At 37.6% G+C, this 69,723-nt stretch overlaps 7 protein-coding genes, 1 long non-coding RNA gene and 1 other non-coding gene across 9 annotated transcripts; 6 read left to right on the top strand and 3 right to left on the bottom strand.

The window, feature by feature from the left end:
• The first annotated feature begins 5,913 nt into the window (after window positions 1-5,913).
• On the top strand, window positions 5,914-12,288 carry LOC131307560 (uncharacterized). The gene is made up of 8 exons (XM_058334129.1): window positions 5,914-5,966; window positions 5,997-6,300; window positions 8,345-8,433; window positions 8,543-8,618; window positions 9,524-9,573; window positions 9,678-10,004; window positions 11,486-11,524; window positions 11,884-12,288. The coding sequence occupies exons 2-8, from the start codon at window positions 6,156-6,158 to the stop codon at window positions 12,055-12,057; spliced, it is 900 nt and encodes a 299-aa protein (XP_058190112.1). The 5' UTR covers window positions 5,914-5,966; window positions 5,997-6,155; the 3' UTR covers window positions 12,058-12,288.
• Window positions 12,289-22,989: 10,701 nt separating this feature from the next.
• Window positions 22,990-32,843, top strand: LOC131307561 (long chain acyl-CoA synthetase 9, chloroplastic). Its single transcript, XM_058334130.1, has 12 exons — window positions 22,990-23,213; window positions 25,708-26,175; window positions 26,938-27,018; window positions 27,533-27,802; window positions 28,790-28,921; window positions 29,055-29,228; window positions 29,631-29,860; window positions 30,779-30,896; window positions 31,113-31,244; window positions 31,350-31,484; window positions 31,570-31,776; window positions 32,412-32,843. Exons 2-12 carry the CDS (start codon window positions 25,729-25,731, stop codon window positions 32,577-32,579), a joined length of 2,094 nt encoding a protein of 697 aa, XP_058190113.1. The 5' UTR covers window positions 22,990-23,213; window positions 25,708-25,728; the 3' UTR covers window positions 32,580-32,843.
• Window positions 32,844-36,482: 3,639 nt separating this feature from the next.
• On the top strand, window positions 36,483-38,688 carry LOC131307562 (uncharacterized). Its single transcript, XM_058334132.1, has 2 exons — window positions 36,483-37,003; window positions 37,948-38,688. Exons 1-2 carry the CDS (start codon window positions 36,709-36,711, stop codon window positions 38,250-38,252), a joined length of 600 nt encoding a protein of 199 aa, XP_058190115.1. The 5' UTR covers window positions 36,483-36,708; the 3' UTR covers window positions 38,253-38,688.
• Window positions 38,689-41,639: 2,951 nt separating this feature from the next.
• On the bottom strand, window positions 41,640-41,725 carry TRNAM-CAU (transfer RNA methionine (anticodon CAU)). Its single transcript is given in 2 exon segments — window positions 41,640-41,675; window positions 41,688-41,725. It is a non-coding gene; the product is annotated as a tRNA-Met (tRNA).
• A 717-nt stretch (window positions 41,726-42,442) lies between these two features.
• Window positions 42,443-43,427, top strand: LOC131307564 (uncharacterized). Its single transcript, XR_009194165.1, has 2 exons — window positions 42,443-42,512; window positions 42,648-43,427. It is a non-coding gene; the product is annotated as an uncharacterized LOC131307564 (long non-coding RNA).
• On the bottom strand, window positions 43,282-48,169 carry LOC131307563 (uncharacterized). The gene is made up of 3 exons (XM_058334133.1): window positions 47,721-48,169; window positions 44,310-44,587; window positions 43,282-43,744 (listed from the first exon to the last, which is right to left on the bottom strand). Exons 1-3 carry the CDS (start codon window positions 47,974-47,976, stop codon window positions 43,430-43,432), a joined length of 849 nt encoding a protein of 282 aa, XP_058190116.1. The 5' UTR covers window positions 47,977-48,169; the 3' UTR covers window positions 43,282-43,429.
• A 2,024-nt stretch (window positions 48,170-50,193) lies between these two features.
• On the bottom strand, window positions 50,194-50,927 carry LOC131307565 (uncharacterized). The gene has a single exon (XM_058334134.1). It carries the CDS (start codon window positions 50,760-50,762, stop codon window positions 50,406-50,408), a length of 357 nt encoding a protein of 118 aa, XP_058190117.1. The 5' UTR covers window positions 50,763-50,927; the 3' UTR covers window positions 50,194-50,405.
• Window positions 50,928-52,718: 1,791 nt separating this feature from the next.
• LOC131307566 (V-type proton ATPase 16 kDa proteolipid subunit-like) lies at window positions 52,719-59,792 on the top strand. The gene is made up of 3 exons (XM_058334136.1): window positions 52,719-53,071; window positions 54,292-54,577; window positions 59,436-59,792. Exons 1-3 carry the CDS (start codon window positions 52,993-52,995, stop codon window positions 59,566-59,568), a joined length of 498 nt encoding a protein of 165 aa, XP_058190119.1. The 5' UTR covers window positions 52,719-52,992; the 3' UTR covers window positions 59,569-59,792.
• A 1,805-nt stretch (window positions 59,793-61,597) lies between these two features.
• On the top strand, window positions 61,598-64,310 carry LOC131307567 (acetyltransferase At1g77540). Its single transcript, XM_058334137.1, has 2 exons — window positions 61,598-61,948; window positions 64,018-64,310. The coding sequence occupies exons 1-2, from the start codon at window positions 61,685-61,687 to the stop codon at window positions 64,075-64,077; spliced, it is 324 nt and encodes a 107-aa protein (XP_058190120.1). The 5' UTR covers window positions 61,598-61,684; the 3' UTR covers window positions 64,078-64,310.
• Window positions 64,311-69,723: the final 5,413 nt, after the last annotated feature.

Consider the following 69,723-nt stretch of genomic DNA (forward strand, 5'->3'; position numbering starts at 1 on the left):
TGATTCAAGTTACAAATGTGATGCAAGTTTGGTCGATTCAATTCAAGTATGCTTAAGTACAATAATTCAAATGGAAGTCAAAGTAGGTGTCAAAAGTATACCTCCGTCCAAGTCATCGAAAGGTGCTCTGTGGGATCTCTCAACACTAGCTCGGGGTCGTAGTCATCCTGCTGTGGCACGTAGCCGTCAAACCTTGACGGGACGAACAAGTGTGGCGTCGGTGGTACATATGCCTCCTCCAAAAATGTCGTACGCTCCTGCAACCGAGCGCTGCAACGGCCATCTGTCGCCCTAACCCCTTGTCAAGCTGGGCCTTCTCCTTCGCCTCGGCCTCCTTCAAAACCTCATGCTTCTCGGTCCTTTGTCTTTCGGCCTCGGCCCTCAACTTTTCCTCCTCCTAAACCAACTCCACCGCCCTCTGCCGCTCCTCTCGGGTTGCCAGAACCGCCGCAACCATCGCGGGGTTCTCCCAGAGTAAACGGTCAAACACCTCATTGTTTACAAACTCCGCGAAGTCACCCCGGGTAATAGGCCTATGCCCCAAGGACCCAGCAGCTGGGTGAAACTTTACCTGCTCCACCGGCACCTTTGTGGTCGTCTCCTCCTCAACCACCAAGCCCTTACCTTTTGTTGGGTTCTTCGGTGGAGGCTCGTCACGAACGTCACCACCTCCACTGTCGGGGCAGGGTGGGGCCGATTGCCATCTCTACTCACCACATTGATCTCTCAGTGCACAATTGCTTCGGATTGAGGGTGATTGACTGATTTCCTCCTTGAAACCCTAGGACTGGGGTTTGTACTTTAGGGTTTGATTGCTCGGATTACGGCTGCTTACGAGGGTTTAGGGCTTTTGTAGAGAGGGTATGAGAGGTGATTTCTGTAGAGATTTATGCCTAGGGATGATTGAAAAGTATATCAATTTCAAAACCCTAAGGCCCCTTTATATAGGCATGAGATGACTCACTCCGGCCAATCAAATGACGTGAATCAATAAGGTAGTATAGGGCAATAAGATCTCTGCATCGTAATCTCTTTCGTAGCCCCGAAGTAATGCTTCGTGGCTGTTAGGGTTGAAGCATCGACCAAACGAGACAGAACATTCTAGAATTCTGGTCTAAGACGATTTGGCAATTGCCAAATGGATCTGGCGGCTGAGGAAACAATCTCACGGAAAGATTTCAACCACCAGATTCCACGGGTGACAAAAAAGATTTGAAGGGAGTGAAATCGATCTAGCGGCCAATAGATGTATTTGACTTAAAAACTGTATTTCTATCTGAAAGACTATTTGGCTCTGGATTGAGTCCTCTAAGTGGTTCAAAGTACTTACCAAAGTTCATAAGTTTACGAGAAATCAATCATCAATTACTTTATCCTATTCATCATCGGGATGGTCTCCAAGATGGGACTTGAAATACTCATTAAGCCGAATTAGGGTGTCTACAATTTTTCCCTTTACACTTTGTGCATCGTATAGAAATATAGATATCGTTTTACTTTTTTAATTTTTTATTAAGAAAATAACGGGATTATAAATTTTTGTGTTCTACTTGGAAAAGTCATTAGTGTCACTATGAAAAAATGAGTACGAACGTAATCTTAAACAAAAATCCTATACATGCATATATACACGAAAAATAGGATGCTTGATCCAAGCACCCTACATACATCGGATGCCGTTGATTCCCGCGTGAGCCCCCTTGTTTTTTTTTTTTTTTTTTAAAATTTCTGGACGGCTTGGATCGGCCGTTCGGTGACCGGAGACGGCCCGGCGCAGCCTTTGGTACGATTTCGATGACGATTTGGTTGGTACATATAACAGGGTTCAATCTTAAATCAATTTGTGTTTTTGTTCGTATGAACGTATGGCCCCGTTTGGATGCTGCTATGGGAAGAGGGATTAGTTTTCCCCTTTTTACAAGACCGGGGGCCCATGCGTTGCCCCCGTTTGGGAGCCACAAACTCGAGGGTTTTCCACAACACCATTTCTTGCCTTAGACCGGAGAAAGGGGGCATCGGCGGTCTTATATTCGGCTAGGGTTTGAGGTGTCCATGAGTTATCCCCCCTGATCCCCCTTCAAACTGGACGATTTCACCCCTCCTTATCCCCCTTCTCTCATCTCCAGCTTCCCATTTCTGTCGCCCACCATTTGTGGTTTTGTTCGACACGAGCAGTGGCGATTTGGTGAGTGCAACGGATTTGAGCTTCCATTAACTCAGGTATGACGTTTGATTAACCGATTTATGTTGTGTGATGAGTTTTTTGTTGATTTTCGAGTAGAATGATGTGTGGGTTTTTCTTGTACCTGTGATTTGGTGTTTTCTCCATGGATTTGGGTCTGGACATGTAACACAGATTTTTCATTGTAAGATTATGGCCCTCGTGATCTTGCTTGACCAGATGTTCGGATCCTCGAAACGCTTCTTGATTTGAAGTCCCGTGTATATGCGGTTCTATGTGTATACTTACATATGGGTATACATACACTGATCCAGCCCTTAGCAGCATCAAATTTGACTCCGAATTGTATCGGCAGCCATGGGCGCCGTGTCTTTATTTTCCTGTTACTTTTTGTTGCTATGTGAAGAGAGATTGAAACCCCTCTCTCTCTTTCTCTCTCTCCATTGTTCCGATTGAACCCAGAACCACATGGGTGTGGCTTGACTGAACTCAATTTGTTTGTTGTACGCGTAGAAAACAAAAAATTAGGATGATGATTTGCTGTATGTTGAAAACCGGTTCACAAAATGGTCAAAATTATAAACTGATAAAACTTAAAAAATGTAGAGAAATGTCCATTCAACGTACATCAACTGAACGTTTTTTCAAGTGTTTTGCTGCGGCTATGGGTTGGTCACAGAACTAAATGTTGATTTTTGGATATAGGAGATTAAAAGAAAAACAAAATATTAGCTCCATAATTGCCATCTACATACCAGGGCAAAGTAGTTTTTTTATTTGATTTTCTAGGGGACAGCCTTTAACTCGAGTTTGTCAAATTATAAGTTATAATAGTATGCACCAGTAGACCAACCCAAAGAGCAACGTGCCTCTGTAGTTGCTGTGTTCAGTAAAGAAAGGTGCAAGAAGCGTTTAATAACTGTGTTCGTATGATTTTTAAAGGAAAAAGCAGAAATAGACTGCTTGCCTCCTGATCGTAGTTGAGGAACCAAAAGGAGTTGAATGAGGGAAACTGTGAAAAGCATAATTGCTTGTGAGATATGTGATGCTAACTTGTAAATTGTAACTTTGTAAGTGCTTGTAAGTGTTACCTTCTAATAGATTTGATTGGATGTGATTATTTCTTCCATGTTGTCCTTTTTTCATAAGATCAAGTATAATTGATCATTCGGTCCCACTTGTTAATTGTTTTCTCCTCTTATGGTTTTTTCTCTTCCTAACCTCTTTGTTACTCCTTCCGTCCCCTTATTATAGTTCAGTATTTCATTTTGGGCTGTCCCTTAATAAGTGTCCATTTGGTAAAGTTAGTGGGTAAAAGTTGGTACATTGTCTATTTTGTCCCTAAAAGTAGATTCTATTTTGAAAAGTTAGTGAGTAAAAAGTGTAATGATGATGGGTAAGTAGGGAAAGTGGAGGAAAAAGTTGATGTGAAAGGTATAATGATGATGTTTTTTTAATAAGTTGGAGTTACGAAGTAGGATATTTAAAAATGGACGGAGGGAGTAGTTATTATGGTCCTAGCCGAAACTATATACAAACTAATGTATGGGCCAAATAGAGTGGTCCACATTTTAGTCATTAATCAACCAAATTTGGTTTGTTCATGTGAATGCATCTTTCCCTGACAGGTTTTGGCAAGTAATGTGTGACTAAAAAGGGCAATGATGAGTCAATTAATTTGTTAATTGAGGTAGATACCTTGGTAGGGTAACATTAGTTGTAGCCAATGAGCGCCCTTGTGATTAACTTCCATTGTCTGAGCCCATATGCTAATTTTCTGCAAGATTAAGCCATTGAAAGACCGTGTGTGTGTGTGTGCGCGCGCGCGCAGCTGGCAGTTTTCTGCGCTTAGCTTGGTGGCTGTTTGCGTGTTGTGCTTGGTTTGTGCAGATTGTTGGCCACTGGACAGTGTGTGGTGCTGTGTGTGTGTGTGCGCGCGCGTGCAAAGTGCAGAAAAAATTCATGGCAGCCACTATTTGCTTTGGTTTTCTGATTTTGGCTACCTGTAACATTTGTGTTTGTCATGTTGGTTGCTGGTGTTTCTAAAGGGAGGGGCCTAGGGTCTTATTCTAGGGTCAAAACTTATCCCATTGTGCAGGTGTGACTGTCACTAAAATCGTGCAAGTGCAGGTGTGACTGTGACTAGAATGCTATTTTCCTAAGTTACCATGCTTTTATGGAAATGCAGAAAGAATTTGGTGGCTATGATGTCTTATAAGCTGAGCCAAGTGTGTGTGTGTGTCCAGAGTTTGGTAGCATGCTGTTTTTGTGCAGTTTGTCCAGAGTTTGGTGGCTGTTCCTGTGTGTGTGTGTTTGTGTGTGTCCAAAATACAGTTTTAATGAAGATTGGAGGCTGTTTTAGTGCAATTTTTTTGTGTTACTGCTGTGTTCGACCTCTGTCCATCCTCTGCTATGTCCAAGATGTGTTGAAACTGTATTTCTGCTGTGTCCAAGATTGTGGTTGTAGCATCCAATCGGGCCCTTTTCTAGATTTTTGTGGCTATGATGATAAATTTTTACAAGACGCTTTGAGGACTTAGGCGAGGCAACGTTAGAAGGTCAAATTGGTAACTAATGTTGCAACCTACTTGTTCTTAAAAAAGTGGTCTATAAACTTACAAATTATCTGAGCCAAATATTAACAAGTGTTCGACACGTATCCAAGCACGCCACCGAGTCCCACAAGAAAAAGAAGCAAAGGAAGACCAAGAACATGAAGAGCATTGTAATTTTTTCGTAGGTTTCGTATGTTGTATTTTGTTGGCACATTTATTCGATTCAGAATGAAATTGTAAGTATAATTTCGAGAATTTGAAAATTAAGATTGTATTATGTAGACCAAAATATACCAAAAGCTTATGAAAGCAAAGCATGTTTTGTTCATCATGCCAAATTACTTATTATCGGTGTTCCATGCTCCGATTTACTTTTTAAATAAAGTTAAGCGGGTGGTATCCAATTTTTTTTTTTGGATGGTTTGGCAAAGTTGGAAAATTCGTTGTTGGTGGGTTAGAGTTGTGATCTAGCTTGTCTAAATCAGGCTTTGCTTGCTAAAATGGCGTGGAGGATTTTTAAAAATCCTAGTAGTCCGTTGGTATCAGGGAGAAGAAGTTGATGATTAAAGGTTTTAAAAAAGATATCAGACGCACTACATTTACCAAAACACATAGAATATACATGAAAAAAATACATCATAGAAAATAGGTTGCTTAAACAAAGGAGTTTGCTCAATGTAGTTTTTAAAAAAAAAAACCAAATTTTTTTAAATAACCCCATATTTTAAAATAAAAACAGAATTTTTTATTTTTTCATATTATTAAATTAGTTAATTTGTTGGTAAAAATAAATATTACGGCTTAAATTGTGAAAGATTAATTATATTTGCAATTATATATATAACGTAATACATAATAAAGTTTGGGATTGCACAAGGGTAAAACGGTCATTTGACAGCTTTTTACATCATCCACCCTTCCTTATACCCCTATTAATCCTCCATCCAAACGACGTACTATTTAATCCCCTTCCATAAACATCACATCAATGTGGGCCATCTCTTATTAACTAATACCCCTACTATCTTATTTCTTTATTAACTAATACCCCAATTCTTTTCCCGCATCCAAACGGGCCGTATGAGATACGTATAGAATCGGTAGGTACATCTTTTCCGGAGAGTTGCTCCAAACGACTTTTAGGTAGAAGTAGAACATGTAATTTTGCACTGGAGTTTTAACATTTCTCAGAGATGCAAGGGTAATTCAGTCAATTAGTTCTTCGAGCAGTACACGTATCACTCAATTCACTGCGACAGCTCTCCATCTGCTCTGGAATCACTCCCGAGAGAGAGAGAGTGGAAGCGCGGCATTGGCTGTATGAAGTTTCGTTTCCTCGGAAATCAACTTTCGCCCTAGCTTTGGAGAGAGAGAGAGAGAGAGAGAGAGAGAGAGAGAGAGAGTCTTGTCGTAGAAGAATGGAGAGCAGTAATGGTAAAGTAATGGTTATGAAAGAGAGAAAGAGAATAGAGATGCCATTTACTTTGAAGGTGGGTCAAGTGTTTACGGGGTTTGGAATCGGCTGTGGTCTTGGTATCGGCGTTGGCCGCCCTTTAAATTTAGGTATTGTTCTCTCTCTCTCTCTCTCTGTGCGCGCGCGCGCGTGTGAAAGTCATTGGGGAAGATGAATTTGGGAGGGTTCTTCAAACCCAAAGATCAAAATTCTTCGGCTGCTAAAATCCCGTGTACATTGTCTTCCCTCGCTACTTTCTATGTTTATGTTACTGTCTAATTTGAGTAATTACTGTCTAATTTGAGTAAGAAATATGGATTATGTTCAATTTCATGTTTAGTTGTGTTTGTTCAGTAGTGTTATAGCCCACATTGGTTATTATAACCTCCAAAAACTAGGATACGAGTCTGTTCGGCCTCTCCACTCATTGCCAATTGATATTGCCAATTTAGATGCTTTAACATGGAATTAGAGTTAGGCTTTTGCAAACTTTTGGATAAGGCTCTCTTGATGGGTTGCTCCGTTATTTGTGCCATAAGTGCACCTTGTTTTGTTATGATCCAATTGTTATGGATACTTCATTTATCTCTCAACGTGCGGATGAGTATTAGAGCTTATCGCACATATGTTATTATAACCTCCAATACTTGGATATGAGTCTGTTCAGTCTCTCCACTTAATTGGATGATTTAACAAGCAGCATTTACAGCTAGGTGGACTTTCCTTTCATTTTAATTGTTGCTCAGGTGGATTTCAATGAACAGAAAGAAGAGAAACAATGACTTAAATGGATTTGCTGTCTTGTAATTCCTTTGGTGTTAAGTAACATCAAAAGATACTTTAGCATCCCACACTTTTTACTGAATGACTCCATCTTATTGCACCAAAATTATTATAAGAAACACCGAAGATAAAATAACCTTACTACCTACTAGTGTCAACAGTGGCAATACCGAGAATTTTCTCCAATGCACCAAACCACCAACAAGAATTTACATAAGAGACCCCATTTCTTGGGCACCTTGGGGAAGCTTTTTAACATTTCAAATGCAGCAAATATAATTCCATGTTGTCATACGTAGCAAATTTCAGTTTGTACCTCCTATTTTAAATTACTATATTCATGTATGTAAATATATGTATGTAAAGGAACTAAGGAAGTGCACAATTCAGCTCAGGTTAAGTCATGACAGTTGGCAAACTCTGGCAGATGAGTTCCACTCAGTTGGTAACAGTTTGTTTTGTTAGGAAGTCGTTAGTACTGTTAAGTTGATGTTTAGGTATAGTACCTCAATTCAGTTGTATTTATGTTAGAAAGCAATACTTTTGTCCAGAATCTTCCCGTATGAATATAGAGATGATGCGCAGGGTGAAAGCCAATCGCAAAATGGAATGAGAAACAGATTTCTTCATCTTTTTGCATTTCTGTTTGTGTTTTTCTTTGGTATATATGTATGTGTGTGTAACATGTATACGCAAATTAATGTACGTGTGGTGTAATCACAATCAGTTGCCAGACTTCTTGTTTAATTTCTTCTAAAATTCATATCGTCCACAAGGCCTACGCATAAGACAAAGTCTGGGAGAGGTAGTAGGTATGCTGGTTCACTTTACTTCTTAGAGAGAATACTGGTATCCACAAAGCATTAGGCCACGGTGGATAAAACTGGCTATTGTGCCACATAACGACCTCCATTTAAGAAGCTCTGCTGTGAGCAAGTTGTTTTGGCCTGCATTGGTTCAATGTCAGTGTTTTGTTTTCCTTTCTCGTGTTTTGAGCTAAAACATAAAATGGATGTCCACATGAGATTTGATTTTGTATTGTTGGGGCTGGTAAATTTTAAAGATTCAGATATTAAAAAAAGGGGGATTGAGGATGATAATGAACTCTTGATTTGATGTTGTTGAGTGACTTGACTCTTTATCGAAAGCCTTTTTCCGGTTTATCTAGTGTTATGTAGTAGGCTAATTGGTACTAAGCACTAAGCTGAGAGTGAGTTCAATGCTGACGGATTTCTTTTTGTTGGATTTACCTTTTGACCTTTTTCTGATGGATTTTTCTTCTTGTTGCTATTACCTTATGACCTTTTGATTGAATAACATAAACCATAAGCTAGATGTTTACCATTTTGTTGACTTTAATTTGTGCATTAGGTGCAATACCTGTGTTGAACCAAGTCATGGGTGCAACCAGAGGTGCAACAGATGTATTTTCTGGTGTTGGTAGACATGTTAACGACTCTGTATGTTTCTCTGTTTCGTTTTTCTTTTAGTTTTGAATTGTTGTTCTAGAAGTAACATTTTCTCACAGCAAAACATTTCTGTGGACTGTTGTAATTATTTATCCTCAAGTTAAGGAAGCTGGGAGCAAAGAACATTGAAGTGGGCATTGGCTGTGGAGTTGGTTTTGGGCATGGTTTTGGAGTTGGTAAGTTTGATTAACCATTGTTTTTTTTAGTATTGTGCATGACTTTGATGCACTGATCTCTGCTTATGTTTTTGTATGCAAAGGCTAATGAAATCACTTGGCTTTGTTAGTCATTAAATCATGCTATTGGCATCCGTAGACACATCTTTTCCGTCCCCCTGACTGGCCCTATTATCTAATCTGCGGTTCTTAGACTTGGCTTATCGTAAGTTGTCTTGGATTTTTCCTCAAGTATCTGTGTATACTTCTACCTTTTTTTAACCTTCAGTCAGAGACTCAAGAACATGTTAGATTTCCGGCTTTAAAGTTTGTTTTGCTCAAGTTTGTTTCTTAGCTCATAATCTGAGCCACTTACTCGTCCGTTTGAGGCTAAAAGAGTGTTGAATAATAGGTTATTGGAGATATACATGCAAAGAAAGAAACCCGTTATTTTTCTATTGCAACTTAAGTCATATGAGGAAATAAGAAACTAGGATTGGAAGCACAAAAACACCTGTGGAAAAGTATTTCAATGTTCTAGCAACTGCATTGCACTGGCCTTGCAACGGGAACATGCTCTGTTAAAGTGTCCACAAGAACCATTAACCCACTAGCAGCATACTTAGGTTGTGTTCTTTTACACTTAACTTATTTTTTCTCCCCTTTTGGAATTTAAATGAAAATAAGTTAAGTTCATCCATTGTTCTAAACTTAAACTTAATTGCCTGACACACACACAAGTACAATATAAGTTAAGTTTAAGGATGGGAAATAAGTTAAGTTAGAAGAATGGACTGAATTAAAAAAATAAGTTAAGTTTAAATTAAGTGTAAAAGAACACAGATCATACTTAATGTTTGGGAAAAGTCGCTAAAATGCTTATTCTTCTGAACATAGTCGGCTAAAAGTTGATTTTTGTTTGGCAGGTCTTGCCGTGAAGCCTGGGGTGGTGAAGCAGATCCAATCTTCTCTTGTAGTATGTACCATAGTTATCGTACATGGCACCTTCTAGTGTCTCACCTTGCTTCTGTTTTTTTTTGTGTGTATGTGTGTCTAAAGTTGAGCTTGCACATTTGCTAGCAAGCAGTGACAAAGATGATGATGAAGTTTGGAATCGCTCCTAATTTATCCCTTGATCAAGGCCTCATTCCAGCGTCTCTGCAAAGTAGCATAATGCCCTCCAATCAAAATCCTGTGGGAAGTATCATGCAGTTGGCAACACAAGCACCCGACCACACATCTCAAAGCTTCCCCACAGGTGGAAACTTGAGTGCAGGTTCTTTTGAAACTTTTGCATCAAAAAAGCCTCCACTAAAGTCATCATATGGTAGTCGGACGGAGGAGGTTATTGGTAGTTTTCTGCGGAATCCGCTACTCAAAGATGAGGGCAGCGAACTTAATGAGCTGGTAGGTAGTGAATTCCTTACCTGAAATTTTCTTCCTCCTACCTTTGGCTGAAACGTTGATAGTTTTTTTTTTTTTTTAACTTCACTAAGTACATCGGTTGGATCATATAGGAATCAGCTGGGTATACAACCTGATCAAATTGGCAACTCTTTCAACTGTTTATCAATGTGGCCCTTGCCAGAATAGTTCCCTTGGATGGATTAACGCGTTTGGAATTTGCTTATTTGCCTTCATTCCACCAATTCAACTAGCTTGATTTGTGTCTCTAACACAGAACATAGAACATGTAGCACGGACACAGATACGGACTCGGACACGGATACGGACACAGACACGGGACACGAAATTTCTAAAAAAATTGGGGACACGGACATGGCAGGGGACACTGCAAAAATAAATAAATAAATAATATTTATTGTATACCAATGAAAATTTAGTTAGGTGTATAAGCTTGAAGCTTCAATATTTATAAGCAAGCATCATATATATATCGTAAAACAAAATATTTATTCCAAAATATATGAAGCAACTGCACATTTACCCCCCAAAGTTTTAAAAAAATTGCATATTTAACTTTTGCCGTGTCCCCATACGTGTCCCTCACGTGTTCCTGCTGTGTTCCCCTACAAAAATTAACTAAATTTATTGGACACACCACGTGGTGTGTCCCATACGTATTTTGCCGTGTCCTCACATGTCCCGTATCCCTATGTCAGACACGGGGACATGCCGGCCTCTAGGAGTGTCGGTGCTACATAGAGAACAACACAGCCTGAGGATTCTCTCCAACATACCGTACATGTTTTAGTTGTCCACTGAATTATCCCTGATCCGTGGCAAAATGTTATGCAACACGCATCAAACCTTCTCCAAGGCTTGAAGTTTATTTAGTTTTCAAATTAAGGGTCCATTTGTTTCGATGTAAAATATTTTACAATGTAAAATGTTTTTTCCAAAAACAAACTTTAAACTTTTATTTTCTGGTGTTTGGTTGGCACATGAAAGCACTTTTCAGAAAACAACAAAATAGTCAATCCACACGCAATATATATATATATATATATATGTGTGTGTGTGTGTGTGTGTGTGTGTGTGTGTAGAGAGAGAGAGAGAGAGAGAGAGAGAGAGAGAGAGTACTGAAATGGTGGAAGTTACAACTTACAAGTGAACACCTCAGTTGGGGCTCAGGGGGAAAAAGTCCATCCACTCCCACGGCATACTTACCGACTTTTTGAAAGGAAATCATTTTCACCCGGCTCATGGAAAATATTTTACCTTGGAAAATGTCTTCCAACTTTTTGTCCAACAAACAAAGAAAAATAAGTAAAATATTTTTACACAAATATTTTACTTCCAAACAAACGGAGCCTAAGGGTTGAAGTTTTATTTGTTTGCTTGCATTTCGTCGGTTTATTTTGAGGTAAAATTGTCACCCCAAATGGGTGAATAAAAATTTGTAATTCCTGAATTTCTCCTTGTAGGATGGGCATCTGCGGTCAGAAAACAGCGTGCTTCAGATGGTAATTTCATGCTTTCACTGTTAATATTCTTCAAACTTTTAAGCAATCAAATGAGGTGATGTTCATTGTTATAGTATCTCGAGGATTTTTCTTATTCCATGGAAGAACAAAGTATTTCGGGATAGAAACGTGTTGAGAGGGGCGGGTTTGTTTATTTGTTGGGGACTGAGGAGAAAAAGAACATCGGACTACTAGAGTTTACCAATTACAAATTTGCTCGGGTTCCAGTAAAATGCAATTGGTGCCCTGTTTAAGCTAAATAAATTATTCAACACATGACTAGGACTACACGCATCTATTCTTTTCCACTTCTTTTGAGTGGGTATTCATTGGAAGCATGGTATTTGCTGTGTATTCAGTTGTTGAAACACCAGCAAGTGATCGAGGATCTTATGAAGGAAAACGAGAAGCTTCGACGGATATTGGTTGAAGACCTTAATATTCCTCCCAGCAAACTACAAGCCAGCTATTCAAGCAGGACATCTCCGTGCGCTGATTGTTTTGAGTGCCGTCGAAAACAAAGAAGAAAGTAATCTGAAGCAAAATAGTACCCAAACATTCGCACCATTGGGTACTTAACTTCAATATTCTCCCTTGTGCTCTCTTTTAATCGGGTTTTGGATTGTTTTTCTTCAATCTCACTTAGAAGAATCATTCTTTGGGAAACCATACTAGAGTGAGTTAGAGTACTGATTGAGAGATGCTAAAACAGGTCCATGAGGTAGCTAAATACTAAGTTTTACAGCTAATTTTCCTTTGCTTTCCTTCTTTGCTCTCCTCACAGTTCAGGTTTCTTTCCCAATGGTGAAGCACAGATCATGCTTTTAGTTGATGGACTTGCACCATCTTTTACCTTTGTGAATATTGGCTGCAATTTTGTGTAGTGACGGTAATTTGAAATTCTCTGACGTGGGTTCAATGAACTTTTAGTTGCGTGATTGATTAAATTCTAGAACTTGTAACAAGCCTGGGTTGCAGTTTGCAAGGTAGAGGAATGTAGTGGCTGTTTTTGTTTTCCTGAATAGAGGTAACTTGGGTAGGAGTATCTCAATGGATATTGTCAAGTGGATCGATTGCTTAATTCTAAATTCCCAGATATAATTTCTCAGCATTTGAAGGTGTGTCATCTAAACTGCAATGTCGGAGATTATTTAGTGACCCACGTGGTGCCCTAGGAGAGTGTTAGGTCCCACGGAATGTGTGGTTGAGGAGAGGCCCAAGGTACAACGTAGCAGGTGCTCTAGCGGAGGAGAGGCCCGAGGTACCACTTGGGTAGGTGCTCTAGCGGTATTGAATAATTTTTCTGTACTGGGGAGTGATGGTAAATTAAGAGCTGTCCAATCCTTCAAATGCTGAAAGTAGGGCAGTAAATGAACCCCTAGCCATTCACGATGAGCCAAGCTGTTCGTGAACGGCTCAGTGTTTTGGGCTTGTTTGAGTTTGAGCTCAGTTCGTTAAGTTTTTATTGAGCTTGAGCTTGTGAAAAAATTAATAAACAAGCTTGGACATTAGCATGCTCAGCTCGAGCTCGCGGAAAAATTACTGACAAGCCTAAACATTAGCATGCTCGGCTTGGCTCGCCTCCACAAGGCTAATTTTCTTTTAATGGAAGGAGATTTCATTACTTCTTAATAATTCAGAAGTAAATATGTTGTGCAATACTCAAAATTTATAGTAAATTGTATTACTATTTTTGAAATAAAGGCTTCTTCATTTAGGTTATATAAATTTAAGGCACATGCAAAATCAAGATTTCCTTTACTATGTGTAGCTACATGGTACCAAATGCTAAGGGTTGAAGGAGGCAAGGCACCTTTGAGGTCACATGATATACAATTCATCTTATCACAGCACCTTTGAGGTCACATGATATACAATTCATCTTGTCACAAATATACAATCCATCTTATCATAGCACCTTTGAGGTCACATGATATACAATCCATCTTATCACAGCCCTTTTGTGAAGTATGTCTATAAAGATGGACAACTTCAGGAAGATACATACGATATTTTGGTAGAACATGCAAATGTATTTTGAGGGAAACTTGTCATAATTTACTAAACTAAAAGGAAAAACTTAATTATTGAAAAATTCTAGTTGGGAACACTTAATCCACCACGATCTATAGCCTGATAGATTGATTAATTAATTTCACCGTCCACAAGGGAGAGCGTAAATATACTACTGCAAATTCCGGTGTAGACTTGCCCAACACAGGAATTGATCGATAGAAAGCGAATGAGAGTCAACTCGAACGCCAACAAAAGATTTCTGAAGGCTACTAAATGCTACTAGGTGACAACCGGCCAACCCCTTTGCGTTTCTGCCCCCTCTTTTTTATACTTGGGAAAAATACTAAATTCTAGGCTCCTAAATGAAGCCTCTTTATATGTTGTTGACTGTTGTGCACAGTTATGTGTTAATTTGAAATTTGGTCCAGTTCAAAAGCTTAGTGGGACCCAAAAAATTGCGGAGGCAATGTTTTTTTAAAGAGATGGTGTACCGCATTGTTCGATTTGGTTTTGGTCGATGAGTAATCAGAAGAAATGATATTGGTACCGACCTCCCGGTACCGAAATCGTACCGCCGGCCGCCGGTGGGCCGTCTCCGGCCACCGGACGGCCGATCCGAGCCGTCCAAAAATTTTAAAAAAAAAAAACGAGGGGGCCTACGCGGGAATCAACGGCATCCGAGGTGTGTAAGGTGCTTGATCCGAGCACCCTTTTTTCGTGTATATATGTATATTCCCGCGAATATACATATATACACGAAAAAAGGGTGCTCGGATCAAGAACCTTACACACCTCGGATGCCGTTGATTCTCGCGTAGGCCCCCTCGTTTTTTTTTTTTAAAATTTTTGGACGGCTCGGATCGGCCGTCCGGTGGCCGGAGACGGCCCACCGGCGGCCGGCGGTACGATTTCGGTACCGGGGAGGTCGGTACATGTAGCACTACTCATGAGTAATTAGTCAGTTATGTTGAGACACCGTCACTTGGTGCCCCAACAGTGTTATCCTTCATAAACTTTTGTGTGTTGATAGGTGCGTAAATGTTCACATAAAACGTCCATTAATTTATCCAATTACTCGGTCTGTTTATACTATTTAGAGTTTTATGGTTTATTTTTGTGTTGTAGGTATTTGGAGGGTTTGATTTTTTTTTAAAAAAGTGCAAAGTAGAATTTCATTCGGTATTGAAGTAAAGCCTGTGGCCGTTGGAGTCGATTAGTCCAAAATTGGTTTCCAAGAAAAAAACTAAAAAAAGAGTATTTGCGTTATCAGTGTTATGGTTGGTAATTCAACTGGTGGGCCATTACCCTAGTAGGAATATTAATGTGAATGAAGGAAAAAAGAGGAAGGAGTTCGACAAGGAAAGAATTGTCTCTGTATAAGAGGTATTTGGGAGTCTACTTTTTGGTTTTTCATTTTTAGCTTTTTAGTTTTTTGACTTTTTGAATTATGGTCCGATTGTATTTTGAATTTGATAGAGTGTTTGGATGATATGTGAAGAATGAAATTTGCAACATGAATAATGTTTGGGTGATATTTAACGAAAATGAATTATAGAATGGGCTTTTACCATTGCAACAGGAATGGTTATTGATCCGAAAATGCAAAAATCCCAGAATGTGAAAAGTACCTCTCCACCTCTTTCTTTCTTTCTTTTCTTTTTTTTATCACCTCTTTCTTTCTTTCTTTTCTTTTTTTTATCACCTCTTTCTTACTTCTATTTTAGATCTTCAAAATTAGGGGATGAGTTTTGTGAAATGAGTTTTCAGAATGGAGTAACCAAACAACCGAAATGCAATAATGTGAATGAAAAAATGCAATAATGAACCTCCCAAACACCCCAGTATAAAGGAAAATGAGGGTTTTGTAGAAGGGGAGAGGAGACCAACTCCTCATGGCGGGCTAAACTCGTGTCTTAGGGCGTAGATGAAGTTTGTAGTCCGAGGTACTTAGATTTTATTGCTTTTGTTGGATTTAATATTCGGATTTGGTTGAATGAATTAAGATGATTTCATGTTTGTGAAATTGGTTTCAACTGTTTCCCCCATATAACTGTGTGTTTGTTATCCGCGGTTTTCGAACACTTTATCATACGACGGTTGTTAATTGAATTTTTGGTAATTGAATATAATAGACGAATCTTACTAGTAAGACGATTTGTTCTGGGTGGAAATAATCTATGACGGTATCCTGTAAATCCGAATAAGAAATCCTTTGATTGAAACAAATGCGGTGGCAATAGCAAGATTTCTAATAATTTGATGTCTAGTTTTGAGGAGTGTGATTGAAAAGAGATGGTGTGCCGTGCCGTGTCGTTGAATTTGGTTTTCGTGATGAGAACCTTACGAGAGAGCGAGATGGAAAGGAACTGAGGAAGAAACAGTTAAAAAATAAGTACACGACTTTGACGAAGACGAGGACTACGGAGTCTGACCCATGCATTGAGAGAGAAGCACCATTTTCCTTGTCGATCACATTGAGTGGCTGACAAAGCAAATTAAGGCCATGCCATGTATTTATGCTTTTATATAGGTTTAAAATTACAAATAAAAAGTGTACTATCTACATAAATACGTACGTTCAAAGATATATACAGTGATAAAAGCGTATGCATAAATAATTTTTTAGTAATTGTAAATGTTCATCTATATAATAAAACAGAGCTGTGTTTGAATCCAAAAGATAACCAACGCTCCAGATTTATCTCTTTCTCCTGCATAAATCTCTACCCTCCATTCTACAAAATGGCATGTCTGTAAATTGAAAACTTTTTTTTTACCATTTTCTAATCACACATTCCCCTTCTATTTTCTATTTTGGAAGAGAATTGGGGAGTAAACGTAGGGGGTGTTCCAGATAACCTTCCTTTTTTAAAACTTCTTTTTCTTCAATTTTCAAACTCAAATATAATGAAAATGAAAAATAATTTTTTGATTTTTCTTGCACCGTATAAAAGATCTCAATGAAATCTATCAAACAAGATCCATATTGGTAGAAAAATTATTTGCGTATATAGATAATTTTTTGGCTTGAAATTATCTTTCTTTTTCCAAAACCTTCCTTTTGTTTAGTTGGAACACCACCGTAATTGCTTAATTAGTGGCAAAAGCTAATTGGCCAAGACAATTGCTTAATTACAGTAGATTTTTGTTAAATCTTTCAACGAATTCTTTTAGTTATTAAATCTTTGATTTGGTGGGTAAATATTTCATCCCTTGAATTCATATATTTTGGACCATTAGATTGGTACATATTTTTTAAACGTAATTAGTTTTTGAATTCGTATATACGGGTAGTATAGCCAGCGACATATTTGAAAAGAATTAATGAAATGAAACCTAAAATACTCCTTCCGATTAAAAAGAAAACATTTGGCCCTTCTAATTAAAATTCAATTTGTATGTATCTTCAAACATTTGAAATCCATGATTTATGGGATCGATTATAAACTGAAAAGGAGAATATGTACATATATAAAATTGATTTAGTCTATTTTAAATCCATAGATCGATAATTGAAAAGGAATCCATAGGTAATTGATTTAGCCTTTTTAAAAGGAGAATTACGTATATATCACTTGGGATATAGACAAAACTGTATATAAGGAGTCATTTCTGCCTCCTATTTAGGCATTAGGTAAAATATATAAGAAGTCCACAACCTAAAAGGAATATACCTTCTATTTAGGAATGTGTGAGTGATTGGTTCCCTCCCTGTGATTTCCTTATCACATAAGATTTAAATATTAGAATTTTTAAACTTATCACTACGTTTTAGAAGTTCCCGTTTCTTAGAAGACCAACCTACTATGTGCAATTGATACCTTCTATTTAGAAGTCCACATTTTTTGGGTTTGTTTGTCACATGCATAGATTTTCCATGTCCTCCAACTTCTGAACGACCATTACCTATAGTGAGATAAGTTCGATTTTTTTTAATACTCACTGAAGTTCGATTTCTTTCTTGAACGATTTTTAATCATATTGGGTTTTTTTTGCCAAAAACAACTTCCTGAACAACCATTACCGATAGTGATAGAAGTTTGATTTTTTCAGTTCTCATGCAAGTTTGATTTTTTTCATGGACGAGTTTTACTCATATTGGGTTTCTTTTGCCGTAAATTAGGAGTTTCTTGACTAATTTTTTTTAGTTTTATTGCAAGGGATTCAAACATCAAAGGATTTTTTTCATTTCTCATGCAAGTTCAATTTTCATATTGGGTTTCTTTTACCGAAAATTGGAACAAAAAATATGAGTGTGCGAGAATTTTTTTTTTTTGACAACCTTGCATGGGTCTTTTGCGTTAATTCTAACTTTGTTGTTTATTCTACCATCTTCTTACTTTCTTTTGTTGTTTATTCTACCATCTTCTTACTTTCTATTATTTTACTACAGGAAAGATCACAAGAAATATATTTAGAGAATTCTTGCGTTGAGTTTAAATTCGAGGTACTGCAATTTTTTTTTTGGATTGCTATCTTTTTTCATGTAGAGCACTCACAATGATTTTGTTGTTACATTTATAAACGTTTTAATTAGGTTCATGGCCAATTTTATTTGTCGTTTGGAACATGCATGCTGATTCCTTCATCATTCTTTACAAAATCGATAAGGGAGGACTGTGTTTGAATCCAAAAGACAACCAACGGACCAGAATGTCCCTTCTATAAATCTAGACTGTTGGTTGTTCAAGGGTTATCATCATCACATTTTGGTAACCGGCTAATCAAAAAAAAAAAAAAAGGATCACTGAGATTGATTCCCTATGATTTAGGGATTTAATTTTTTACCACATTTAAAAGGATGCATGAGATTGATTCCCTGTGATTCAGGGATTTAATTTTTTACCATATTTACCAAATATTGACATTTAAACTTCTATTGATTATCACATAAATTGAAAAATAATGCTTACAGCCACATTTTCGGGTAAGAATGGATCCCTGTGATTCAGGGAATTAATGCCGAAAATTAGGGTGGTTTTCAAACGTTTTTTTTTTAACAGTAAGATCAAACGTTTGCTACTTCAAACCTTTCATTTTTTCTTTTTTCTTTTTTTGACATAGGAAAAGAAAGAGTGAAAAACTAATTAACGCCCTATTCTTTTTTTTTTGAACGGCAACACTCTATTCTTTGTTCCCTTGATAGTTGTCAAAACAACATTTTTTTGCAAAATTAACAAATGAAGTAATTGTAAACCTTTTTTTCTCATTTTTTTTAAACTTCGTTTCATTAGAACATGTGTTGTTATTTACACTCTTTTAAACATTACCATATATGCATCGATGAAAATATTATGATGTTAATCAAACACATCGCAAACTGGAGTTTTGTGTTCCTTTTTTTTTTTTGTCACTCATTTAATATTATGGAAGTCTATATATATCTTTAAAATGCTTTCTGTTGCTATTCCCATGATAACTTTTGACTATTACTCTCTTTCAAATTTCAGATAACTTCTTGGGACTTAACTAATTATGGACAATCTAAGCGTTTATGGCCATGTGAGTTGAACCGTTTCATTTTATACATTGGTCGTAATAATCAAATTAATTGTTTCCTATGCATTTGGTGAATTCTTCATTTTCTTATGCAGCTCGACGGTAACTTGCAGAAAATGTAAGAACTATTTACTCAATTGCATTACTGAATCTGATTTTATATATTTGATTCATATTTGCTTTTTTTTATTTTTTCAGTACAAAGGTTACGTGTCTTCGAGAAAAAAATGTAATTGTGGTGATTCATGATGAGCAAGAAGTTAATCGTATTTTTATGCATGGGGTATGCCTACCAATGCCATTATTACTTTACTCCCTCTGTACTGTAAGGGATCAACGGATTGATAACAGGGATGTGGTGTCATACAATACATACCTTTCGAGAAAATATAATTCTCATATCAATGTGAAAGTTTGTCCTAGAATAAAATCTGTTAAGTATATTCACAAGTACATCTACAAAGGTCATGATCATACCATGATGGTGTTGAGAGACGAATAAACAAGATATAGAATTAAGGTAACTATTATTAGTCATCATTTTACTTTTACAAGAAGAAATTCTTGCTCATTAATTATTTTTTTAGGCTGTTATTCATGTTCATAATTGTGCTTTTTGGATGAAGTAGATATGCGTTAGTACAAAAACTCTTGGGAGGCAGATGGAAAGACAAATTTCAAGACAATAAGATCTATGTTGAACACCCTACGTAGAGTATCAGATTTGACTCTATATAAATTTTTAGATTTTTTATGCATGTTAAAATTGGATTCTATGAATGCGACATGGTATTGGTTTTGAGTTTTGTAGTTTGGATTAATATAGTTCAGTGTGTATCCTATCAATGCAATTAACTCGGTATATGTGATTAGGATTATCATTGGTAGTGATGTACACACGGGTAGAGGCTTAACAAATAAAATTTTTGTTGCGGAGTGCTGCAGACATAGGTAATTAGCATATTAAAGTTTTGCAACAACAAAAATATACCGTATTTTACTTTGTTCCTACCCATTTTTTTCAACATGTCATCCCTTTGCTCATTGCTTGACCTGTAGCTTTAGTTGTCTTCAAAATGTGTTGCGCCGTGCCTTCAGGCACGGGCATTCGCTAGTACTTGTACAAGTTCTTAATTTTTCATTGTGTATACATATAAAATTCCCAATATACACATATGCTCCAGGTTCGCGAGTCTAATCGAGACAAATACTGTTAGGTTCATGTTTAGCTCATTTATGAAATGAGCCTAAAATTGAGACTTGGGTTCAGTTCATTTAGTAGACGTTTCGAATTCAAACAAGCCTTTACCGAGTCGAGTCTCGAACAGTTCACAAACGGCTTAGTTCATTTACAGTCCTAGTATCAGTGCAACCTGTGTACATACTCGTGTGGGCTTTGGCTAGGGAGAAGACAAGTGAAATATTATGGTGACTTTAGGCGCGGGTCGCATGTATTATCAGGAAAAAGACCCATAAAACATCGTGGTGATTATGGTTGCTAGGGAATGACTTGTGAAGTACTTTGGAACTCTAGTGCCCGCGAGGCCATAAAGTTGGTGGAGAGATTGTGATAATACGTCCTATATCAGAAGTCTACATGGGTGAGTATAAGGAACCATATAAGCTACTATTTGTAACTTGGGCTTAAAAATTTTGGGCCATGTGGCTAGGCAGTTTGCGTTGTCATGTTTTATTAATTGGAACCACTGTTTTGTCGATATGGATCAATATAATTGATTTGAAGAAAATAAATATTTACACCACCGGTGAATATAATTTACTCCATTCTTTAGTAATGATGGAGCCAGCAATCAACTTCAGTACGTGGGGGCAACTATTTCCTACAATCTAACAAATCATGCAATAGACAATGGTGCAAACGGTAACCGAATTTTTTTGCACAGAAAGTAAGCACAAAATAAGCAAATTGATTGTGTGTTTTTAATTAAACTAGACGATAGAAAATAGATATCGAGATGTAATTTCATTAAAACATACCCGGAGTATTTTTGAGAAGAATTAGCTATCAATTACTCCTTTTTGCTATTGATTTCATGTTATCAATTTGTATTGTTTAAATAAGAATCAGGGTAAATATTCTTAGTAAAAAGTTAGGAAAAAAGTAACGAAGAATTGGTGGGTTTTCAGTTCTGAATCCACCACGCCATCTCAAACCGTTACATCCGTAAGGGAAAGTACGAGTTTGGCCACTGAGCAAACCCCAATGGTTAAGCATATGCTAACCAATTTATTTTATTTATACTATCTCCTCATAAATATTAGCATTACCAATTAATCATAAGCATTGAAAGATATAGACATTAATGTTATTATAAGTTACATAAAAAAAAATTTTGAAAAAAGATCAAACTCTATTCTCTATAGAATTAGAATGATTCGTTGGTTTTTATTTTGCTGCTTAATATTCCACCTCAAAATATTGACAAGATTAAATTAGTTAGTACATCGATCATTGTCAATGTCTATGGAGTATTTTTCTGGTTAATTCGCATAATCTATGTAGAGAATACAGTGTTCAGGTCCATTTTTCTATAGAAAAATTCTAAAATCAGCCTAATGGGCTGACAATAGTGAATGTGTGAATGTGTATTAAAGGTATAAAAAGTATCGTCAGCCCAGTGGACTGACAATAGCAAGACCGTTTTCTGTATGAGCTTTTATTGCTAGAAAGTGACTACTATTTAGTAAGTTCTTTTTTGACTTTTTGTTTTCCATAACGTGTACGAATGAAGTTGGGAATTTTATTGATTTTCTTACACTTATATCCTTTTCTCAAAAAAAAAACATGATTCAACCCATATATTTGTAAATACTACATTCTAACCCTTGAGGTTTAAGTAAATAGGCAAATGCTAACAAGCACTTGTCTAATCACATCACTCAATCACGTGTCAGAAAATCTAGTGTTTACTGCCATTGTTTCCTTGAATATTACGGTTAAGCCCCCTACTCTTTTTTTTATTCAAAATGTGTGGTACTATTAGGCCCCATTCCGGAAACGGAAATAAGTACTTATTTTTTAAGAAGGCAATTTCAAGTTCAAAAATTATGTGTTTACGTAAATAATTTTTCTATCAATATGGATCTTGTTTGATAGATCTCATTGAAATCTTTTATACGGTGAAAAAAAAATTGAAAAATAATTTTTCATTTATATTATTTTTGAGTTTGAAAATGTGAAATAAGTACTTATTTTTTAAGAAGGTGTTCTGGAACGGAGACTTAGTATAATCCAATCTGATATTCATAAACGATAAGTTAAATTGGCCCCTCATGCATATGTCATTATGGTACCATCGTAAGCCCGTTAATCATTGTTACGTAACTTGCAAATGCAATTTAAAATTTCATTACTTTTCTTATCTCCACTTGAATTCAAGATCTCTATACTATAAATACGATAAAATATTTAATACTCCTATATTAGAGCTCGGGTCATGATTTGCTCGATTGCACGTACTAGTAGTAACATAGAATAAAACAAGAAAAGCTTGAATATATATTAATAACGTATTAAGCTTGGAATCATTCAAACTACAAAACACAACAGTGCATTGAATAAATAATGGGAACGTTTAAACTTGGTTAATTGTTTAAAAAAATTGCTAAAAATAAGCAATTCAGAAATGGAAGTCCAACAATTAATGGTTATTATACCTCCCTTATATATTTTCTAAAAAATTAATAGGCCAAAATAATTCTCCTAAAACTGACAAAAAAATGATTCTCATGAAACCATTTGGACCTCATGCACCACATCCAGGGCTCTCCTTTCATTCGGTTTTTTTTTTTTTTTTTTTGATCCGCCTCCTTTCATTCGGTTGAATGGTTCAGATTTGTACACTTTGAATCTAAAGTTCCACTTGTAAGGCCGAAAAGAAAACAAGTCATTTCTCCTAGTAAACCAAGAACAAGAAAAAAACAAGAAAACACACTGTATTGTCAATACTTATTACTTGTGAGCCTCCAACTTCTCCTCTCTCGATCCATCCGCCCAACTCAACTACTTAGCACCTTCTAGTTTCGGCCATTGGGTTCCTCATTCTGATCCCTGAACCCTAACTTCCGGCCTATTTTTTGGGTTCTTGTAATGCTTTCCATCTGAATTTGTTTTTGTTTTCAGAAACTTGTTTTCTGAAATCAGGATTTGAAGGTATTCCTCTTATCATTTAGCCTTCTTCTAGAACTTGTTTATGTTTTTTCTTGGTCATTTTACGCTTTAGAATTCAATGTTTTGGTTAACTGTATGCATTCTTGGAAATGGGTTTTTTCTTGTTTCTGGTTCACTGCTGGCGGACTGTCACTTGTGGCTGTGGGTGCTTTACTTGTAGTTACTAGTTCGGCCGTAGAATCCAGTTCTATACTCAGGTAGAGTTCATTTTTTCTGGAATTGTAAAACAAATAGAAAACTTTGCTGTATGGGTTTCGAATCTTTTGATGCATTGTTATGCACCAAAGAATGGTCTTGTAATGGTGGTTGTGAATGAGATTGTATAACGACTGCACGTACTCTATTCTCTTTGAGTACTATATCTGTTTCCTTGTAGTCTATAATGCTTGTTTGCTGCCTCTTGACTATTGTCTGAGACATGAAAATGCTAGGTTAGACCCCTGTAGGTCAGTACATGTCATCCTCTTATGGGGAGCTATCAAATGGTGGGCAAATGTGTATTTGGTGTTTTTTGTGTTTGAGTTTGGGCTGTGGTGCGTGGTTTTTACACATGAGGGTGCGGTGAAGGATGAGATAGAGAGTGATTGATCCTCTGTGGTGGTCGGGTGAGCGACGTTGGTTCTGTTTTCATTTCCAATGCCATTTGAGGTACCATCCATTTGATATTGAGCGGAGTTGATTACCGGAAGATAATCTAGCTGTGTGTGTCACCAATCTTGCAATCTGATTCTAAGGATTACTTCAATAACAAAACCACATCAATTTTATCTATTTTTATTTCCTTGTGCTTCAACAAACTCACTCAGATGTAGAATGGGATACGACATTTTGTAATACCTACCAAAAAAAGGATTATTCATAATTACCCAAATATATATTAAAAACTGTACACTTCTTTTGTATTTCTTTTTGTCGTGAGTAATGGATTGAGCTACTTGATTTCCCAAAGTTTGATTTTCGATGTGGAAGTATTGGCAGTGTTTAGGGCTGCTGTTTGATAAACTAGAACTTGGTACTGGGAAGTAGTCATGTTGAAGTTCTGAATTTTGAGAAACAAGATTTATATTTAATTTTCCAGTTAAGAGTTCATTTTTCAACATCTGTTTCAATTGAATTGAAATTAAGACCTCTTCTTAAAGTAATTTTCAGGTTTAAGCAATTGATGTTTATGTGTTATCAAACCACTTACCACGGAACCACCAAATATGTTCACAAACGTGCCTTGAGTATGTTCTCTTTTGAAGGTTCTACATGCTTTACGAAGTATTTCAGTACTTCCATTGCTTGACACTTATGTTTTGACCCAAATTTGAGCATATTGCTCAACATAATTCAGTTTGATAAAAAATGTTATTCGGTTTGATATTTACCTATGTAGCACATACATGGATACGGGTACGGACACGGGAATTCTAAAAAAATGGGGATACAGACACGGCAGGGGACACGCCACGTGTGTGTATAATTTACACACACGCGCATATATATTTTATTATTTTTTCCAAGTTTCAAATTGTAAAATGTAAACAAAATGAAATGGATGAGAGGAATCTGATGTTATGGTTTCTTCTCTTTAGGACTTGTTTTTATAGGTTAACTTACTCTTAACCCAAAACTTTTAAGTAGAACATAGTTACCCTAAAAAAAAATTAAAAGAAAACACACACCCCATACGAGTCCCTGCCGTGTCCCCCTAAAAATATTAACTTAAATGATTAGACATGCCACGTGGCATGTGCCGTGTGTCGGACACGTATCTAGCCGTGTCCCCTTGTCTGACATGGCAATACCTCGACCTCTAGAGGTGTCAGTGCTACATAGTACATGTTTTGATTATACACAGGTGAATAGGAGTCATTGTTCTGATCAGGTTCTAGGGATGGTGCTAATGTGTTCATATTAAGAACACTTCTATATTTGAACCAGTTCCTGCTGATTTTTGCAAGTTCACTGTGGGGTGCAGGTTTAAGCTAATGATTGTAAGTGACTGATTCATGCAGTTAAGACTCCATTAATCTGCTCTGTCTATTAAGTATGATTTCTCAGTGTGTATTAGGCCTTTGTCTGGTGCAGCTTCAATGCCGTGACTGTTGCAAAGTAGTTGCACTTTTGTAGGCCATTAGTATTTATTATTTCTTTTGGATTTAGTGATGGTGGACTGGCAAATGTGATTAGATCTCTCCCTGCCTCTTTAACCCAAAAAGAGAAACAAGGAAGAAGAAGATGAATGAGTGCTGGACTTGATCATAGGTGTGGGTACCACCAGTTCCAACATTGAGAGGCTTTACTGGCAAAGATAGTTTTCACTTCCACCATTATGAGGGATAATGGATTTATGGTTTTGAGTGGTCATTTTATTGGTGTTCTATATTGTTCTTTGAGACCATTTAATTGTCTGGAAAACGTGTAGTGTGCATTGAAGACCTTAGCGGTGTTAATTTTCTTCTACTATAATCAAATTGGTTTGCTTTTGCAGGGGCTGCACGGTTCCTGGAAAATGAGTCCTTATTTTATTGGCCTCCTTGTTCCTCTTGTATTCACTCTTTTGCTGCGGAATTCCAAGAATGGGAAGAAAAGGGGGTTGCTTGCCGATGTAGGCGGGGAACCTGGGTATGCAATTCGAAATTACCGTTTTACTTCCCCAGTGATGACGGCATGGGAGGGTATATCAACACTTGCAGATCTTTTTGAGCAATCGTGTAACCAGCACCGAAGCAAGCGGTTTCTTGGAACTCGAAAATTGATTTCAAGGGAAATGGAAAAGTCTGAAGATGGTAGGTCATTTGAGAAGCTTCACTTGGGTGAATATGAGTGGTTAAGCTACGGCGAAGCGTTTGAAGCTGTGTGCAATTTCGCTTCTGGTTTGGTACATATTGGGCATAAAAGGGAAGAACGGGTAGCAATATTTGCTGATACACGAGAAGAATGGTTTATTGCACTGCAGGTGCTGATCTGATTTCCTGTTGCATCATAACACTTATCTTTCTGCAGGGCTTGCCCTGGGTGAAGGCTCTTAAAGCCATGTCTTTAGTCCTCTGAGTTCACACTAACTTTTGGGCACCCTAAAGTTTTCCCAACCCTAGAGAGGCTTGGACCAAAAACTGCTATAATAAGCTTTGTTAAACGACTGGACTATGGCAATTATAAAACCAAACTAACGCAAGTTTTATCCTTGATTGGCCATTTCACAAGAAAAGTTAAATGAATTAGCGATGTTATCCATTGATTCCATTGAAAACGATACGATGAAAGCTAGATTATACAAGATTGATTAGCAATTTTGCGGCCAAAACTGTAAGAACAGTAATCTTCTCAACCAATATTATTGAGTTCTTGTAATGATTTTTACATTTTTGAATTCTTGTACTTCTTTTAGTTGATGTCATCTTTTTGAATTTTAGTCCTTGAAAATGTAAAGGGTTCAACTTGGGACTTCACTTTGGGCGCTAAAAAGCATTTCATTGTTTTTCAGTTGATCATTTTTTTTAGTGATAGCTGAATCTGTACAACATTTGGTTTGGTATTAATTTGCTAGGATAACTTTTCCTGCAGTATGATTAGGTTAATATTGTCCTACGGAAATTTCTGTGAAAGTGAGGAAAATAATCAGTCTAGGTTGTCTGGTTTTATTATTTCTTATGATGATGAAAATTCTGCTCCCCTCAAGACCTGTTTATGTGATAGTAGATGTGGGTTATTGTATCAGGGTTGCTTCAGGCGCAATGTCACTGTTGTTACCATCTACGCATCTTTAGGGGAGGAGGCTCTGTGTCATTCATTAAATGAGGTCCCTTTCCCTCTCCCTCTCCCTCTCCATACACGTTAGCACATATGTACATTTCTATACACTGCTATTGCACCTTTATCTTTAAATTGTTAGTCATCAACTTTTGCGGCTTGAATTCTGTAACTCTCCTAATGACTCAAAACATTTCTTGCAAAATCTTGAGTTTCATAAGGAAACTATAGCTTTTGTGGTTGAGACTTGAGGCAACTCCAGCTTTCGTGGAGCTTTGGACACAAGTCAATGGTGCAATATCAATATGTTTATGCATTCAAAATTTGCAACTGAAGGCTAATTGGCCAGCATAAAAAAATTTCTTCGTACTCTACGGTCTTGTCCTTTCCATCAGCTTGTGCATCCATTTTTCGTTGTAACTTAATTACCTTCATTTCTTAATTTTTTGGGAAGAAAACAAAAAATTAAAATTTTTGTACACAATGAAATGAAATTTCCTTTTCAGACTCATGGCCTCATGTTTTTATTGTTTATATATTCACCTGAATCACCTATTCTTCAGACAGAGGTCACAACTGTTATTTGTGCGAACAAAGAACTGAAGAAACTTTTAGACATAAGTGGGCAACTGGACACTGTAAAACGTATAGTCTGCATGGATAATGAGATGTCATCTAATGGCTCATTGATTGAGAGGGGCAGCAGCTGGACAATCACTTCATTTTCTGAAGTAGAGAGACTTGGCCAAGAGAATCCTACTGAAGCAGATCTACCTCTTTCAGCTGACATAGCAGTGATAATGTATACAAGTGGGAGCACTGGTTTACCTAAGGTTTGTAAAGGAGCTATTTCTTTCAGTTCATTTCCCATGTGTTACATTCACCTTATTTTATTTCTCTGTCAAGTTCAAATATGAGGTATATGTGTCTAACTGTATTGTTCAGAGACCATCTTGTCACTATTCAGTTTTTTTAGCTATTGGGAAAGTTCCTTGCTAATATGATCCCTGCTTGTTACTGAGTCTGAGTAGTTCTGTTTTTATGTGATTCAGAATAATTCAGATCACTACAGATGTTAATGAAACTGAAGTAGAAAGGAAAAACTATTTAAAAGAGAAGCAGAGCATAGAACTTCCAAAAAGAAAAGTAAATATGGAGCATTATCTATTAAAGAGATAACGAGTTTAGCCTCTCATTCTCCATTGTGAGAGCTAAAAGACAGAAAAAGGAGTTTGAGAAGCTTAAAGTGGAGTGAGAATACTTATCTCGGAGAAGAAGTGTGAAATTATGTTAATTGTAAAATATTGCTTTTGTGTTGTAGTCTTATAGAGTTCCAAGTACTATTAGTTTCTTTTGTCTAATAAAACAAAATTCACATTTTTTTACCGAAAAAAGCTGTTCATAATTGAGTGAATGAATCATCTAAGCACCATCAAGGTGGCCTTTTGCCCAAGTAGGGCACAGGGTGTGCAAATTCACTGGTCTAGAGGTTGCCTTTGTGATGTTCTGATTGTCACTGTCAAAAGGATTAAGCAAGTTGGAAGCTATATCTTTTTTTCCCGCATATCTTTTATTGTATTTCACCGTATGGTTTCTTATTATACTTGAATTTGTCGAAATGAGGTGCTTACATAAATAATTTTGAGGCGTCTGGTGAAATCTTAACAACTGTAGTTATATTTATAGGTTTCTTGTTCTCCTAAAGTTGCATTTATTTTCAGTAACTGTTGCTTGCATTATCTTTCCATTTTTGATAATCTTCTTGAAACGCTAAAAGTGTTATAGCTTCTAAATCATCAAATAACTTCTACTTAATGCAGGGTGTAATGATGACACATGGCAATGTTCTAGCTACAGTTTCTGCTGTCATGACAATTGTTCCTGAGCTTGGAAATAAGGATGTTTATTTAGCATACCTACCGTTGGCTCATATTCTAGAATTAGCAGCCGAGGTATCTTGATTCTTTGCGATTTACTGGTCTATGTAACTCACTAACTTGAGTACTCTTTTGAGAAATTTTTCACGTGACTATAAACAGTTTCTCTTCGTTGGAACGGTTCAACAATGGCATTTCTATTTTGCAGAATGTAATAGCCGCTGTTGGTAGTTCTATAGGTTATGGTTCTCCTTTGACTCTTACTGATACATCGAACAAGATAAAGAGGGGAACAAAAGGGGATGCTTCTATGTTAAGGCCTACGTTGATGACAGCTGTCCCAGCAATTCTTGATCGCGTTCGAGATGGTGTGCTGAAGAAGGTTGGTTAAAATTTTCTTGGACACAAATACCTAGATCTAAATGTTGGTGTCTATAGCCGTAGATTTCAGTTTTCACATATTAGACCCCTGTTTGTCTGCTTGGATTTGAGCTTTGGGTTAGGCGATTTATCGGAGAGACCACATCAATATTTTTTGGCTGAAAGTTACAGTTAGGATGAAATTAAAATATCAATTAGGTATGAGATCACACAAAACATAGGGTGTAGCATAATTGGTGGATGTGGTATTATTAATCGCGTCCTTAGTAAGATATGACTATAACTCCTATGGGGTTTTTTATTCCTTCACTAGAAGTCCAGTCAAGCAGCCCCTTTAGTTGTACGGAACTTTTTTGGTAAACGAGGTCACTTACATGACTAGTGTATCTTGTTAAAACTTCAGGTAGATGCAACAGGTGGACTATCAAAGAGGTTGTTTGATTTGGCCTATGCACGTCGGTTCTCCGCAATAAATGGCAGCTGGTTTGGAGCATGGGGCTTGGAAAGACACCTATGGAACTTTTTTGTGTTTCGGAAGGTCCGAGCAATTTTGGGTGGTCACATTCGCTTTGTGCTGTCTGGAGGTGCTCCCCTTTCTGGTGATACTCAAAGATTCATCAACATTTGCCTCGGGTGAGTATGGTGTCACGGTGTTGATGTTTACACTTTTCCTAGCTTTTATACATCAAATTCTTAGAGGCACTCCACAGCTTCTGCGATGTTTCGTAAATATGTCCCGGATTTCACATGTCTGGGAGCCTCCATCTCCTAAGTGGTCTAGATTGACCTTTGAAATACTGTTTTGACCGTGGTTTCACCAAATTGATTTGAAGGAATCTATCCACCCGTTGTTAAAATTCCTATTGCAGAAGTCTAGCTTATAATAAAGTAGAGCAAGTGAATATATCCACACTTGAAAGTCTTTTCTCAATGAGTGTATATCAATAACGGGAAGTTTCACCTGGAGTGCTAGCTGAACTTGAGACTGATGCTTCTGGTGATTGTACAGATCAGGTTATTAGACTCTGGCTTTTCGTGAGAAAGAAAGTTTGAAGTTAATCATTTTGCTGTAGCATCCCTATATTTTGTTGTGAATCAATTGACTTCAGTCATACTGGCTTGCCATGAGTACAGATGGACTTCTGCTATCAAACAGTTTAGTTTCTGATACGCTTGAGTTACGCATGGCTGTTTTTGTCCTTAGCATGGCCTAACCATTCACATATGGTTTTGCTTTGACCCAAATCTTGGTGGATATAGTTCATAAGAGGTTAAAGATGCATAGATATGCATGGATGTTCTTTTGGAGAATGTTGGGTTGTTTTGTCCCCTAGTAGATGCTCAACGGTCACTTCCCTCTGTGAAAATAGAGTCCCCTAGTAGATGCTCATAATTGAGAGGGATGCTTTATTAGAAAGTTTATGTACTTGTTACACGTGATATTTTCAAGATAGGGCACACATAGCAGATGATTTTCCTCTTGTAACATAATATGTTGCTTTTTCCCTTATGGATTTGTAACGTAATCATATATCTGGATATTATTTCCAGTGCTCCAATAGGTCAAGGGTATGGTCTTACTGAGACTTGTGCTGGTGGGACATTTTCAGAGTATGACGACACATCTGTTGGCCGTGTTGGTGCTCCACTTCCTTGCTCATTTATTAAGGTAAAATGTAGCTGGAGTTATTGCCTCAATATTTTGAGTGGGACAAATCGGTTTACTTAAAATTTTAGCCCAAAATTTTCAACAGATTGCATCTCCAGGTTAGGTTATGGACTTAATATTTCCTAATGAAATGCAATAATGGTCTAGTCATGGTTTCTATGTTTAACAGATGTGCGAATTTTTCCCCATAGTAACTCAACATCTTCTGTATTTCAGTTGATAGATTGGCCTGAGGGTGGATATTTAATAATGGATTCACCAAAGCCTCGAGGCGAAATACTTATTGGGGGCCCAAATGTTACTGTCGGATATTTCAAAAATGAGGAGAAAACAAAGGAAGTGTACAAGGTAGAATTTTAATTATATTTTGTTCATTTTGTCTTGTTTAAGCTGCTATGAGGAAAAACTCTTTGCTTGGGGTAGTAAAATGTGTATCTATTCTGTGACAAAAAGGTTGATGAAAGAGGAATGAGGTGGTTTTACACAGGTGACATAGGGCAGTTTCATAGTGATGGTTGCCTTGAGATAATAGACCGTAAAAAGGATATAGTTAAGCTTCAGCATGGAGAATATGTCTCACTGGGAAAGGTACGAACAATATAAAATGATGCAACTTATTTTTTTCCTCCTAACTTGACCAGGTTATGAACTTAAAGTGATGCTTCCATTGCAGGTTGAGGCTGCCCTAATTGTCAGCCCCTATGTTGAAAATATTATGTTGCATGCTGATCCTTTTCATAGTTACTGTGTGGCGCTTGTGGTTGCTTCACAGTCGGCGTTGGAGGGCTGGGCTTCGAAGCAAGGAATTGCTTTTGTTGATTTTGCAGACTTGTGCCAAAAGAAAGAAACCGTGACTGAAGTGCTTGCGTCACTTGTGAAGGTAAATTAGAGGAAAAAAAAATTTCCCGCAACTGCACAATTCAAAGGATTATTGTTGTACGTGAGATATTAGTTGTATGTGTGAGGTTAGGAACATTATTGGGCCTCTAAATTTGGTCACGGTTTACCTACTAAACAGTTTTTTTTTTCCCCCTGAGAACTATGAACAAGTTATAAAACCAGAAGTCAGTTTCGGAGTTCAGTTTTATGGAATAGGTCGCTTTGTGCAGATTTCTTCTTAACAGATCTTCCCTAAAATTTGTTTTCCACGATCAGCGACCACGACATTTTTTGTCCAAAGAGCGGTTGAATTTTGGTTGCCTTTCCCTTGGTTGGCCCTTCACTGAAATGAAGTTTCCATTACTTCTTTTCGGGTAATTTTCAAGAATGAATGTGACCGATAAGTTCCACTGGACCAGAACCTTCAGGGTAAATATAATTCGGTTGTGGCATCGGATTGGTCATCTATGTAGTTACATCTCTTTTTCTGGTAAATGTATATCTACTTGTGTCTCCATCATCAAACTATTTCAAATGTTTGTGCATCACCGTCTACTTACGGTGGCTTTTGTTATTTTCTCGAGTTATTATTTGTGTTTCCATCTTTCATTTTTCTGCTTTCTTCTCGTTTCACAGGCAGGAAAGCAGGCGCGCTTGGAGAAGCTTGAGATCCCTGCGAAGATCAAACTGCTTTCCGAACCATGGACTCCCGAATCAGGCCTCGTAACTGCAGCGCTTAAGCTCAAGAGAGAAGTCATCAGGAAAACATTTTCAGAGGACCTTGCTCAGCTATACAGATCATGAATCTTATCAAAAAGACGGTCTTGCGGAAATTACAAGGAATTTTCTTTCTTAAGGTGCCACTGATTATCCCGTACAACTTTTCTTTTTATATTTTCAGCATCTTGGATTTCTTCTTTACCCTTTGTGGAAGAAGTAATTTCGGGAAAAATTACGAGGGTGACTATTTATTTTACTTCTTGTAGAGGAAAAATTACGAGGGTGACTATTTATTTATAAATGTACAAATTTATAATTTTGTATGAATGTTTCAGTTGGACTTTGAAAGTGATTTCATTTTTCTTTCTTTGTTTTTGGAGGCCTGGAAAAAAACTCTGGGAAAACAAAACATCTTTTCCTGAAAAAATTGCAGCAGCCATGTAATATATAAGTACCCATAATAGAAATAATAGACTGTTGTTAAGTTGGTTGCGGGTCTTGCTCCACTCACTTTCACGAGTGTGACTGATAGGTCCGACTCCGGTGTCTGGTTTCACGCGTCTTTTCTTTATTTTTGTTTTGTTGTAGTATTTTGTTTTATTGGTTTCGTTGTACTTTATTTTCGTATTGATATAACTGGGTTTTGTTCATCAAAAATAAAAAAAAGAGTACCCAGATAGACTGCTGGTGAATAGGAATACGAAATTGATTTTCGTGCTCCGTGGAACGCAAAAATCAATATCCTAGGAATAATAGAATCAATTAATCCAGTTAGAGATATACCAAAAATTCTTATGAATTGCCCCAATATCAATTTCTGCAGGTTTATGAACTTATTTGTTCTAGCTATGGAAATCTCTCTCTCTCTCTCTCTCTCTCTCTCTCTCTCTCTCTCTCTCTGACGTGCTGTATATTCCTTGGAAATGGTAGTGGAGAAAGAGAGGGAAAAGCAATTGAAAAGAGAAACTATTTTCCTTTCCATTCTCTTCAACCCAAAATAAATGTCAAGACAAAATTCTTAAGAAATCAATGTCAAGACAATTGCACTTGAGTTGTTCAATGCGCGGGGCTCCTATTACAATGGGAATGGAGTTGTGCTTGTAAGTTGTTAGACCTTTTTTTTTTTATAGAGGAAATTAGGTGGACAATGTTTCCTTCCCCTTCTTCTCGCCAAATTCGCGGCTGAACTAGAGTCCCAAAATTTCTTCGTGTTATTTGGTAGTCGCCCTATAAGATCCCTACATATAGATTTTCTTGTATGAAAAGTGTGAAAGGAAAGAAGGAATAGTTGACAATTTATGGCTACATTCTACCTTTCTTTAGCCATGATTACCAACATCAGGACCCAATTATTTTTATATAAAGCAAAAAGTGAGAGAGAATGGGAGATTTTAATTGTTGAAATAGCTAGTTGGGAGGGGCTGGTTATAGGGCCCCAGATTTAGAGGTTGGGTTGGTTTGTGGGTTTGTTTCTCACAAAATTGAATAGAGTTTGATTTTTGGGGTCAAATTGCAATAAAATAATTTCTTGTGAATTTCATAGCTTCGGCGTGGATGATATGCCTTTGACCAAATTGGTGATAAAATTTGTCAAAGTGCGCGTAAATTGACTCGGACATTCCTTACCTTTAAACACACAAAATAAAGCCCTCGGTTTGGAGAAGACTAAACAATAAGGAGAGACCCGTATCCAACTTGGTTTGGTCCATCAATTGAATTTGACCAATAAGCCAACGGTTGGCTGCCAACCAAAAGAAATGGAAAACACAATTTTCCTTTCACCTAATTGACTAGGGTTTGATTATTGAGGTCAGGCTGCAAGACAGTAATTTTTTGTAAATTTCATAATTCCAGCGTGGGCCTTTGACCAGACAGGTGATGGAATTTGTCGAGATGCGCGTAAACTGACTCGGACACCCCTAACCTTCAAACACACAAAATAAGGTGTGGGATGAGTGACCCACATCCAACTTAGTTTGGTCCATTAATTGAATTTGACCAACCAAAGATATGGAAAACACCCTTTTTCTTTGTCCATGTGACCATATATGGTTTGTTTGTTTACATCACTTTTGGATCCCCTTTAGGACTTTTGGTGGACACTGCAATTCAATTCTTTGTTCTTTTCCATTTTCCTATTTAAATGTGCTTTTCATGCCCATAAACGAATTGTGTGGTTCAAAAGTTTAGCAGTTTAGGATTCGGGAAGCTGTAGCCTGCAGTGAGTTCCCTGTAGTCCAGCATCCGACTGTCCGTCTGTGTAATCGATGATTCAAATTCATTGAAGCACTTTTACCGGTAAGAGTTAACTAACGTCGCACTACAGGGCTCACTATAAGTCTACAAAGAGCTCACTACATGCTCCCCGGATTCGTGTAGTGAGACAAAAACAACGTAGTTTGTCCTTTTTTTTTCTCAGTTGTTTAGAGATATCTAAACAGCTATTTGTTTAGACAGTGAAAACCTAATTTCACTCTAATAATCTTATTAAAATTAGAAAAGAACTGCGTTGTTTTGTCGCACTATATACCACTATAATGCACCTCTATCCCAGAGCATCCCCCATCTAATAGTTCTTATCAGCTGACAATCAGAATTCCAACTAATGAAATTTTACTCAGAAAATTAACTTTTAATTAATTTAAAAAATAATAATTAGTTCAAAAGGGGAAGCAGAAGTACGTACTTGACAAGCTATGGTAAACTAATATCTGAGCCTCCCAGAATCAGAAATTACTTCTTTTGAGTGTTTGAGGAATTAGGAAATGGAAAGGCAAAATATAATGAAATGAGTAAAGTTTATTTCTTCGGTTTCCTTTGAGTATTTGCCATCTTATATTCCTCTAATTTATTTTCATGTTATAGAGATTAGGTCGAGGTACGTGTGAGTAAGTTGGACCGAGATACCGTGCATTACAATAAACACACCTAAGAGAGTTTCATGAGCAGTTTTGAAAAAACAAAACTACTTTATATCATGAAGCCTTAGATTTGGGTGACATGTGTTCTCCTTTACTTATAATTAACCCTCTCTCTTTTTGGTTGGACACAATCCCCGGGTTTGACGTGTCCCTTGCTATGGACGTCGGGATTCTCGAGAGAGAGTCTAGGTGCGCATAAGTTGATCCAAACTCTTACATAATAAATAAAATATATTACTATTAGTAAATGTCATTTTCAGTGTGGATAAGCTTCTGCTTGCAATTTGGTCAGTCCCTGTTATTGTAAACAAACTGATCTTATCTATACTCTGAAATAAATTAATTAACTCTCATTTGAATGATTTTAGTATTCATTTAATTAACAGCCTCACAAAAATGATATGATATGCAAAATTGTCACTCACATTTTAAAACTTCAGCCTCTCTACATTTAGCCACCTAGCTAGCAAGGCCGGCTAAATTTGAAAGCTACATCATCAAATCACAACACATTCTGAGATAAATTAATACTAGTACTATCTTTAGACTGCGCTATCTCAATACTCAATAAATATTGCAATTTTTCCAAGTCTCTCTGAGATAAATTAATACTACCATCTAAGATTCTAAATCGCACCACCTCAATACCCAAGAAATAATGCAATTCTTCCAAGTCTCTTTGAGATAAAGTAATACCATCTTTAGTTCGCTACCTTAATACTCAAGAAATATTACAATTTTCTCAAGTCTTTAAGAGATAAACCACATCACCTTCTTTGTTGAGTTAGTTTCCAAGCCAAAATAGAATTTAATCATTACATACACGAAAAATTAGCTAGCTACAACCAAAAAAAAAAACTTATAAAAACTCTTAAAATTACTTAAAAGACGATTCTTAAAAATATAACGCTTTGTGTTTATCGTTGAATTTATAATTTTAAAAATAGATCTTTATAAATTTACATTTTTGACAAACACCCCTAAATTGATCCATGTTAGTAGGCCATGACTCTATTCACCTATGTGTGTATATATATGTGCACGCACACGCGCATATATGTATGTATGTATATGTTCTTAGCAACTAGCAAGGAAGTAATATTTCAGTAATAATAAAATAATGGAGTATTACAAGAGGGAGGAATGTCTATAATCTTCACATATATGCTCTCCTCTCTCTCTCTCTCTCTCTCTCTCTCTCTCTCTCTCTCAACACATTCTCCCCTTCCCTACTTCTTCACCTCCTCTCTCATCAAGCCTCAACCTTGTGCCACAAACTCACCTCTACTGCCATGAATGAGCACTACAAAGAAGACAAGCCATACTGCCATTTCCATCCCAAAGAAGAAACCATAGGGGTATGCCACTTGTGCTTGAATGAGAGGCTACTCATCTTGGCTGCAGACCAAGCTCTCTCCCTCCGGCCCGAATTCTCACTCATCAACAAGCACAAGAAGAAGCCACCAATAACCCTGCCTAAGATTTTTGCCTTGGGTTCCCTTCTCCATAGGTTTGAGTTTCAACACAATAAGGCAGAAGAATCCCATGACTGTCAACAGAGTGATGCCTCTGCAGCTAGCCTAGAAGGTAGAGTCCCTGCATCTTTTTCACTTTCATGATATGGATATATGACAAGTATGTGCAATGTTTTGTGTATAGTGTACACTATATCCATAAGTAATATAAAGGGAACACTTCTCTTAGTTTTTTATTTTTATGAATGGATGTTCCGGCCCACTTACGCGTAACTCGATTAATTTCAAAGCTTTGAAGTTAATGATGGAAAATCTACATGAAGTAGTACTACAATACACATGTGGGTGTACGGTATGCAACCTCGAATTTCGTAAAAGTCATACAATTTGCAAATGGATTTATATCCTCAAGGCAACAACTCACGAAATTATAATATTATGATCAAGTATGAGTGTTCAAGAGGTCTTTGGTCCAACGGCCTCAGGAGTGCATTTGGGTGCTAGGAGATAGGAGGTCAATAGTACAATTCCTTTTTCAATTTGTTAATCTAACTATTCTAATAATACTGATTTTCACTGATCGAAAAAAAAAAAAGTATAAGTGTCAACATTATGATCGATCGTCTAAAGATAATCCTTCTTTTCTTTTCTTTCTGGTCATGAGAAATCATAGGCAATTATGGGTATTTTCCATGCTGTAGGTCATGGGTATTTCATGTGAGGGAAACCGGCCCCTAAATCAAAAGAGGACATACCACAAAAAAAGGTTAAAAAAAACCTGTCAAAACTTTGTTTTTGACCTATATCTACTGGGTTTTCTTCTCATTATAAAACATTTTCATTGCTTCTTTCACTTAACTTCATTCCCCCTTGCATTTTTCTTTTCTTTTCTTTTCTTTTTCTTTTTCTTTTTCTTTTTCTTTTTCTTTTTCTTTTTCCTACGCAATTAGGATAGCTTATCTTTTTACCACAAAGTCAATGTGTCTATAATCAATTCTAGCTTCGTCATTTTGGCATCTGATCTAACCAAATCCACTAATTGGTGAATTTCCACAGACTCTTTCATATCAATCAAATTTGAAGACAATGGGGTTGCCTCATGGGAGAAAAGCAAAGTCTCTAAAGTCTCTCTAGATCACTGCAGCATCGGTTGGAATCAGAGCCTGTACAAGGAGACCGATAAGAGCGTGGTAGAGCATGTGAAACCGCACGGTTCGCTCAGGTGGCGGAAGCGGATTGGCCACGTGTTCCAGCTCAGCAGATGGAGGAGGTACAGCAGCCACGTGGGCAGCAAGCTGGAGGGGGTGAAAGTGAGAAGTGGGTGGATAAGGGCTCTGACAAAGAGGAGGACCAAAGAATAAAGGGGTTGCCTAGAAAGAGCCACTTTAACGGGGGCGTGCTATTTATCATCCGGACTGTCCGTCTCTGCAATCGGTGGTCCGGATTTTAAAACAAAATTCTTCTCAGGATCCGAATCATCTAAAACACTTTTAAACGGCTGAAATTACACAGGACTGTGTACAACACCGCCCCATTCCTTTTTTTAAGTAGCTTTTTTTCCACCACTCCATTTGTTCAATGTGAATGTATAGTATTGTATTATTGGTCTAGTAGGAAACAAGTTCTGTCCTGGCCAAAATGTGCACTTTTGAACTGGTGTCAATAATTCTAAAGAATGGCCATGAGAAAGAGCCCAAATGTATTCCTGTCTCTAATGGGACTCCTTGTCGATAGAATCGTCCGGGACAATTTATAAGCACCTGAATTAATTCTAGGGGCGAAAAGAGTTTATAACGATTGAATTGGTTGTGCTAATTGTGGATTAGCACACGATCTGGCCAATGCACGCACCAGCATACTCGTTCGCATAAAAAACAAAAACAAAAATAAAAAACTGATACTTTAATATGCTATATGTAACTGCCGGCCAATATTTTAACTTGCGTACGTCATGTCTGAATGAGCGGATTACTATTGACCGGATGTGTAATTCTTTAAGATGAGTATTGATCTCACGAAGTATACAGTCAGAGGATTTGCAATACTTCATCCTTAAGTATATTTACACAATCTACGTATTTGCAAGATTTGGCTTTTTATGTATCCGCGGAAGTCAGCATTTTTCAAAGATTGACTCGGCAATCAATCTGTAGTCCCTTCAATAATTATTCAATTTAAATGTCAGAGCCTAGGGATGGCAATTCTGTCCGCTACGCTCTGATCCTCTTCATTTCCCGCTCCGTTCTGATTGGAGTTTTGGAGATTTTTTGGGGGATTGGATCAGATATGGAGGGTAAGCTTGAAAAAATTTAGGGATCGGGGATTGGATCAGATTTTTGTGTATATCCAATCCAATCCCTGCCCCAGTTTATTATTATACATTAAATATATTATTCAAAATTTTCACCTCTATAATTAGCAATAATTTCTAGGGTTTCCAAGGTATATATTGAAGTAGAAGGGGAGGTGGTTCCCTGTTTGGGGAATGGGGCAAGGATGGAGGTAGTAATTATGTAGTTCGGGGATCGAAGGCGGAAATGGTCAAATTCGTCACCGATCTGCCCCGTTGCCATCCCTAAATGTCAAAAAGTAATCCCGAATATTTCGTAATTCAATCTTATATCTAGTATATCTAAAGTTTTTTTTTTCATGACCAGATGTTCGGATCAGTTTATGCGCACCTCAATTAGTACATCCAAAGTTAACCCTAGCCATTACAAAGAGACAACAACACGAGGGTCATAACTATTAGACAAGCACTTGTCTCTTCAAGTTGTCTTGGTCGGAGAACATTGTGCTAGCTTTTTCTTCCTCTCACATACAACAAATCAAAATCCTAAAGACAAAATAAGTAACCTGGATGATTAATTAGTCTTAATCAAGTTCAATTTTTTTCTATCATAACCTAATGAAAGCTTCCCTCCCATGTGCATGTGTTGGCATTCATGTACAGAAACCAGAGGGGACCTTGTCTCTTGTTTAGTTGTGCCCTTCAAATTTTAGGGCTTTTGTAGGCCATTTTTGTCCCCTTTGCTGGCTCTACATACCCCAGAGGACCATTAATCTAAAAGGACCACCATGGACATTGAGTAAAGCTTTCAAATGGGTTGGAAAATATTGACAAGTCATAAAGCCAACAGCTCCATGGACAACAACGTTTAGATCTATGAAGCAAATTCACAAATGAGACCCAAATATTGGACATGTCTGTGAGGTTTTTGTGGAGAAGGGTTCTCGCTGGTGGGATCACCGTCTGTAGTTAATTATCTTCAGATTGTATTCGGCGCAGATCTGTCATGACCCCCGCCTTTTCTTCATTCGCCAATCATTTATATGATTCTCTCATACCTAACGATTTCGATGGATATACGTTTATTCATATATTTGGCCTATCGTGTATGCAATATCTTACCTTCGTGATCTTGTTGGATTTACTATTGATATATATTTAATAGATCTTAGTGAGATCTATTCAGTTGATCTTTCTACTAGTGTTTCTCCAAATATTTACACTCTGACCACCTTCATACACTCTTAGATGAGAACAAGTAAGGAGGTCAAATCTCGTTAAAAAAATGTGGCCAAAGATCTAAGATTGAACAGCTTCCTGATGGTGCAAGATGAGTCATTAGCCACATTCTTTGGTACAGCTTCCTAATGATCCAAGATGAGTCATTAGCCACATTCTTTGGTTGCCTATTATTTCTTTCTCAGTACGAGGCTATTCAGGTTCCGTTCCGCTAAGATTCTTATTTTTTTAAGTACTTATTTCTCGCTTTACGATACAGGTCATTCTCGCTAGATTTAGCTTAGTTATTGCAGACTCTTAGACTTAGATTTAGCTTGGTTATTAACTTATTGCAGACTGTTTGAATCAAAGAGAATGTGGCTAGAACAATAAAGGGCAGCGGCCACTTTTTTTTTTGTTAAAGGGCCTATATATTCTGCAAGCCTCAAGTCAAACAACCTTTATAGAGGCACATTGTTTTGTCACACCCCTTCTATCTACAACTTGTAAAATTAATATTCAGATATGAGAGAAAATCTTTTCACGGCTCCGCCATGAATAGTTGTTTATGCAGCTAATCGCGACCGTCCAAATGAACGGCCGAGAAAAGTTAATTTAAATCCGAATCGTTCGAAGCCACAATGAACGGCCGAGATAGCGTGGCTCCGTGAACAACCTGTTTAAAACTGCTCTGTGAATAAGATATAATGCTACATTGCTGCTACCAACCAAGACTTTCAGACACCTTGGTAGGCCACTGCATAGATGCACTTTTCTTCAATTTTTTCGTCTTCTTTTCTTATCTTTATATCACCTCAAGAGAGAACAGTCCACATGACATGATTCTTCTACTACAACTTTTTTTCCTTTTTAAGGCTGGATTGACATTACCTTCCTGTTTGGTTGCCAAGAACATAAAAAATACTCTATATTTTATTCATCTTTGTCCGCCCCTTTCCAAAAAGAAAGCTACGGCCGGCCGGCACGCACATACACATACTTAGTAGGTTCTTCAGTTAATCTTTTATCGGTGATATTTGCAGTCTCGTTTTCGTCGTACAGTGCAAATTTTGTCGGTAAATTCTCTTTCGAAATCTACATTAGATGTTGTACGTTTGCAACAGTAACACAAGAATATCATCTTTCCCTTTCTTTCTTTCTTTACTTAAAAAAAGAACCTGTTTTGTAAAGGGTATTTTTTCTTTTCTCTCTCTAAAAGAGGCAGGGAAAAAAAAGGATATGGGGTCAGAGAGGCTCGAACTCTCGACCTCAGGATTACTCAGAAAGCTATGAGACCTACGCGCTAGCCAACTGCGCCACCACCCCATGTGCTCTTTCCTTCCACTAATAAATATTTATTTAGACAATAGGAAAAACTCTTCCTGGAAAAAGAAATGCTTTGGTGCTGGAAATTTAAAGGAGGATGAAACTGTAGGTATTGCTTTTTCTATGGGGGCAAAATGGGCAGTAACTTTACCTTCATCACTTTCGTTTCGTTTTCCCTTAGAAAGTCTACCCGCACATCTTTAAAACACAATTCCGGACACAACTGTGTCCGAAACAATTCGATGCATGTAGACCCACGTGCATCGAACGATTTCGAATACAGTCACTTCATGAATTGCATTTTAAAATTGTGTTATAGCATTGTTAGTTTTCCTTTCTCCTTTCCTTACACAAATTCAAAATCTGAGGCATAGCGTCAAATGTCACTTAGAATGCTAGAGGAGAAAATCCTCACAACAGCAGAGATTGGAACAATTTCAGCATTCTTCTTAACTTGTTCCCACCTTTTGGAGTAGTTCTAGATTTTGAGTTGATTTCAAGAGAGTTTTTGAGGAAATATTATTTCCCCGGGAAGAAACAAAAAGTTCTTCCTCCATCCCAATTTCTTAGTTCACTTTTACACGTTATCTAAAAATATTGTCCGTTGGACTTTTGGATACATCAAAATTTCTTTTTGTTGTTTCGTTCTTGAAAATAAAAATAACTATTCTACAAAGTTGAATCTTTTCAAGAATAATCATTGAGTACCCGTAAACAACTAGATTTACAAAATTGAACAAATAAACTGAGACGGAAAGAGTAGTTAATGTCCAAGCCTACTCTGTGTGTGTATGTTTGAGAGAGAGAGAATCAAGAAAACCATCCGACTGTAACACAGAGAGAGAGAGAGAGAGAGAGAGAGAGAGAGAGAGAGAGGGGGAGAGAGAGAGAGAGAGTCAAAAAAACCATCCGAGAGAGAGAGGGGGGGAGAGAGAGAGAGAGAGTCAAAAAAACCATCCGACTGTAACACATAGAGACACACTTCTAGACCTCAAAAATTACCACCAACCAAAAGGGCTATGAGAGCTCAATCACCCTATAAGAGAGATTCCAATCCAAGCACAACAATCTGTTTTCATCTGATTTCCTCAATTTCCTCCAAGAGCTAACATAAGCTCTAACGTCTGAAGCCACTGTCACCATGACCACGTTCGCAGCAGAAATCTTGTGCCGAAGAATACGGCAATTCCTTTCCTTCCACAGATAGTAGAGTATATGACAGCTGAACAAGATAACTTCAAAAGCAAATGCCGTAGATTAGATACTGCTCTAGGGATTTTTGTCCACTCGAACTCTTGAGCCAAAGGAAGACGAGGTCTACGAATGCCATTCTTCATCAAAAAATGCTGCCAAACACGAGAGGAGAAAGGGCTGGAGAAGAAGAGATGCCCATGAGATTCAGCCCCATTGTCACACAACAAAACACACCTATCTGAATCAACTACACCCGAACTACGTAATATGTCCCGTGTGAGTTTCTATGCGGTTCAAGTCTTTTCCCACTTACAAAAGTGCTCAAATAATACTATTATCTTCTGTTTTAGTGGTCAGAAATGTGCCAACCTCTCATTTCTCTAATTTACACTCGAACGCAATCTAAATCTGCATTTCCTTTACAGCGGAAGACTAACATTTTACAAACCAAATGAACCATCAAATGAAATTACAAGAAACAGATGGGAAAAAAAATCATCACCCGGTCTGTCATTCACCATGTTTATGAGAATTCTTCTGGGGATTATTTTCCCTCCTATATGCATTGAAGAGATCAATACCAAGAAAAACATTAAGGAAATTCATCCCGGCCATGCCAAAGAGAGCAAGAGGAAGCTCCACACCCTTTCCGAATTTGGAAGCATCTTTGATCAACTTGACTGTAATGAGAACGTGAGAAATGAATCTTGCTAGAGTGAAGGTGACCCAGTTAAGAACCCATTCCGCCTTCACTATTCTGCTCTTGGCCTCACGAACGCCTGCCATCCGTCGCACTTTTCTCATGTGAAGAAAGATAGAATGCAGCTGCAAAATCAGAAGAATTGAAGCTCTAAAGTTAAAAAAGAAAAAAACGGACATCATGTACCAGAGACATGAATCTGAGATAGAATCTAGCTTCATGGGGCTTTCGGGTGTACCATGTAAGGGTGTGAGGTAATGGCAATGAATTGGCAACTTCAAATTTAAGTCCATACTACCCTTGGACCAAAATATTTATAGAAATGGACGGCGTTATAAGAAGTATTTCCAAACAAAACTCCATTATCAGAGCCATAGAAAACAGAATGCGAGTTCGAAAATACATTCTAAAATTTTCATGGTATTAGAGTTACATTCATAATCAACGGAAGAAGCCATGTTAAATAGAACCCTCCATATTAAGTACTCGAAGGATGCACCATGAGACCCTCAGAAATGAAGCTGATGTAAAACCAGAAATTGTCTTTACCTTGCATGTTGTTGCATGAATGTTCAACAAAAAGAAATGTATTGTTTGATAAGTATCCAAAGAGAGAAATACTTGTTGAAAGGGGGGGAAAAAGATCATATGTGGAATTGAAGCAACTTTTCAGAAGACACTCAGACATACCTCACAAATTAGGGTGAGGATAAGGTAGTTGATGGTAACATTTCGATATAACGCAAGCGTAAAGCAAACAAGGAGTATTAGATGGTGCAATAGTATCGAAGGGATCCAACCACCATACAATCGATAACACAACATATCCCACTGGTCATATGCGAAGTAACCACATGAAAAGCACAATGCCTGGTATGCCCACGGCCAAGTTCCCCCAAACAACTGTTTGTGCTCAAATATCTCATATGAACCATTTGTCCTCCACTGGTTGACCAAAATCAGAACAACTGCAGAAGAAATAGATATTAGCTTCCATAAACAGGGAAAATAGGACACAGAGAAAGTAAACAAAACATGTTGTAGTAGACCAAACAAAAGTTAGGTGCCGCGATATTTTGAGCATTTGCATTGTTATAATGGACAACCATAAAGCTCAACCAACTGGCACACCCAAACAACTCACACGGAGAATCTTATTTGATAATTTTATTAATTTAAGATATTAAGTTTGTTCAACCAGTTGGCATACAATAAGTTTTCAAGATGCCTTCACCAATAAAGTCAATACATTGAAATCGCTACCATATGGATAGCCCTCGCTCCAAATTTATGGCATCACTAATAATCAAGCCATGACTCCAAATTTATGGCATCACCAATAATCAAACAGTAAAAATGACATTACAACAATAAAAATAAAAAAAACTACTATTGGTTTATGTTCCATAACATAAGTTAACAACCACTTAAGGAATGCCCTTTTCGAGTTTATCAATAACATTTTTGCCGTTTCAAAAAAGGATACCCTCAGGCACTCACTCTGAAGGTTCAAATTATACAAATCTAGTTCTTGCTTATTTCAACTAAAAGCACGAGTACTACCACACTGGTGCATTGCTTGAAACTCTAATGCCATCATAATGAAGGGTTCCCTTTCATCTAGACACCCCCCATCCCTCACTGATGCATGGGTGGACTGTTTAGTGGGAAGTACAAAAACTGAACAAAGTAACACGAAAATCCATCACTATTGGACATTGTGTGAAAGGTGACAAAGCCCATCCGGGCATATTAAGTTGGATTGCTAACAATTAAGGTGGAAAAGGGACAAAAATATGGAGGGAGGGAGAGGGATAGACAGATTCTTGAGCAGAATTGATCAAGAATGATTACATCAATTTGGTTATTCTTAAATTATGGTACTTAAAATGGGTTGCCGTTGAAGGCTTGTCACATTTGAAGGTTGGGCCACAGGTTTTGATGTCATTACATATCAAGACTGCATATTGTTATGCTTTGTTTGGTTTGTGATTTGAGTAGTGTTTTTGGATAATGAGTGGAGAGAGAAATGAGAGTAATGATTGGAGAGAGAGGTAAAAAGTGGAGAGAGATAGAATGAGAAATGAGAGTAATGATAGAAAAGTAAGAGAGAGAAATGAGATTAGTGATTGAGTTGAGAAATATTTTTTGAGTAGAGTAGTGAAGTGAACAAGGCAAAGCATCCAACTCAAAGCCAATTGGCAATGAGTGGAGAGGTTGCCCGGGCTCATATACTATTTTTGAAGTTTATAATTAACCAATGCAGGACAAACTCTAACACTTCCTCGCATGTGCGACCCCTAACCCGCACGTGGAGAGGTAAACAACGAATCCATAACATAGGAACCACACCAAACAACAAGACAAGGTGCACTTAAGGCACAAACAACGGGGAAAATCAAGAGAGTCTTGTCCATGAGCCTTCGAAAGCCTAGCTCCGATAACATGTTAAAACATCCAACTCAAAGCCAATTGGCAATGAGTGGAGAGGCCGTCCAAGCTCATGTACTAGTTTTGAAGGTTATAATTAACCAATGTGGGACAAGCTCTACACATATACTCCAAATAATGGGAAACAGCTTCCTTCATTCTATACAAACTGTTTTCCATTAGCTCATATTTGGGGTTAAACTCCCATGATGTAAACTATGTAAACAGCTTCATATGATGGAAAACTAGTTGATTCGGCAATTTACTATTGTCCCAATCAGCATCTGCTTGGTTGCATCACCATTTCTATCCATCATCATAGACACAGCTATTCTTTTCTATGTTTTCCACCAAAACAAATCTAGTCCACAAAGCCCCATATGCACACCATAGTGATGTAAAGAAACCAGCAACTGGATTCATCTTTCTGGATATTTCTCGATCTCTAGTCCTAGACCCAAGTATGTAGCAGTAGAATAATTGGCATTTCATCTAAGTTGATTCTTCTGTCATACAAATATCATTGGTTTACTAAGTCGATGATATTCCAAATTCTGCAACTAAAATCAAGCACTGATCATTCTATTCCCAGGCGGAACTAATCATAGTGTTTGATATAATATCCATTTGAGAGTCCATAACAATGTTCTTTGGGTTGGAATAGAATAAAATTCAAAACACGGGCAACAACAGAATTTTTTTCCACCTATCCAAGAAACTAAAGGTAACAGAACAATCCCTACCGTAGATGAAACAAGACACTGTTTTCCATAGTTGAACCAAGGGGCTGGCTTTAGAGAGCCATGGCCCCCTTACTTCCATTGAGTACTACTGAACTCAATCCTTTCATTATATTGGCATAATCTATGCACAATCTCAAATCTCAACCATGGTATGGTGCCCCCATCTCGAAACCGTCACCGACCATTTGACACGAGACAAACTCAAAATAAAAATGAATAAAATTAATCCAGTCGCCTATAATGTCGATTAACTTTCGACATTATTACTATCACTCCAAAAGACCTTGAAATTGTATTGCGCTTTCCAAAATGCTCCCACCGTCACATACAGATACAGCCCATTGCACTAGATTGAACAAAACAAGTTACCCAACAATACCATCCGCAAAAGGAGATCACGTCTATTAACTTTGGCAAATCAAAAACTGCTTCATTAATCCTCAAAAATGTCATAAACCTAGGCTGAAAGAAGTGTTGTACATTGCTCCCGTCGGAAAAGAATTTTGACACACTCAGAGACAATTCTAGAAAGGGCACTTGAAAATTTTAATGTTTTCTTAAGTCGGTATAAATTCTAGCTTTATTGTGCATGTAAATTCAGCATTCATAAGTAACAAAAAGTTTGCAACAGAAGGGAAGCACATGTAAGTGAATATAGCATGAGCCCATTGGGCACAGGAGAATACACACAAAAGACACAAGACAAAACAGTTAGAATTCCAATACAGTTTTCACAGGTATCAACGTATTTTGGCGGATATCTATGCACCTTTTGCAAATATCAATACAGGTTCTTGCTATTATCCAAAGCCCAATTCGCTTTAGTTAGCATTTTCCATGTAACATACATGTTGGATGTTACTGGAGTATATCAAACACAGACATCAATGGAAAGACATAAAGAAAGAAAGGAATAAAATTGGGGAACCTGAAGCAGAGGTGATGGAGGAATGGAGGAGAGAAACGCAAGTGTTGACATAGAGAGGGTCACGAGAGACCCAATTACGGACGACCCAGTTAGCCGATTGGTAGAAGCAAAACCCAGAAAGTATCCAAGCGAGCTCAGCGCGCTTGTTGAACAGTATTTCGAAGAAAACCGAGACAGCCCACATCACCAGAGTTGCCATGAAGAATGCCCCCGCCTTGTTCTGATGGTCATGGCTTCCCCTCGCCATTGTTTCCATTCTGTTATTCTCTCTCTCTAAAACCCTTTTTTCCTCTCTGTGTGTCGGTGTGTGATATCAGCATCTGGGGTTGCTTCGCTTTGGTTTCTACCGGAGAGAGAGAGCATTGGGGGGAGTGACGACGACGCTTGTTTTACAGCCTCTCATCGAGGTGACTCAGCTTCTGTTGGGACTGGGCTCCCGTCCAGTTTCCTTCCATCGAGTGTAATCCAGTATGCGTTATTTGTAGGCCTGAAAATGACCAAAAACAATTATCGAAATCGTTCACTTTTTAAAATTCGTGATGTAAAAAATTATGTTGATCAAATACCGTTTGGTATGTTAGCAAAATGCATATAAATCTTGTAAAAAAAAGCGTGTAATATTGAATTGTAACTCATTTGACACAATCACATGCTTAATGCATTTCGAAATTATATCAAACAGTATCCAAACAATATGATTTTTTACAAAATGGTAGTTTTGATGAGCTCTAAAAAATGAATAATTTTGATTATTATTATAAATCTAGAAGGATTCACAGGCAACCCAAACTCAACCTGACTAGAGGAGAGGGAGACTGGACAGGAGGACAGTCTACAGGAGCCTCGGGCCGGTGGAGCCTTTTTAAGGGGTGTTTCAGGTAGGTTTCTTTTTTTTAAAGTTTTTTTTCTTTAATTTTTAAACTCAAATATAATAAAAATGAAAAATGATTTTTTGATTTTTCTTGCATCGTATAAAAGATCTCAATGAAATCTATCAAACAAGATCCATATTGGTAGAAAAATTATTTGTGTAAACTCACAATTTTTAAACTTGAAATTACCTTCTTTTTTTTAAAACCTTCTTTTTTCTTAGTTGGAACACCACCTAAGACATTGCTTCAACTACGCGCAACATAAGAAATCTTTCGCATTGACCCCCTTGAAGTTTAATACTCCATCCGTCTCAATTTGTTTGTTCAATTTCGATACACGTGTCTTTTAAAAAATTGTTTATATCTCATAATCTATAATATTTTACATAATTTCAAAAACATCATATTTTAAATCTAATTGAAATTTATCAAATAAGATCTATATTGCATATAAAAAATATTATATATTAAAACATATAGAGAATTTTGTAAAAAGCCTCAAATAGTGAAAAGAGACAAACATGACGGAGGGAGTAGTATTTCACGAGTATTATTTTATTGAGATCTTTCCTCTCTCTTTTTTTTTTTCTTTTTTTATGTTGGAAGGAGTAAAGGGCAGTTATATATTACTACCAATTATTCAGTGTAGTTGTATTACTCCTTTATTGAGATCTTTCCTCTTTTTCTTTTTCTTTTTCTTTTTCTTTTTACTTTTTTTTATGTTGGAAGGAGTAAAGGGCAGTTATATATTACCAATTATTCAGTGCAGTTTTATATTACCAATTATTGATCCATAATTCCAAAATGAGCTATTTTACCTATTGAAAATGAGAAAACCTTATTGCAGCAGATTAGGTAAAGAGAACGGCAAAATACATTTTGCTACAGGCGTTAGCTTCTTCAACCAAAGCACAAGAAGAATGACAAGAATTGACTGGGCATGCGGTGTGGATGCTCTTGGCAGATTCAACTGTAACTCTTTGTATACACAGGGCAAAAGTAGAAGCCTTATTTATTTTGAGACTTGTAGAGATGCGTTTTCACAGCATTAATAAATTCTTCGAACTTTAGCATAACACATTCTCTAAAATAAGAGTTGAAATCATCATATTACTACAAAATTAGGAAAAAATTAAAATAGCTCCCGAAATTTTGACCTCAATGTCTAATAAACATTCAACTCCAAAATTTATCCTATAATGTCCTATGTACTTTGACCTCGATGTATGTCTATCTCCAAAATTTACCCTATAATGTCCGATGTACTTTGACCTCGATGTCTGTCTATCGTATTCCTAAGCATTGTTGAACATAAATACACTACACTGAATTCACTAATGCTTTCCCAGAGAAGTAGGAGCAGAACAAGAAAGAACTCCAGTCAATTTTTTTGCAACACCATAATGTCAACATTTCATATGTTTTGGATTGATTCATACATATATACTCCTACGAAATTGATATTGCAAAACCTTTTTTTTTTTAATAACCGGATGTCTGTCAGGTCAGTTTGGACACACCTTAACTAATTCCGAAACTTTAAAGTTAACGACCGGACTAATCTTACGGTGACCCCAACTAAACTGATACAATATCTACAATTCGGTGAAATTTAATTCAAATTCTATACCAAGTTACCAACTAAACCATAACCAAAACTCCAATTACCAGAAAATTTATTTAAATCCCATCCTTTAAGCCGCATTCCACCGTACAAACATCACCACTAGCAGTCTAGTACCACACGAAAAACCCTAAACCCTAAGTTCCACTCTCTCTCTCTCTTCACCAGATCCAGCGAATAGAGAGAGAATCACAGGGCATTTCCACAGAAGGGGCAAAACCTAAACTCAGGATCAACCTCCCGAGAGCAAAACCCGCACCGAAGCGCATCCGGAACCTCCGACCCGCGCAGCCGCCGCCGCGGGGCCTCGCCGGAGGACGGCGGCGGCGGAGGAGAGAGCTCCGGCGGGAAGAAGAGCTTGCAGCTGTCGCAGTACATGAGGTGCTCTCTGCCGGGCCACCGCCACACGGGGACGAAGAACAGCTTCAGCACCTTCTCGTACTCGACCAGGTCGGCGCGCGAGCCGCAGCTTATGCAGCGCCCGGCCCTGGCCTTGAGCAGCTGGCGCACCTGCTGCTCCACGCCGCCCACGAAGAAGAAGAACATGATTTTCCGTTTAGATTGGTTTCCGATCGGGTTGAGAATGTTGTTTGATTTCGATGGTGTTTTTGTTGGGGGAGGAGTTTTATTGGGGGAGAGAAGATGAGTCGGTTGATGAACCTTTTCTGGAGGGTTCGCGGGGTTTCTACTTTCTGTTGGCTAAAACTGGGGAGATGGGTTAGGATCCCATCCAGTATACTCCAGTCCAGTATTGTCCAATGTGTGGACAAGATCAACTTCCTTTGTGATCTATGGCTAGCTTGTTGCCACATAGACCAACCAAACTCACACTTCAAAAATCCACAATTTTACTGATGCCAAAACAAATCCTATATTACGGAATTTTTTTGAATATATTTGGGATACCGCCACGTGGTGCCCTAATTATTCTTAACATCGCACATTTATGTAGGGTTCACAATTAAGTATATGGGTCCGCAACTAAGTGCATAAACTTTACAAAAATATTGATGTTGATAGGTGTTGGGGCTACTTGCGGTGCCCGACAACCACCGAATGTTTACTCCCTATATTAAAGGGCGTTTCGGCTTCATAATTAAAGCTAACTTTTGCTCAAATATTTTGAAAAATAACCATTTTTCAGTAAAAAAAAAGTCAAATCTTTTTTTGCTAAAAGTGGTTTTTTTTCAAAATATTTAGATAAAAGTAATTTTTTTTTACCTTTTCACTTTCTCTGTTCAAGAATAATCAATAATCCCCAAATGTTTGACGCAAAACTAACGAATGCAAATTTTTTATTAATAAGAAAAAAATGACCTAAAAACATTTTTTGTTTAGTGGAACAAGAACAACACCTAATTAAATAAAAAAAATTATAGAAAGTGCCTACATTAACATCATCTCTACGAGATCCATTTGTTATTGGCGGGAGTAATATAATGCTCGTTAAAGAGTCAATTTCAGATTGAAAAGAAGAAGAAGAAGTGTGATTTTGGTTGGTCTATGTGGCAACAAGCTAGCCATAGATTTCAAAAGGATATTTCTAAGTTGATCTTGTCCACACAATGGACAATACTGGACTGGAGTATACCGGATGGAATCCTAACCCCACCAAGTGTACACCACGTTTTGTGAGATCCACTTTAGGATTTCGGACAAATGGATCGGACTCATTCTATTTGTTTAAAACATTTTTTAAGGAACGATATAAAAAATCATCCCAGTTGAATATCTATAAGGATTTGATTGATTCTATGCCCAATTTGCTAATAGGAAATTGAGCAAAGAATAGATAAAATCCTTATTAATATCCGACGGAACTTATTTTATACAAAAACTCTTTAGAAAATACATTTTTAAAAAATTAAGTGGTTTTGATCATTTGTGTGGAATTTTGAAATCAATTGTAAACATTTTCTAAAGAATCTTTGTATAAAATTACGTTCGAAATCCAAATTTTATAAAAAAAAAAAAAGATTTTGATCAAAATTTTTATATTTTAATTCTTGACAAAGCAATAATTCATAAATATTGAAAAAAATTTAACAAATTTGATTTTTTTGAAAAGAACAAGAAATAAACCAAATGGATTACTATTAGGCTCCGTTTGTTTCAATATAAAATATTTTTGGATAAAATATTTTATCCATTTTGCCGTTTGTCTAGAAAGAGGAGGAGAAAAACATTTTCAAAGATAAAATATTTTGCACTAAATGGGTGAAATTTCGTCTATTTTTTTTAGAGTAAGTCGTTTTTGTTTTCCACGGCACCCCCTATGGTCCCACGTCTTCTCCCAAATCGGATCCAAAACGACCATGTTGCTTTGCCCAATCATGGTTATTGCAACTTGTGGACTTATTTAATTGTTGACATTTGGATCGAACTTGTATTATAAGCAACAGAAGATCGTTTTATTCAAATATTTTTTATGTGTCAACTTAACATCACAAAAATAAAAAATAAAAACTATTTTAAAAAAAAAAACATTTTACTTTGAAACAAACGCAACCTAAATCCAAAATAGTCTCTCCCCACGCTGTGGCCAACCAGCACCTTTGCGCCAATTGCCATCACCACCACCACCTATCCGATCTGTCATCTCTCTCTCCTCCACAGAAGTTATTGAGACAGGACAAAGGAAACAAATCAGAAAAACCAAATCAAGATCCTAGCACAAACCCTGAAAAAAGGCCAAATCTCAAATCAGCTTTCGGATTTTTGCATCATATATCGCTCAGTTCAGTTTGTCCCAGATCTAATCCAAAAGTCACCAATCATGGCTGCAACTTTCAGCGGCGACGAAACGGCCCCGTTCTTCGGTTTCCTCGGAGCCGCCGCAGCGCTCGTTTTCTCCTGTAAATATCCTCTCCTCCCTCTTCCATCTCCTAAAATCAAGTCAATTGTCGCGTAGGATTCCGTTTTCATATACTTCATGTGCTACTATGCCTCACTAATAATCAGCACACATGAATTTTTGAAAATTTTGGTTTGTTTCCATGGAAATTGGGGTCTTCTTCTAGCTTACATATTTACCGGGAAACAAAAAAGGAGTACAATGATAATGCCGGTAATTGGGCTTGTGGAGCCTGATTTGATTTGGTTAGGTTAGGTTAGGGGCAGCGCCTCGAACCCTAGACAGGTATTACGGTAGTTGATGAGGATGTAAACGTTTAGGTTATTGATACTTTGGTATAGGCAGTCACGGTAACTTGGATTCTATTCTCCATTCAATACCTGATAAGAATTGGCATGAGTTGGAGCGAGCCGTAAATGTACCAAACTACACAGTTGGAGAACCAACGTAAGAAATTTTTGTGTCTTGCATTCTTGGTTTCTTTTCTTGATTCTTTGTTCGCGCGTTTATCAACATCTGAACATCAATCTGATATTTCCCCACAGGGAACATAAGTAGGGCCTTTTCTTTTTTGGTTTCGAGTCTATATATGAACTAGTTTCTTTTGAAACTATAACTAAGCTTATGGTGTTTATTGGCAGCGGTAGCTCCAGGATTTTTTCACAATTTTTTTCAAGATCTTATGTTATATAAGATGTATTAATCCATATAAGAGAAATGGTGTTTATCAATATCTTTCGTCTTGTTTATAATAAGTATAAGCATACAGAGCTCTGTATATAATAGATATAAACCATATAGAGCTCTCTAATCACTAAACATGCATTTTTGATGTGCCAACAATATTGGTCCACCAACAAACATTTAAAACAGATTTTTTTTTTTCCCGATACCTGCTCAAATTAAGTTTTTGGCTATGTTTTCGATGTAATTAAGCTAAGCAGATAAATTGGGTGAATGAGTTTTTTTTGTTTTTTTTCCGATACCTGCTCAAATTAAGTTTTTGGCTATGTTTTTGATGTAATTAAGCTAAGCAAATAAATTGGGTGAATGAGCTTGGGGTTCGTGTTAAAAATCTCAGGCCACTCAATTACACGTAGAAGTGAGTGCTTGCATGTGTAGCATGTCAGTACTCGGTAGTACTCTAGTACATGTAGGGAACCATATGAAGTGCGTGGTGCCCCCCCCTGTTTCTGACTGGTTGTAATGGCTTCATCACAGGCATGGGGGCTGCTTACGGAACTGCAAAGAGTGGAGTTGGTGTTGCCTCCATGGGAGTTATGAGACCAGAGCTTGTCATGAAATCAATTGTTCCAGTGGTCATGGCTGGAGTTTTGGGAATTTATGGCTTGATTATAGCTGTAATTATTAGCACAGGGATAAACCCAAAGGCCAAATCTTATTACTTGTTTGACGGGTATGCGCATTTGTCCTCGGGTCTTGCGTGTGGGCTGGCTGGTCTATCTGCTGGAATGGCAATTGGAATCGTTGGCGATGCAGGAGTGAGGTAATCTCTTTACTAATGTACCTGTAATGTTGATGGTTTTTTAACTGTTTCCATTGACAAGAAACTGAAGGATTATTGTCTTGGATAACCCCCTTTTTAAAATATCTTCCAATGTGTGTGCTCTAATAGCTTGCGCTTGTTGCTTGTTATTGTTGAATGTCGTCTTTATGTGCCTCTGAAACTTTTGCAAGTCGAATCTTATGCCATTTTACACTTTATGCTTGAGTTTAGGTCTAATTTCATGTATGTTTTTCTAAAACATTTTCTTTGGTAATGCTAGTTTATCATCTTCACCATTTCATTAGGGATCTAGTTATGGTGACGAACAGGGGCCATGAACAGAGGTAAGAAATCTGATTTTCATGGATTAAAGAACTTAAGGGCCCTCACCGTCACAAGGTTGAACTTGAAGTCTACAACAGAAAAGCATGATTGAGATTCTCAAAACCCGACAGTAGCAATATTGATATTTGCTGCTGGACTACTACCACTCTTCCTAGGATTAGGAGTTTAAAGTTCAGAATTAGGAGACCCAATCAGTCAACTATCGGAAAACTTAGTCCATTGACTCCATTCTACATGCAACATAGATCACCTAGTCTTATTGGCCATCATTAGCCAGCCCATTTCAACTAAAATTGTACATGTAGACGTATACTTGCTCGTAGCTACCTTAGACATAGTAGAAACCATGTAAATATGGAAAGTTCATATGAATTAACTTGTATATAGCCTAAGATTAAAACCCCAAAAAAATCTGACCTTAACTGCATCGGGTTCCTTTTAGGCCCACTGCACACACTTCCCTTTGTGCCGTTGTTCTCCTGTCCATTCTCTTCTACATTAAACCCAACCAAACCAAAAGGAACCTCAAGTCTCAATCAGTTAGGCATTCTCTTCTACAATTGAGTTTCTTAAGAATCCTATTAGGTTTATTGGTGGTACTTGGAACTAAAGGATGAATATTGACCATGGCTAATTTTGTGTCAGCTGCGGCCAAGAGATGCATTCCATGCAAAGCAAGCAAGAAACTTGGCTTGCCGCTTGCTCATCTCTAGTCATTTCTCTTATTGCCTTACCTATCATGTCAGGACAGGAGGTTTGGAATTTTAAAATCGTGGTTGCAAATTTTATTGTCAGATTGGCAGATTTTGAAGGAGTGGTAACTGTTAACAATTAATATAGGTGTTAGCTCCTAGGGACATCAGACTTCGTTACATGTCAAGACATCTCATGTCCAAGATATTTGTAAGGTGTCCATTTGCAGACGTACTCCATCTTCAAGGTCAGAAGGTGCAATAGGGTGAACCTCCGTCTCATAACTTGTGTTGAGATGCAAAACACGAAAGGATTATGGTTGGTAACAGATCAGTAAACAGAAACTTCTTTGTTAATGTGTGTCACACATTTAAGTGTAATGCGAGGCAGTCGCTCAGGTGCTTAGTGACTGCATGGTGGCAAGGAATTTGTGGGGTTTAGTGCTGGCTTTATCTGGGATGAGTTGGGTTTGTCATTGAGTTTTAGTCCGAGTTTTGTTAGGTTCAAGTAGAAAGTAAAGGGTAGAGAGAAGGAACTTGAAGTTTGACTGCTAGCTCCTTTCTGCTTCATGAGATTTTTATAGACGGAGAGAAACATAAGGAACTTACAAGGAGCAATAATGGAGCATTTTTGTAGGCTCAAAACATGCTCTTTGGCGTTTTGTATGGTAAGGTTGAGTCATGCCCAAACCATGTTATGTTACTGTTCTTGTAAATTCTTTTCCTATGAAGGAATCTTTCGGGTGTAGGTCTTGTTCTTTTGATACTATACCTTATCATGTTTTAACCTTTGCATGTCCCCAATTGCTGGTCTTTTAATTTGATATGCTCTACGTATCAAAAAGTATGCGTGGATTGAGTTTTTTAGGCGTGGTAAAAATGTGAGCTTGTATATCGTTTAGAACTTTAGATTCACTCTTTTTGTGAGTTTAATGGACTTTATGGTGAGAATGGAATAGAAAGATTTAGCGGAGTTCAAAGGCTTTGGAAATTAATACATGTTTAGGATTAGTTTTTTAAGTCTCGTCATAAGGAAAAAAAGAAAGAGAGTTTTGAGTTGCTCTCTGATCCTCCTGTTATTTCCTTGACAAGTCTCTAGTCTTCTTGTTTTTTATATCAGTTGTTTCACATAGGGATGGCAATTTCCCCATATCCAATGGATACCCGCCCCGTTCATATGGTGGCGGGTTTTGCCCAAAATTTTCCCCAATAGTAGCGGGTATGGTAGGATTTTAAGAAAACCCGCTCGGGTATGGAGCGGTTATGATTTTGTAATCCCTACCCCCGAATACCCATATCCGCCCGTACCCGGTTATACATACTACATATACTACATTATATATGTATATATACATCGTAACATTCGTATAAATCTTGAGAATAATTATATATGTAAATAATACCTCTTTAATTAGCAAATGTCATCAATTACCACCTATTATAGAATACTTAATATCCTAATGATGTTAATTGAGATTATATTTCTAAATAGAAATATCAATATATTTTCGTTCTTGACTTCTTATTTTTTTTGGTTTGCATATGGGTATATTCCGGGAAACCCCGATCCCCTTCTGGAGGCGGGTTTGGGTCTTTATCTAATATCCGCAATGGGGATCGGGGCGGGGATGGTGAAGGACCTCCAATTGAGGATCAGCTATGGAATAGGGTCCTTGATCCATACCCTACCCGTTGCCATCCCTAGTTTCACATGCTCATGAGTTCAACTTCGTGCGAAATTCACCAAGAAGTTGAGTTGAGCCTATGTGGCAGGTAGCATCATAAGAGACATACAGAAGGAGAGGAAACCAAAACTTGGAAAACTAGATTTACCCTTGTCATTTATACTGAAAGTGTTTTTATTCAACGTTACTTGGTATCCAACTTAGGAATCATACACCTACTAGGCTAGTAAGATTGGAGAAGTCATGCTGCATAGATGGAGCCCCAGACACAAGAAGAAGGTCTAATTGATGTAAGGCCTATATTAATGAAGCATTCAAGGCCGGCCCAAGGTATTTGGATGCCCTAGGCCAAGTGGTGGAATAGTGCCTTACATAAATTTTCTAATTTAAAAATAATAAACAGAAATACTTTTCTATATATAATTTTCATTCATACTATTCAACATGGTAAATATTTCAGCCTTAATGGCTTGTGTGGTTGCAATAATATTCAGTGGACTCAGATTTGAATCACAGCAGCCCCAATTTGTATGATAGGAGGAATTTTTTTTGGGCAAAAAGACACTACAAAAAAGTACCCTACTAGGATTTGAACCTAGGCATCTTATGTGAAAGAGCAAACACTTTACCATTGAACCACCAAAGGAGTTTGTATCATAATTGCGCACAGAAAATATATACACTTATCTTGGAAGGGGTGCCCCATTTTTGGCCCAAAATGTGGAGGCCCGAGGCAGCCTCTTGGGCCTTCCCATTGGGCCGGCCTTGGAAGCATTAGCTAATTTGCTTGTACAGTAAATTAGCCACGCTCGTGTACATAAGTGCGACAAAGTTATGTTGATGAATCTCTTAAATTAAGGGAAAAATAGTGTTACTCAACATGATCTTGAACTGGAATTGATTACTTGATGTCCTAGGTGGATCCTACCATGAAATGGAACCAACTTGTCTGAGATTCCCTTTTTTTAAATTGCTTTACCAATTGTCTGAGATTCCCTTTCTTGAAATTGCTTTTCCTTGAGCATCTTACGCTCCATTTGTTTATGTGCAACTGTACTGGAAAATGTTAACGTGGAAAATAAGAAGGGAAGATAATCATTTCCTTGTGTTTGGTTGCAACCTTTAAAAATGATCCAGAAATAGTTTCCATTGTTTGGCTTGTTCAAAACTTCAAATAATCATATTGGTATTTCACGTCTCCAAATAGTTGATATTACGAAAATATTCCTTCGCAAGTTGCGACATGAATTTCTGATTGCATGACTAGAATGAAGTAGAAACTAGAAAGTCAAAGGAATACCAGTTGGTCAAAAAAACCCATTAGCGTGGGGTGACAGCAGTAGGGTGGGGAATGGGATAACGTCACTGGTGGTGGAGGGCTGGAAATTATGATGCTAGTGGTTGAGGGTGGTGGCATGGTGGTGGTATATTGGGGATGACGGTGATGGCCGAGGGATTCTGACAGAGGCGGCTGCAACCATGGCAGTGGATTAGTGCCTTGGTGGTGGCAATCAGAAACGGGTGGTGCTTGGGTGGGGGTGATTGTGGTGGGTGTGGTAATCCGCCAAAATGATTTCCATTGTACCAACACTAAAGAATTTAGGAAAATGTTTTCCAAAAATGGTTTTGCACTTGAAGAAATGGAGCGTTGTAGATTGCTTTATTCCTATATTGTTTCAACTTGCTGTCGATTATCAAGTGTTGAAGTATTGAAAGTACAGGAGCATACCTGTAGCATCCTTATTTAATGTTGGAGATTATTTTTGTATTACCTTTTTTTGTGTTACCTCGTACTTGAAATGGCAAGGGTGAATATACTATTTCAAATCCTGTGGATTCATTATGAATGTGACCAAATGCCAAAAATCATTGGTTGCAGCATCTTGCTTTGTGATGACTAATTTCCTTCATTTAGAGCATGAGCTTGTTCTCTCTCTCTCTCTCTCTCTCTCTCTCTCTCTCTCTCTCTGTGAAGGCTTTTTGGCCTGGGTTGAATATTTTGGACATGTGGGAGGAATCCTTTGTGTTTGCTGGTTCTCACTATTTTTCCAGTGATGAGTAAAATGTTGAAGGTTGCTTGTAGTTGTGTTGATATTCTCTTTTCTTCTTTGGCTGTTTTGTTTTATGCTTTTGCAGGGCTAATGCTCAGCAGCCAAAGCTATTTGTTGGTATGATCCTCATACTAATTTTCGCTGAAGCCCTTGCTCTCTATGGTCTCATTGTTGGGATCATTCTCTCTTCCCGAGCAGGCCAATCCCGTGCAGATTGAGGAGGCCAATGAGGCTTTGATCCCCTCAACTCTTCAAATTGTAAGCTAAAGTTGGTGTCATCGGCTGTTATGCTGAGCCTGCAATATACTTTTATCAGATTTTCTAGTCTATAAGTATCTGGATTCTGGATATTGTGATGGATATTTGCCTTTTGTTTATGATTCTTTGAGATCTTTTCAAGGGATTGCTTCAATGAATGACGCACTTGTTAAGACTTTGATTACGGAAGTGTCTCACTAAATTCAACGTGTCTACAAATGTCATCTATGTTGAATTTGCCTGATGGGAAATACGGTTGATAAACTAACCAAGCTGCTTGGTTTGAGCTCCTCTTTGGCTCGTTGAAAGCTACAAGCATGTATTATTATGCAAACTTTCATTATCCTTGCATTTGGGTGCGGAATAAACTACTATAGCATGGCTGGTGCGACTAACACTCCAGGTAGCTTTGGCCGAGTCTACAACGGATTATGTAAAGGAGAGTTTTTTTTATGACATGATTACGTTGAATTAGTTTTTTTTTTTTTTTAATCATCAGACGAAAATCACCTCCCTTGGTAAAGGGTGGAAACAGAGAAAACAGGGGAGGGAAATATTTTATGGTTGCCAAACGCGTCCTGCGTCTGCGCGGCTTTGAAGCTTGACTTTGAGATTATTTTGATTTTGGAATGTTGTAAGCTAATGTACTTTGACTAATTTAGCACTATTTAACTTATCCAACGTAACTTGTTTTACGTATTTTTTCGCTCTTTGGGGAATTTCCCCGGAGTTTTACTCTCTTCTGGGCTTGAGTACCCATGGGAGGGTTTTTTGGATTTTTATTTCTGATCGCTGTTTTTCGGTTGGAGCTTGTTCATCTTCTTATTGTTTGGTTACGACCATACCCAAATTATGTTCGGTCTGCTTTTCAGCGTGTGATGTTTCAGTTTTAGTGATGTGGAATTTTTTCTCTCTCTTTCCTCTATTTCTATTTTGAATCTTCTTTGTAGATGTTTGTAAGGCTTTCTAATTTCTAATAATAAAAAAACTCATTCAACGTAATAGTATTTTGAATTGCGAGGTAGCTACTGAACTGGAAAAAATTGCTACTGCAAGCATATTCAAATTTGTGACTGTGTAGAGGGGGGGAGATTCATTCCGCACATTTACCATGTTTATTTAAAGAGTAAGAAACAGTCAAAAATAAACCGTCTTTGCTTTGAAGATAAAGATGATTCGTTCAATAAGTATCTACGTCCGGTCATTCCAGTTTTGAAATGAATAAAATGCATAGCAAAACTTCCAAAATAAATTGCCTAATCCGTGAAATGAAAACACAGTGAATCCTATTTAGTGTCTGCCTCATGTCATCGGGTCATGGTAGAGGATCTTGATTCACATAGATAATTTCTTTCTTCCTTTACTTGTGACTAGTCAATCTAAAACGATATCTCGCTATTGATTAAAATCGCGTTGCTATGTCAAGAGGAAGGATAGCTACACTAATTCGGTATATATACTCACACACACACACTCTAAAGATGCTCTTGGTACTACTCTATTGATGATCTCACAAAGATTTACTTTGTAGTAAATAAAAATTTACTGATCTCATTTTTTATATGTCTCGATCTATATGTGCTCGAAATTCGTGCCTCTCAAGTACGCACATGTGTTAGTCGCTCCCTCCTCTTGGCAACTGTAAGCATTAACTAGTCAACATTTTGTATATCTATCAACCCGTGAGCTCATTCGAGCCAAGCAATTAGTAGCTTGGGCTCGGCTCGTTAGTTTAACTAGCGCATTGATTTGGCTCGAGCTCGTTCATTTTCATAGTGAGTCAAGTTTGAACGAGCTCCTCTCAAGCCAAGTCTCGTGAATGGTTCAACTCATTTGCAACCCTAGCTCGAATAACACTAAGAATTTTTTTTACTAAAATACAACTCCAGCTCCTCTCAAGCCAAATCTCGTGAACGGCTCGGCTCGGTATTCCCCGTATGGTATAGCTTTCTCTTTTTTAAAACAGGTTTGTGCTTTCTTTACCAATTTAATCATCAATTTCCCCCCATTTTTATACCGCGTCTGTTTCTAGGGTGCATAAACAGAATTAGGAGAGAGAGAGAGAGAGAGAGAGAGATGGAAACAACGTCGGTGAGCGGAGGAGGGGCTGAAGCGCCGAAGATAGTGTGGAACGAGAGGGGTCAGAGGTTCGAAACGGAGGACAAACAGGCGTACGCGGAGTACGTGGTGAGAGGCGGTGGGAAAGTGATGGACATAGTTCACACTTACGTCCCTTCCACCAAGCGAGGACTGGGCCTGGCCTCTCTCCTCTGCGTCTCCGCCTTCACTCACGCCCAATCCCATTCCATGTCCGTCATACCCACCTGCTCTTACGTCTCTGTAAGCATTTTCTAACCCCCAACCTGTATAATTAGGTTTTGCTTCCTGGGTTTTGCTCAATTTTGGGGTTTCTATAAGATTCTCTCTATGTGCGTGATAATTTTTGCTTCATGGGTTTTGCTGAATTTCTTACTGGAATAGTGTTGTGTTTTCTTTATGGGCTTTGAAATTTAGGGATTTTTACCCCGATTTTTCTTAATTAACCTAATAATTAATATAATAAGGGAGACTATTTGGAGTTATGCAGGGGCCGGTCCTCCTTGGGACCGCCCCTGCGGGAAGGCATTCAAGTAAAGAAGGTTTTTTCGATTTTGAATGTAAGTTGACCCGTATGTAAGGCTTTCTTCGTGGGTTTTGCTCATTTGCTCGCTGGAATTCTGGGGTTCTTTTAAGGGCAGTGCATTGGTGTTCTCTCTCTCTCTCTCTCTCTCTCTCTCTCTCTCTCTCTCTGTAACATGTACTGTTTTCTTTATAAGTTTTCATTGATTAGCTTAAATTTTTGGGGTTTCTTAGTTTCTTTACCAGGCCATGCTGTGTTGTTTGCAGTTGCTGCAAAAAAAATTTCCTGATTGTCTTTTCCCTTGGGCATTCATATGATATTGATTTTTGGTCTGTTTGAACTCCATTGTATTGATGTGCTTCTGGTACTTTTTGTCCGGATATTCTGAGGGCCGAGGTCAAGGACTCAATGACTCATGTTATTGGCTTATTCAATTGGATTGTTTGTAGTTCGGAATTATCTACAAAAGATTGTTTTGACTCCAATGGAAGTTAATCATAACAGAATGGATTCATGAATTGGGGCGGTAAACTAGCTATTTCATGACAGATAAGTTTGCCCATGCGTGTCCTCTTCTGGTGCACTACTAAATAGAGCCATATTTTTGTGGGAAAGGAATGCAATTTTGGTTTCATCTATAGATCTTACTTTGAGCAAGATTGAACATTTCAACTTTTTATGTTCAAGTATAATCTTTTTCAAAGATCTATATCAGAGTCTGTCAGAGAGAATTGGTATCTTATTTGGTACAATGAAAGAAGAGATTTCATTCACTCCCACTCATAAGCTATGGAGCACTAGTACTCTGAAAATGTTGTCATACAAGTACAAGGTTGTGGTACGGTTCACGGGTACAACAAAATACGTTCCCGGTATGGAAGAAACATATTTGGTACGTTTTACTATTCGGTTTATGCATCGGTCACGGGTATGAACATGCAAAGTCAATTCTGATTTCTGATCAAGAATGCCAAGGGAGGCTGGCATTAAGACTCTGCGTAGTTAGGGCATGTTTGATTCCATGATAATAGAGGTGGGACTAATGGGTGGGATCACATGTTCCCCCTTTTTCATAGCCCGGCGTTCCTAGCACGCGGGATTGAGAGCCAAATTGGACAAGGGTGGAATATCTGTCCATTTAGTACCCCAGTAAAGAATTGGACAATGTGCCGTCCTAGTGTTACAGGATAATACACCCCTAATTCCTAGCAGAAAAGATAAAAAATCGTTTACTATCATTTACTTCATGCATTGAAATCACCATAAGGGGATCTGTCAAGGCCATCCTTTTGGTGTAATTTGAATAATGAATTGGTATAAGATATAATTTTGGATTTGGTTTTTTGTCTGACACTTTGTCTTGCTCATGGCAATTGCGATGCATAGCTACAGGCTTCTCAAGTTTGTCAGGGTTAGTTTCCTCTCCTCTTTGCAGAAGTTTAGACGACAAGAAACCAGATAGTCTGGGAACTTATTCTTAGGAAAGTGAACATTCACATTGTTATCTCGATATTAGGCAAAAACCACATAAAGGTTAGCTCGTATGTGTTTCTCAAAAACCAATAAAGATCTGGGTTACTCTTGTTTATTCTGGCTTCTATTTTGCTGTAGATTGATCAATGTCATAGCTGATTCTTCATTCTTTTTACTCTTATATTTTTTGCTTCATGTGAATAAGCTTCACCATGTCTATGTTAGTCTCAACCCTTCGTAGCTGGATCGTGCCCTTGTTCCTTTTGTAGTGTGTTGTTTTGTATTGCTTAATTGATGCACTCTTTTCTACTGGCAGGACACTTTCCTTCCTCGGAACCCATCTTGGAATTCCGTTGTCCACAAATCCAATATATGAAGCTTTCAGGGTCAAGTTCGTTAACCTGTTTGGGATGTTTCTATTGAAATTATTTTGAACCATAAGCGAGAGGGTTCCTCTCTTCCACAAGTCGCTTTGGTGATATGTTGCTCGTAATCTTTGTTTTAGTTTCTTCTTTCACCTGTAAATTGATGCTTGTAATATTTACCCCAGTTTAAAAACAGCATACATTTACGGACATTCAATAAATATAAATTCTGGCATTGATATTATTTTTGACTTGTTCTATAAGGTTAACAACATTAAATCGTGAAAAAGATAAAATGTATTCTGCTAATCCGTTTATCGATATCAGATATATATGGATTTTGATGTCATGAAAATCTAGTCACGCAAAAAGATAAATGTGCTCTGAGGGGCGTTTCACTTTCTTACTTAACCTTCTTTTTGAAAAAGAAGGTAATTTCAAGTTGAAAAATCATGTGTTTAAGCAAATAATATTCTTACTAATATGGATCTTGTTTGATAGATCTCATTAAGATCTTTTAAATGGTGCAAAAAAAATTGAAAAATTATTTTTCATTTTCGTTATATATGAGCTTGAAATTATATTCTTTTTGAAAAAAAAAAGGTTTAAAAAGAAAGTGGAACGGGGCCAAATAATCCATTTATTAATATCAGACTAGTGTTAATGCGATGTGCAATTCACGTCGTCTTGTGCTCATTTTTGTTTCATTTTTCTAATGATTTCCATCATTGTTTAATTTGGTATGAACACAAAAGGAAACAATCACCATGTGCATTGTATTTCAAATTCATCTCTTAGTTAAGTTTTTCGGACTCGGGGACCCTGCCGAGCAGGTGCCGAGCGGCCAATCCGGCCGTTCATTTCGGAATCAACGGCCCGGATCGAAACATTTTTTTTTCCTTTTCTTTTTTTTTAAATCCGTTCGGTACCTTTACATCCGGGCCGTCCAAAACACTTTTGGACGGCCGAGATGCGCTCGGCACCCCTTGCTTGGCAGCGTCTCCCAATCCAAGTTTTTCCCAGTACACTTGAATCTGATTATTTGTTCAGGTTTTCTTCTATCAAAACATGTAAAATTTGCTGCAAAATAAAAGGTCCTATGAGAACACAAGCAGATGGCAAGCGATCCAACTAAAGCATTTCAGCAGTTTTAGTAATTATCCGACAAGTGTGTTCAATTTTTTAAAAACTTTCCGATCAAATTTTTTAAAAAAAAAATCTTTAGTGTTACACGAAGGAAAAATTAGTGGCATGTGTTTAACAATGCAATTATAAAATACCTTCCAAATTTTTTCGTTAACTCCCATAATAGTAGTAATAAATGTCCTGCTCGTAGATGAAGCAAATATCATTTATAGTACATGTTTAGCCACATATACAATGACGCTTTGATACGATATATTAACCAGGATCCAATTTTCAAAATGTGCCAACAATAGCTATTTCTCCATAAGCCTAAAAAATGTTAAATAAGATGCAAGCTATATCAAAAATGTTAAATAAGATGCAAGCTATATTAAAAATGTTAAATAAGATGCACACCATATTCTTATGATTGGAAACCATATCAACGGAACCCACATAGTGGTTGCATAATAGCCAACAAGAAGAACCACAAACAATAATTACGTAGATGAAAAGATGCAAGCTATTGTTTTTCCCAACTGGCCAAGAGAAACCACTGCCAAAACCACTAGAAATTGATGACTTCTTAATCTACTGTAAAAAAATATCAATTTACAGAATAATTTCCTGCTCATGTTTTCTCATATCCCGGTTGACACTGTTCTGATACGTACAGCATAGATAAGCTCCATATTCTCCATAACAACGTAACAAAGCATTACATGCCTAAAACTATCTATCTTCGTTAACAATTGTGGATTCCACGCTGCCAATACGAACAAAATAATATCTTAAACTATTCATCCCGAAAATTGAACATGATAAAGGATTCTTATATGTGTAGTGAAGAAAAGAAATGAATTATACATGCAGAAGAATTAATGAAGCGAAATGAAATAAAATCTACAAATTGAGGGGGAAGGTGGGGAAGACAATGATGTTGGGTTGTGGTTATGTGGAAATTTTTTGTGTAGGATCTTAAGTTGGTGGGCTGTGTGTCGAAACTAATAAGGGCACGTAGGTTATTTCACGTACAGGTATAAGAGCAAGTAGGTCATTTCGCGTTAAGTTATTTTTTACTGGAAATTTTTAATGGGTTGTATGGTGAAAATTGCGGGTTGCGAATAGCGGTCCCAAAAAAGAGGGAAAGAGAGAGAAGCTCTGATATATCCAATGACGGGAGTTTCGGTATTGGACGCGGCGATGAGAGATTGGGTGCTGATCCCTCTATCGGTGGTGATAATGGTTCTCATCGGATTCCTTGGCTACTTCATTTCCAATCTTATGGATTCTTCTGAGTCCCCCGACGATGATTCCAAAATCGTCAAAACATACATGGCTCCGTATGTATACAAATTTACACCTGCACGCAAAGATATATACTTGTTTACACCAATTTTTGACCAAATTTTAAAATGAGGTTTGTTCACAAGTTAATGGTTAAAAAAGCTATTATTTCTAGGCCTTAAGAAGAGTGTGTACAATGGGCCACTCATCACTGGGCTAGATTAAATTAACTAGGCCATCAAGGGTGGAAAACTAGGCCTCACCAAATATTTTGGAGCTTGGGCTGGGTTAATGCTTAAAATTTCATTAATAAGAACCTAGGTCGAATCTATTTCAGGCTTGATCTTACCCAGTTTTTGTGAACGCCTACGATGGAATCCCTTAAAGTTTGGACCATTGGGCCAAGGGCCAAAAGCTTACTTTTCAGGTTTGGGCTTCCTTGTAGTAGGTCCAAATCAGTTAAAAACTTTTGTGAATGCTTGAACTTGTGAAGGCCTGACTCATGAAATAACTGATAAGCCCTCTATAATATAAATAATAGGGTTTATCTCTCTCATTTTTGTCACACATAAGTACATAACTTGCTTAATTTAAATGATATTGCACGAAATGTATGTTTTTGGCTTTTTCAGGTGAATCGCGTGAATAAGGCGTGTTTTGACGCCATGGATCAACTCTATGGGTATCCGTACACCCGAGGCCATGTGGCACTCTATCATCGAATCCAAGAATGATAAAAAGTAACTTTGGAGGGTATGCGGGACAACGGAAGCCCAAAGGGCATGGAAATGCTAAAGAAACAAAGGAGAAAGAAATCTGTCCAGCCGCTACCCGTAGTCCCAAAATGGTACTACCCGTAGTCAGTGATCAGAAGCTGTGTCAAAATTGCAACACGAGACTACTACCGGTAGCCCAAAAATGGTCCTACCCGTAGCACCTGGAAGTTTCTGTAGATTTTATGCCCGACTTTTGGACATTTCAGGGATAGTTTAGACTTTTGTATCCTGGATGTTTCGGACAATAAATAGTTTTGAACCTCATTTTGAGAGGATATCTTTCATTTTCAGTCCTAGGAACTTCTCTCTCTACCTCCTCTCATCTCATCTTCTCAATCTCTCTACAAAAGAGGTTGATTACTTGGGTTTTGAGGTATTTCACTTTTATTAAAGTTGTTTGTATTGTTGAGATCTTTATTAATCTTAAGTTTATTTTTGTTTTCGTCCATGAATCACATTTCTCTTTTTATGCTTATATCTTGTTCTTCGAACATGAGTGAGTAGTCGAATAGGCTTGGTCATGGGGTGATTTCTACCCCATGATTTGGGTAGTTTAATGGCTTCTTTCATTTCTTGTACTTAATGTGGTTTGTGAATGGATTAAGTTCATTTTTACGAAATAAAACCTAGGGTTGTTAACCTCTTTAATTATGTGTAGGCAAGGACTTGATCTCTCGCCACATATAATGCTTGGAGCTATGTCACTCTAAGTGTTTGCCAAAATGTCTCAAAGAACTTGTTGAACTCTAATCTTTGGTCTAAACTTAGGGTTGTTAACTTCTTTGATGCCGTGTCGACAAGTCTCCTTGGCACACGGCATGCTTGGAACTCTATCACTCTAGGTGTTTGATAAAATGCCTAAATGAGTTCCTTTCCATCTCCAAACCTTGTTGTATGAGTTAAACTTGATTTTCATGGTTAAATCTTTTGAGTGAGATCAAATGACAATGACTCTCACTTGAGTTATCGAAGAGAAGCATTGAACGATCTAAGTTATGGGCGGAATAAACCCCTAGACCTTGCCGCTTTTAATTTCTAGTCAAACTTCATTTTCAATCAAGTTAGGAGGTAGAGAGAATTTCAATCACTCAAAAGTTGGCCGTCTCAAAGCCGAACCTGAAGGTTGGCAGTCCTAACGCTAAAAATCCGTCGTAAATCAAACCTCTAGTCTAGCTCCATTGGCTCCCTATGGATTCGACCTCGGACTTCCAAGTTTATTATGCTGCAACCGACCTAGCCCTACGCTTGGGGCACTCTTTACTACGACACACTTTGGTCGAGCAAGCAATAACCCAGATTCCTTCCATGTTCTACCATATTCTAGACTGTACTTGGCCAATAGGAGTGAGGCTTATGGGAATACGATGGAGTAGCGAGTATGGGAAGATTGTTTAAGGCCTGTGAGGGGCCCACCACCTAAGGCCAAGAGTCAACAATTTCGGCCTTCAACTGATTGCCTTCTGAAGGAAGCATTGAAGCTGCTTAGTCATGCTTATAAGCAGCTCAAGGACTGCCCAACCATTATCTTTCAAGTTGAAGTAAGGCTTGGGATAGATGACAGCTATATATGGAGATAGCCCAAGCAGCTTAAAGGCCTAGAAGTTTCTCTTTAACAACACACAAACAGCTCAAACAGACCTGCACAAGCTACTTACAAGCAACTTGATTAGGCCTGCAGAAGCAACTCAATCATGCCTTATTGCTGAAGCTATGTGAAGAGCAAGAAGTGGGGCACAAGTTTCAAAAAAATTCCTTTTGCTTCATATCTCTATATATGGAGACACTTAAAATAGCAAGTGGGCCCTCAAAAGAGACTCAAGAACCAATGAAATGGCTGAAAGGCTTGGTAAAATTTTGGCTTTTAACCTTAGTGGGCCTAAGATCTTCTATTCAGGCATTCAAACAACTTACAAGCGGCTCAAAAGGCCTGAAAATTTTGTACAGTCAAAATTCCTTTTGCCCTTTTACAAGTTTTTATGCAGGAAAAAAGAGTTTTTTCAGGCATTTTAGGCCTCAGCTGATTTCTTGGAGTGAGGAGCAAGGCTTGGATAGATGGCAATCACTCATTGGAGGAAGTAGAAGCAGCTCAAGCCTAAGCCTTTACCAGGAGGACACTTGGTAGCCATGCATGAAGGCTTGTGGAAGCAGCTCAAGGCCTGGAACTTTTGCCTATAAATACCAGAGTTGAAGGCCTTGGCAAACTGAACTCCTAACCTTCTAGTGAGATGCATGATGTAAGGACCTGTATTTTTTGGATTTTATTTAAAAGTTTTATAAATGTTAGAAATTAAGAAAAATGCAAAGTTTATTGAGTTTATTTGATTTGGGGTTAAAGCGTTAGGATTGTTAGTTGAGGGAGTGCAAGTGTGATATTTTTGAGCTAGTATATATAGGAGGGTGAGGGAGTAGAGAATCATTTTTCTCCTCCACCTCCCTCACGTCTCTCTCTATCTCTCGGCCTCTCTCTCT

This window comes from Rhododendron vialii, chromosome 11a (assembly GCF_030253575.1).
Source record: "Rhododendron vialii isolate Sample 1 chromosome 11a, ASM3025357v1".
NCBI classification, from domain to species: Eukaryota; Viridiplantae; Streptophyta; class Magnoliopsida; order Ericales; family Ericaceae; genus Rhododendron; species Rhododendron vialii.

What these genes read in the sequence shown, in the direction of transcription:
- LOC131307560 (XM_058334129.1), top strand. Translation starts at nt 6,156, where the DNA reads ATGGAGAGCAGTAATGGTAAAGTAATGGTTATGAAAGAGAGAAAGAGA. An exon ending in AGATCCAATCTTCTCTTGTA is followed by an intron (nt 9,574 to 9,677) that starts GTATGTACCATA and finishes CACATTTGCTAG; the next exon opens with CAAGCAGTGACAAAGATGAT. An exon ending in AAAACAGCGTGCTTCAGATG is followed by an intron (nt 11,525 to 11,883) that starts GTAATTTCATGC and finishes CTGTGTATTCAG; the next exon opens with TTGTTGAAACACCAGCAAGT.
- LOC131307561 (XM_058334130.1), top strand. Translation starts at nt 25,729, where the DNA reads ATGAGTCCTTATTTTATTGGCCTCCTTGTTCCTCTTGTATTCACTCTT. An exon ending in TTCTAGAATTAGCAGCCGAG is followed by an intron (nt 28,922 to 29,054) that starts GTATCTTGATTC and finishes TCTATTTTGCAG; the next exon opens with AATGTAATAGCCGCTGTTGG. An exon ending in TTCCTTGCTCATTTATTAAG is followed by an intron (nt 30,897 to 31,112) that starts GTAAAATGTAGC and finishes TCTGTATTTCAG; the next exon opens with TTGATAGATTGGCCTGAGGG.
- LOC131307562 (XM_058334132.1), top strand. Translation starts at nt 36,709, where the DNA reads ATGAATGAGCACTACAAAGAAGACAAGCCATACTGCCATTTCCATCCC. An exon ending in CTCTGCAGCTAGCCTAGAAG is followed by an intron (nt 37,004 to 37,947) that starts GTAGAGTCCCTG and finishes GAATTTCCACAG; the next exon opens with ACTCTTTCATATCAATCAAA.
- LOC131307563 (XM_058334133.1), bottom strand. Translation starts at nt 47,976, where the DNA reads ATGGAAACAATGGCGAGGGGAAGCCATGACCATCAGAACAAGGCGGGG. An exon ending in CTCCATCACCTCTGCTTCAG is followed by an intron (nt 44,588 to 47,720) that starts GTTCCCCAATTT and finishes TTTCTTCTGCAG; the next exon opens with TTGTTCTGATTTTGGTCAAC. An exon ending in TCCTCACCCTAATTTGTGAG is followed by an intron (nt 43,745 to 44,309) that starts GTATGTCTGAGT and finishes CTGATTTTGCAG; the next exon opens with CTGCATTCTATCTTTCTTCA.
- LOC131307565 (XM_058334134.1), bottom strand. Translation starts at nt 50,762, where the DNA reads ATGTTCTTCTTCTTCGTGGGCGGCGTGGAGCAGCAGGTGCGCCAGCTG.
- LOC131307566 (XM_058334136.1), top strand. Translation starts at nt 52,993, where the DNA reads ATGGCTGCAACTTTCAGCGGCGACGAAACGGCCCCGTTCTTCGGTTTC. An exon ending in CGCAGCGCTCGTTTTCTCCT is followed by an intron (nt 53,072 to 54,291) that starts GTAAATATCCTC and finishes GCTTCATCACAG; the next exon opens with GCATGGGGGCTGCTTACGGA. An exon ending in GTTGGCGATGCAGGAGTGAG is followed by an intron (nt 54,578 to 59,435) that starts GTAATCTCTTTA and finishes ATGCTTTTGCAG; the next exon opens with GGCTAATGCTCAGCAGCCAA.
- LOC131307567 (XM_058334137.1), top strand. Translation starts at nt 61,685, where the DNA reads ATGGAAACAACGTCGGTGAGCGGAGGAGGGGCTGAAGCGCCGAAGATA. An exon ending in CCACCTGCTCTTACGTCTCT is followed by an intron (nt 61,949 to 64,017) that starts GTAAGCATTTTC and finishes TTCTACTGGCAG; the next exon opens with GACACTTTCCTTCCTCGGAA.